General features: G+C 41.1%; 2 protein-coding genes across 3 annotated transcripts; both read left to right on the forward strand.

The window, feature by feature from the left end:
• The first annotated feature begins 315 nt into the window (after positions 1-315).
• On the forward strand, positions 316-39,044 carry CD19 (CD19 molecule). 2 transcript variants are annotated; one of them, XM_087947559.1, is made up of 17 exons: positions 316-549; positions 1,318-1,566; positions 2,567-2,695; positions 3,711-4,007; positions 5,412-5,501; positions 7,999-8,047; positions 9,061-9,134; positions 12,288-12,398; positions 15,124-15,171; positions 16,698-16,757; positions 28,471-28,533; positions 28,636-28,710; positions 31,482-31,550; positions 32,491-32,559; positions 34,339-34,428; positions 36,411-36,491; positions 37,393-39,044. In XM_087947559.1, exons 1-17 carry the CDS (start codon positions 447-449, stop codon positions 37,473-37,475), a joined length of 1,740 nt encoding a protein of 579 aa, XP_087803685.1. In that variant the 5' UTR covers positions 316-446; the 3' UTR covers positions 37,476-39,044. The 2 variants fall into 2 exon arrangements, with proteins under 2 accessions (XP_087803685.1, XP_087803686.1); XM_087947560.1 differs by lacking the exon at positions 28,636-28,710.
• A 9,685-nt stretch (positions 39,045-48,729) lies between these two features.
• On the forward strand, positions 48,730-59,674 carry LOC148129330 (CD276 antigen homolog). Its single transcript, XM_087947563.1, has 6 exons — positions 48,730-48,781; positions 51,674-52,006; positions 56,666-56,965; positions 58,549-58,833; positions 58,923-59,012; positions 59,535-59,674. The coding sequence occupies exons 1-6, from the start codon at positions 48,730-48,732 to the stop codon at positions 59,567-59,569; spliced, it is 1,095 nt and encodes a 364-aa protein (XP_087803689.1). The 3' UTR covers positions 59,570-59,674.
• The last annotated feature ends 964 nt before the right edge of the window (positions 59,675-60,638 follow it).

Consider the following 60,638-nt stretch of genomic DNA (forward strand, 5'->3'; position numbering starts at 1 on the left):
ACTTTAATAAAGATTTCTGTTTCATTTTGACCTCTCTCTGCCAGCTGAAGCTGCAATGCCCCAATTTTCTCAGGGTTTATTTAAAGATCAATGTTTCACCCAAGGAGAAAAAAAACCAAAAGAAGAAATGTACAGACCTGGGAACTCAGACCCATATTTCCTAAAGAGACCACCATGGCTTGTTTGAATATAGAAAAGATGTAAAATACAGAACTAAACTTTGCATAGACATTAGACACTAAAGTTTACACTCTCAATTACCATGCACTTGCTGGAATTATTTCTCTGCTTTTTCTCTTCTCCCTTGGGGCAACCATTCAGCTCTCAGGGGAGTTTAATGAAGAATTCATGCTTCAGAGCAGTCTCTTTTGCTAAAATTATTGCTGGTGTGACGCTTCTTTAGGTTTGTTTGAGCCTCGCTTGCTTTAGCTAGTAGGAAGGAGGTAATGGCACCGGTTCTATGCTACTTGCTTCTCCTATGGCTCTCCTGCCACTGGACAGCAACCACTGAAACAACCAAGGAAACTCTGCAGGTGATCCAAGTCACAGGTGGGTCTTGTAGATGGTTGAAAATTGGAAGTTTAGTTGATAACTGATTTCAGATTAACAGGCAGGTATATTTTGGGAAAGTCAACAGTGTCGAAGTAAAACTTTAGAGAAACAATGTGTGTCCTTTTCCCATCATGGGCAATTCCAGACCAAATATCTGAGGTTTGCAAATAGCAAGCTTGAGATAAAAAAAGCTGGGTTTTTTTGCATTTCTTATCATCCCCATATCTTTTTTCTTGTTGTATTTTAGGTTGTAGATCTGGTTGTTGTTTTTTAGTGCAGTATATAGACAATATTCAGCAAGTATTATTTTAGCCTTTTTCAGAAAAAAATGACATCTGAAATTCACTTTTGGAAACCATCAGGTTATTATTAAACTTAGGGATAAAAAACAACCCAGAATCAGTTTAGATATTGTTTATTAATTTTTAAAAGCTATGCAAATTTGTCATTTGATTCTTATTCTAACTTACTGGGTTAATTTAATCTGTTTTAAGAATTTGCTTTTTAAAAATGTGGTTATATTTTAAATAGTTTTAGAGCTGCATTCTTTTTGAGACGCTTAACTGAAAAATTTCCTTTTTAAATTGGTATTAGCAATTAGAAATTCTTTAAGGGTTATTAATTATTTGCTTCATTTTGAAAGTATCATTGTTTTTATTTGACTTGTTGAGTACTTCCATGTGATGAAGAAGTAAACACTAATCAGAAAAAAATAATTGCTCCTAGAAAGAAAGGAAGTCTTAATAACTATATCTCACGTTCCAGAATCCCAGCAAGTTTCTTTGTCCTGCGGTCTGGATCATTCTCTGACTTCAGGTGACTTAGATCTGATCTGGCTTGGTCCAAAAAGGAATGAATTGCTGTATGTAAATATGGGGTACCACCATCCAGAGACAAGACTTAATGCTATGTGGGGCTTGTCGATCTACCAAATTGTTGTGCAAAATACCACTTGGTTTACATGTAATTGGAATGGACTGTCAGGAAACCGCCACATGCTTCCAAACAGAACCAGTAAGTGTTGTAATAATGAAAAGTTGTTAGAGAATTGACTGTTCTCCCTAGCTCCCCTCCATCCCTCACTTTGAACTTCCATCATCCCTAACCACATTGACCCTGCTGGCTGGAGGATGGTTAGAATTATAGTCTAAATCTGTCAAGACCCTGTTTGGGAAGTCTGCTCAAAATGTTATGTATTGTTGATGATGCATCAATCCAGGATGAAAAGAATCTAGGTAGGACAATGTAGCAGGTAACAGTATTGCCTTCAAATTAGCCATGGGTGTCCAGAAAATATGGCAGATATCCTACCCCAGAAGAAACAAGAGAAAGAAGACCCAACATGATATGATAGTTACATTGATTGACTAGGACCAAGGAGACCAGCTTAAAGTCTTCCCTCAGCCAAATAATCTAGCTAAGCTGTCTTGGGGCCTAATTAGTCTATCTTCCTACCCAATTCAGCCCTGTATCCCAGAGTTGATTTTAATGGGGAAAACTTGAATATCTGTACGGCATCTCCAAGAAGAATGTTATATTTAACAATAAACAAATGGAAGAAGAACAGCTGTGATAATTGCTTAGATGGTATCATTGTTATGGCCAACACCATGCACAAATTAAGAATATACCCAATAATACTTTGCCTTTTGGTCTGCAAGGCCGAAATAAACTATTTTAATCATGGATGATTATAGGATAAGGTGACCATGACAGTCTAACATATGCATAGGGGATCACTTAAGGAAACACAATTAGAGGGATAAAAGAGAAAGAAGTGAGGCTGGGGGAAAAGGTAATTTTCTGGGCTGAAAAAAAAGTGAACCAAGTAAATAATAACAGCAACATCTGCCCATCCCAGATCTTTTTGAAAGATTCGATAGATGGATAAAAATGCCAAATCCAATCTTAACATCTAGCTAATTGTATGATGAAACACAATAATAATTCATTAAATTTATATGCCACCCATCTCCAATGACTCTGGGCTGGTTTACCAAACTTATTTTTTTAGGTGGAGATGATTCTGACAACATCCAAGAGAAAATGGAAGCATATGAGAAAGAAGGCTATCCTGGTGGAAATTTTCCAGATGAAAACAGCTCTTTCCCTTATATCAGCCACAAGGAACCAGAACAATACCGTGAGTTGATTAGAGTTGCTTCTTCATTATTGCCTAGCTATTTTCAAGGGAACAGCCAGATGAAATCTTCAGGAATTCCAAGGTGGAGTGATGGTGGTGATTCTCTGTGGATTCCTTCTCTGCAAGGATTCCAAGGTCACCAGTCTTTTCACTCCTTCCCTTCATTCTAGCATGAGATTCCATCAGAGAGATTCCATCACACTTAAGGCCAAATCAGAGCTACCTTCCATTTTTCATTGGGAAAGGGATGGGTAACCTTTCTATTACCACATGGACAAGGCAATGACTAAAATGAATAGGGAAGAAGTATAAATTTTTATGGGGTTGAAAAGAATGTGAGTAAGGAGGTTTTATATGAATCTTTGGTAGGATGTAGGTTGTAATCCTTCCATCTAGGTGATGGTTGCTTTTTTTTTTTCCAACCAATATCCTTTAGTTGTGTTGGGTTATAGTTTCCATTATCTGTAACATAAATTAATAGGAATTGTATACAAGCACATGAATAGAAGTTTAGAAGTTGGAAGATAATTCCTTTAATTATTAAAGAGTGTTCAGTAATGGACAGGAATTGAATAGCAAATAGCATCTGTTAGTGGAATTGGTACTATTTAAGAGGAGAAATACACTATCATAGCTCAGATTGCAAACATCTGTATAATTAAATTCAGTACATGGCGATAATTTTCAGCATTTTTTTTCCAGCCTGTATTGTGATCCCCAATTTTGTAGCCAAAATAAAATATTCCTAAAGTTGGAAAGTCTGTCTGTAACATGAAGATGACATGGGACATATAAAACTATCACGGAATGAACCTTACAAATATTTTAATTTTGTTTTTTTTAAATTGAAAATTAAAGCTTCTTTAAAGCAGAATCATTAGTCTTTAAATTTCTAAGCTATCTGAAGTGTAGCCAAAATGCAGCTAGAATTTAAAGCATCTTCAAGTTTCATATGTGGAATTAATGTAAAATTGTGCTTCAGTTCAACTAGTTATTACTAACTTTTCTTCCGTAGAACACCAGGAAAAACTGCCTCATTCAGCAATGGATCCCAAATATTTTTCTTGTGATGCGCCAGTGCATAGAAATTGGACAGAGGGGACACTGCTCTGGATTCAGCATGATTCACCAGATCAAAATATAGTTCTGATTAATATGACAATACGGCGTTCCGTTCACTACTCACTGGATATGAATGCTAATCTTGTTTCTTTGATCCTTCCAAGAGTAACTCTGGAAGATGCTGGGAACTATTCCTGCCAGTGGAAAAATCAGACTTGCTATTTTCAACTAGAGGTGATAGCAAAGACAGGTGCGGCTCTAAGTAAACTGGTGGGAAGGGAAAGCTGTTTGTAAATAAGTTAGTATGAACTTAAAAATGCCATCAGGTTTATAAAATCCAAAGCTATTATTTCTGGTATTTTTTAAAAGAAAATCACATTGTTTTTGAAAAACTCATAAACCAATAATTTCTAGAGATTATAAACTAGATCTGTGTTTCTCAATCTTTTTTTTTTTTAACCTGTGGCCCTCTTCCAGCCTTGTTTTTCTCCTGTGGTACTAACACTCATCTTCTCACCCTTGTCCCATTACTGGATACAAACACAGGACAGTAACTGGTGTGTTTTCTGGCATCGATAAGACAGTATGTGTAATATAATATGCTTTATATTTTTGTGGCTGCTCAGCAGATGTTGTGAATCCCAGTTACATATTTTTCACTACTGGCCCTCTTGAAATATTCTAAGGTCCTCAGGGGGCCATATGTTCCAGATGGGACATCAACTCTACAGGAAGGGTAATATTACTTTTATTGAGAATCTTGCAAGTCTCGTTTTATTTCTCCCACCCCCCTGATTGTTATACTCAAGTGAATTAGGAAGGTATCTGCCTGAGCAGCTTCCAAATGTTATTTCATTTTGGACTTTAAAAATGCTTCAACCTTTTTGCCTAGGAAGCAATTCCTGCAAATTTTTGTCAACGGCCTTTTCCTTACATCATGAACCAGTGTTTCTCAACCTGGGAATTCTGGGAATTGAAGTCCATAAACCTTAAAGTTGTCAAGATTGAGATACACTGCTATATACCATAATCTAATCACATTTTCCGAATTAATACCATATATACATTTGTTGCCTTATCAGGCAAACAGGCAACAAGCTTTGAATGACACTGTAGCTGGAACCTGTGCTTGTATTTTTCATTAGCATCTAACATTTCATCAGGTGCTGAACGAGTGATAACAGCCTTTAAGCCTAATATCCAGCTCTGAAGATAGGAAACTTTGTTTTAAAAATTAAAAATTAAAATGCTCAGTGCCTAATATTTATTTATACTGTGCAGGTGTAAAATGAAAACATGCTAAGAATTTTGATGGGCAACAGATTCAACCAGTATTGGGTATTTTTAAAAACACTGCTACATTTAATACAAGTGCTTATTAAAAGCTAGAAATGGCATAGCAGGCACTGTCTTAGAAAACACACCTTCTTTTCTTATTTCAAACAGAGGGGATATGAACTGATTTATCGTCACACATATATATTCATATTTATTTGTTGCAGCTATTATTTAATTATTGCTAGTATTATTGATTTATTTACTGTGCATTATATATTGAAGAAAACCTGCTTTTTGCTTTAGAAATATCTTTGAATTGAACTTTAATAAAGCCTAATCACATCTTTTTCTTCCTTCTCCTCCATCCCAATGAAAGTTGTTTTGCATTGGATGATTTGGTCTGTAGCAATGGGATATATGGCTGTATGCCTTGGCTCTGTTTTTTGCTTTCTAAAGCTCCGGCAAGGTATGTATCTTTATAATCAGAATGAGAGACATGTATGGTTAAATATTTCCGGTAATTTATGCTGCTGTCTCTGATAAGTTAAATGTAAAGACTAACACAAGTAGACAGTTGAGCCCAGAATTTCTGTTGCTGAGACATTTGTTTAAGTGAGTTTTGCCCCATTTTATGACTTTTCTTGCCACAGTTGTTAAGTGAATCAATGCAGTTGTTAAATTAGTAACACGGTTGTTAAGTGAATCTGGCTTCCTCATTGACTATGCTTATCAGAAGGTCACAAAATGGGATCACATGACCCCAGGAGGTTGCAACCGTCATAAGTATGAGTCAGTTGCCAACGTCTGAATTTTGATCATGTGAGTATGGGGATGCTGCAATGGTAAATGTGGAAAATAGTCATAAGTTACTTTGTTTCAGGGATGTTGTAACTTCAAACGCTCATTAAATGAACTGTTGTAAATAGAGGACTACCTGTAGATTAAAGCTAATCCTTTCAGTACAAATATTTCTTGCCATTTGGTTATAGGTAGTCCTTGATTTACGACCACAACTGGGACCAGAGTTTTCATTTTTAAGCAAAGCAGTTGTTAAGTCAATCCCAATTTTACAGACTTTTTTGCCACTATGTTAAGTGAATCACAATGCCATTAAGCAAATTCGGCTTACCCCATTGAATGTGCTTGTCAAAAGCTAGCTGGGATGGCTGCAACTGGGATCATCAGTTGGGATCATCACGATGACCCCATGATCTCACTGCAATCAATGCAAATGTATGCTAGCTACCAAGTGCCTGAATTTTGATCACATGACCTTGGGACACTGCAATTGTCATAAGTGCAACAACAGGTCATAAGTCATTTTTTTCAGTGTCATTGTAACTTTAGTTGCTGAATGAATGGTTGTAAATCAAGGATTACCTGTATTACTTTTAAAGCTTACATGGCTTGAGATAATCCTCTATAGGTTCCTCCTTTGTTGAGATTATTTGAGCCTTTGCAATGTTTGACAGAAACCTAGGTTGACTCTTCTCCATAGTCCCTTTCATTATTTTGGAATGACTCTCTGGAAAACTGAGGACCCCAATAGGCTTCTTGGCTGTTGATTTTGTTTTAAATGTTTTAATATTCTGATCTCTAGTTTTGATGTTTTATTGCAACTTCTGGGAGCCCTCAATAAATGGTGATATTTTAGGCTTAATAAAATAAATGAAAGAATAAAATAAATGAAGGAATAATGTCATATTAATTTTATAGTTAAATATGAAGTCTGTGGATTCCTTTATTTATGATAACCATCCCATCCCATCTTAGAGCCAATTTGGTCTAGGGGTTAAACCACAAGTCCAGAAATAGGAAGACTGGTCTTAGACATGAGACCCTAAGATTTTGGGCCAATCACTTTCAGTCCAACCCATCTCACAAAATTGTTGTTTTGGGGAAAACAGGATGAAGGAATATTAAATCTTCACTCACTTTTTATTAAGAGCACACACACTTTTTTTGTCTGTGTTCTTATTGTTCTTCCCACAAATGAACTGACCCCTCCCAATTTATTATTTATCGGCCAAGAAATATTGATGGTTTCTTTTGAGTGGATTTATAGTTATTCCTTAAAAGTTGCAGGATGTTCAGTAAGAATATCAAGTAGCAAAGGAGCTCTCCTGAACCACCTGAAATAATCCAATCTACATTGTTCATCTATTTTTTTAGTAGTGCAAATTATAGACATAGTGGGAGAGGTAGGATTTATAGGTACATATGTGTGTGTGTGCATATATTAGTGTTTGAGAAAGGTAATTAATGAAGAACAAATAGATGAAGAGGTAGTTTTAATCTATTTTTGACTCTTTCCCTGAATGTTGTATGTAGCCGTCCAATTTATTTTTCCTGGGATATGAAACCTTCAGATATTTTTTTCCCCTTTGACACACTAGTGCATTGTTTTTCAAACTCAGCAACTTTAAGATGTAGCTGATTGGGGAATTCTGTAGTTGAAGTCCACATATCTTATGATTGGTGAGGTTGAGAAACACCAAACTAATGTGTCAAAATTGCTACAGTGAAGAAAACCCTTTATAGGTAGTCCTCAATGTACAACCACAATTGAGATCAAATTTTCTGTTGTTAAGTGAGACATGTGTTAAGTGAGTTTTGCCCCATGGTATTTCTTGCCACAGTTGTTAAGCGAATCATTGCCATTGTTAAGTTAGTCACATAGTTGTTAAGTGAAACTGGCTTCCCCATTGACTTTTCTTGTTAGAAAGCCACAAAAGAGGATCACATGACCTTGCGATACAGCAAACGACATAAATATGAATCAGTTGTCAAGATCTGAACTTTGATCATGTGACCATGGGGATGCTGCAATGGTCATAAGTGTGAAAAATGGCCATGTCACTTTTTTCATTGCCATTGTAACTTTGACTAATGACTAAATGAACTGTTGAAAGTTGAGGACTACCTGTGTTTGAAATGTTCTCTGTCAACCTTTCTTGTTTCAGTCAACCGAGCTCGCAGACAACAGAAAAAGTTGATGAGTCATAACAGGAGGCAAGTACTCAGGATGTAACAGAGTGCCAAAAAATAGTGGGAATTGTGTACCAAATTTGGAGGACTATGTATAAGAGAAGATTGTGGACTCTACAAGATAGGCCTGGCAAAAGGGTAACAGGAGAGACTAGTCAAGAAAAATGAAGGAATGGCTTTGTATTAACTTTAGAGGTAAAGAGTGAGCATCTGGTGGTTAAATTCCAGATGTTTTATATACTTGAAATCCTAAGGCATAAGTGCTTAAGCTGTACAGTATCTGGTTCCTGAAAATTTGGCATGCAAAAATAAAAATAAAAAATCAAAAGTGTTAGTAGATTAAAATTTTTAGCCTGGCAGAAGAAGGAAATTATTAAATACATGCCCAGATATGCTGTCTCAGTTAAATTAAATTAAGACCCTCAATTTAAATTACATTAAATTCAGTCCTTGGCATGTTCATCCCTTCTTTTTTGGAATGTCATGCTTTTAGCATGGTACTCAAGGTCAAGTCTGATCCTCAACCCAGAATAAGATATGGATCTCTGCCCCAGATGAGTCTTCCCCATATCTGGTGGCCTCCAATTTTCTGAAGGAACAGTTGCCAGAAATAGTTCTTCTTTGATAACATGTCCAGCCCATTTACAAAAATTAGTCAATAACTATTGATGGAGATTCCTTAATTTTATAAATTCCATTGATATAGGAAGATAATTTTAGATTCTGAATTAAATGGCTTTATGAGCCTGGGGAGACATTTCTAGGTTGATATTATGTGTTTCTCAACTCCATGCTGCATACGGGGTCCCAATAAGGACCCCAGGTATTTTCTCTGATCTTCTCCCCTAATGGCCCAAGTGATAATAGATATTGTGTTCTAGTGGACTATTTTAAGCTTATGAGTGATAACCACAATTGTCCTCCCAAAAAAGCTCTGTTGAGCATCTGATGTCCTTCACATTTGTGCCCTGACAAAGCAACTTGTGTTCAATTCAGATCTTGATGCCATTCATATTTTATGTGTCTCTCATTTCCAGAAGATATTTTTATGCCAAACGAAACAAAAGATCTATCTCCAATAGGATTATGGTATCTGCAGGAAATGATGATGGTGAGTTAACTAGGACCTTTCTCCATTCATAAAAGTCTTCCTTATGATTATGCTAATGTGAATTTTTCCACTATTTAAACTGGCAAAAAGTACGCTAATGAAAGCTGCTTTAGGAATGCAGCAAAACACTGGTGTTGTCTTTACAGATTTAATGCAGGAAAAATTAACGAAAGTAATTGGCAGATCTTCTGGCTCCAACCAAGAATGATTTACAATAAGAAAATCATCTCCCTAACATGGACTTGGATTGGAGTTGAAAAGAAGGGAAGTTTTGACATATAGCAAAATGTGCTCTGGTTTCACACAACTGTGTTGTGTGATATATAAAATCCTTTGGGACATTAATTTAGCTTTATTCTGAATTAGTGTTGTAAAATGATTAAAGTCCTAGAGACTAAAACACGTGAAGAAAGGTTGCAAGATTGGGTTTGGCTAGTCTAGAGTAAAGAAGGAGACATAATATTCCAGTATTTGAGAGGCTGCCACAAAGAAGAAGGTTCAACTAACTTATTTTTCCAAAGCACCAGAAGACAAGACAAGAAACAATAGATGGAAGCTAATCAAGAAGAGAAGCAACCTCGAACTAAGGAGAAACTTCCTAATAGTGAGGACAATTAACCAGTGGAACCATTTGCCATTAGAAGTTATAGGTGCTTCATCACTGGAGATTTTTTTAAAGAAAAGGCTGGACAGCCACCTAGAATGGTATAGGATCTCCTGCTTGAGCGATTAGAAGACCTCCAAGCCCCCTTCCAGCTCTATTCTGATTGATTGATTGATTGATTGATCAAAGTTTCTCTATTCTGGAACAGTGCTAAACTCATAAGAAACTTGAAACACTCAATTATGGGGAAAGTTGCAAGCTGAAGTGGGAAAGAGCTTTCTATTGCACCAAACAATGGCCCTCTTAAACATGCCAGCTCTATTTATCCATGACAAAAATGACATATTGTGAAGGAAAACTCTTTGGCTACCAACAACGGTAGGTTCAGAAGGAAATAGTATTGGATGGAACAGAATGAAATGCGAAATTCCCTCTCCCGTCATCTTTGTATTCCTGTGTGTGTGTTTGCACACATGTGCATGTGCGCACACAAGCTATATTTCCACATATTGTAGTAGTTTTCTTGATGCCAGATTAAAAATTTGAAACTGAGGCAATTTTGCAATCAAGCTACCCAGGCCTTTGCTGTTGAAGCTGGGGGTAGTCTTACTGCAGACTCCTCCTGACTGTATAGCTGCTTTGACTGCTTTATTTTCCATGAAAGGAAAGCAAGGAGAAATAGCTTTATAGTAGGCCTTCTGTGGCAGAAAATGAGTCCCGGGGCCTGGGAGAATTGTTCTGTTTCCCTTAGTTCCCCTATTACCTAATCCCCTGAAGCAATCACTTCATACAGTCAGAGAACTGACAGCAGACACATGTGGGTTTTCAGCTGCCAAGTACTGGCCCAAAGTAGGTTCCCCCCACTTTGCCTCTTTCCTCCCTCTTTGCTTCATGCACAAACAGAACCCCTGTTCCTCCTGCTGAGTTAGAATAGGGCAGGGGTGGGATTCAAATTTTTTAACAACCAGTTCTGTGGGCGTGGCTTGGGTGGTGGGCGTGGCTTGGTGGTCATGTGACTGGGTGGACATGCCTTGGTGGTCATGTTATTGGCTGGGTGTGGCCAACTCAATATCACTCACATCGAGGCACGCATCTCCTCCCCTAGCCTCTTCATGCTGCAACAGTCGTAAGTGTGAAAAATAGTCATAAATCACTTTTTTCGGTGCCATTGTAACTTTGAATGGTCACTCCACACAAGCAAAGTACCAGCAAAGGAGGGAAAAAAAACTCCAGAGATATTCCTGAGACAGGAAGTCTAGTCCAGCCAAGAATGTAATAAGGGTTAACGGAGAGGCAGTTTTTGTAAGCAACACCAAAATGTTTCCTTCCTGCCTTCCTTACAGGATTAGGCCAGTAATTTCTTCTTAACAACCGGTTCTCCAAACTGCTTAGAATGTTAACAACCGGAATAGGTGTGAACTGGTAGAATCCCACCCCTGAAATAGGGACTGGAAGTGTAGAACAGAACACAACAGAACAGAATACTTTGTTTGGCCAAGTGTGGAATTTGTCTCCAGTACAAAAGCTCTCAATAAATATGCAAAGTAATTGAATAACAGCAGCAGCAGCAGCAGCAACAACAACAGTTGTCGATAAGAAAGAGAAAAAACTCTGGATAGTGGATGTGGCAGTGCCTGGAGACAGCAGAATAGAAGAGGAAGAACTGGAGAAGATCACGAAATACAAAGACCTGCAAATTGAAATAGAATGACTATGGCAAAGGGAAGCAAGGGTAGTACCAATAGTACCCACCTTAGGTGCAGTCCCAAAACAACTGGAGCACCACCATAGCTATTGACAAATTTGCCATCAGTCAATTGCAGAAGGTAGCTTTACTTGGAACAGCTTCCATCCTGCAATGGTATCTGTAACACCATCAAGCATCCAGATTTGCCTATTCCAGGTCCTTCGTAAGGATTTGATAGGTAGACAAAAGTGCCAAGTCCAGTCTGAATATCTGGCTGGCTGACTGATGATCAATAATAATAACAATAATACAGCATTTGATTGCTGCTGGGTTTGAAAGCACCCTGCATCAACAGCTACATCATGAATAAGGCAGCCTTGCAGCAGGAGCATTTATTCTTCTGGAGGCAAGCTGTCCCACTGATTAATTGTTCTGACTCTCGGGAAATTTCTCCTTAGTTCTAGGTTGTATCTTTCTTTAATGATCTTCTACTCATTACTTCTTGTCCTGTCCTGTCCTGTTGGAGGATAGGTTGCTACCCTCTTCTTTGTGAGGGTAATATAATAAGGGCAATGCCTATGTATAAGTTCTGGAACATTCTCTTGACAAAACCAGAACATTTTTCTCATGAGCAGAAGTTGTTTTCTATGAATATTTGGTCAGATTCTTGAAACTGCTGCAGTGGCAAGTGGGATTGATATAGTGTGAAGCAAGTGCCAGACTTGTAGCATCTTGAAAGATTACAAATTTCTTAATGGCAAAAGAAGGTACATTTTCAAATGCACCTTCTATCTTTATTTGGCTTTAAAGAATTCTCCTCTGGAAGAGATATTTTGATGCAATGTGCTTCTTGTCTCTTAAGTCATAGAGCAAGTTGATGCCTATGAAAACATGCCGCCAGATATGTGTGCACAACGTGGCCAAAGGTTACTGCAGAAAGGAAAAATCTTGCCTGATACCCTCAATTTGGAAGGTAGGTACATATAGGCAGAGCATAGAATTAGGTACTGTGTGTGAAATTTGTAACAGGGGAAGTGTGCCAATAATAAAAATGGTGTAAAGAGCAAAGACTGATTATGACTGGAGTAATGTTACAGTAATAGGAAATAATATTATACAATCAGATAAGGTACCATTATAAACATTGTGTTTTCTCTCCCCCTCTCTCTTTTTCTTTTTACGAACTTGTAAACCCTTGATTTGGGATGGGGTTGGGGCGACAGGGAAGAGCTGAGCATTTACTGGCCAGATGCCCTTCCTATCATCTATGTAGAGTTTGCAGTAGATATTTTCTCTTTGCACCCTGAGAGACATCACATTTTATCTACATCCTGTGAATTGCTTTTAAAGATCTGGCTTTGGGTAGCTAGTAGTTTAATTTTGGTTTAATTTCTGAGGGTGTGAAGCCAACGATACAAAGCACAGGATGGGAATCTCTAGCTGAAGAGTTCTGAAAAAGTAAACATTTTTCAGATATGAAGTTAACGCAGCCCAATCCCCAAAATAGTTTCATAACTCTTACTGCATGAACAAGGGCCTGCATGAACAAGACTGTAATTTATGGTGTTTAGACATCTTCTAAATGTTCCTAGGTATTTATTTATAACTTTTCCTGTTATTGTAAAGCAACATTAGTCACAGTCACCTGTGACTACTAAGGCTTCCTTAAATGAAGGCAGGATGCAAAAAAAAAAACACCCGAGCACAGGAAATGGGTAAAGCTGTTTGAAGAATGAACAAAAGAGGCCCCTCCACCTTTCAGCGTGGGGCACCATTTTGTGGATCCTTCTCCTCTTCTTTCTCCTTCTCCATCTCCATCTCCTTCTCTTCTTCCAGATTCTGCAACTTCACAAGGTTAAAACCCTCTTATAATTACTAGCAGCTATTGTAAGTATGGTAGTAGCACAGAATATCTTCATGCCTTGTGCCACCAGTAGTGTTAATAGCATGCTTTGTGCAACAAACTGATTCAGCTATGCACCTTTTTTGACATAAGCAACACAGATGAAGGTAGAGGAAGTAAATAACTTTAACTCTTCCTCTTTTTGCATGATTAGACAAAGTTATTTCACTATGAATGATCTACAACATCTTCTGTTCACGCACTCATAGAAAAGGGTTCGTTGAAATGAAAGCACATTTAACAAAGTAAACTTTTCTTACTTTACTTCAAAGTGGTATAAACCAAGAAGCAAAAAAAAAAAAAAAAACCCAGGTAAAATCAGATATGATCACATGATGGCTTGCTTAACAATTGCACACTTAACAATGAACTTTCCAGTCCCTATTGTGGTCAAAAATCAAGGACTACCTATAGTATCATGCAGTCTCTTTTTAATGTAGGAGGCCAGTGCCTTAAAAAGAGCATTCTCAATCTTAGCAATCATAATGCACTATGTTATTTAATTAATCAATTAGTGTGACTACTTCCCATGAACAGAACCAAATACCATCATAAATACACAAATAATAAAAAGTATTTGTGACTGACAAATGTTCCAGACTGTTATGAATCAATAAAGTAACTAATATAAAATGCAAAGTAGGTTTTGAAGGCCTGCACATCTGATTGGTCCTCAAACAACGAACGAGGATTGGTCAGGATGAGGCCACTTATTATTGGTTATTATTTGAACTTATCGCAAAGACTATTGGTTAATAGGGCAGCAGCCAACCCTATAAAAGGGTTACTGCTGCCCATAGAGTTTGCTCTGTTCTATTCTATTACTGTTATTATTAAAGAGTTGAAGTCACTGGTCAGATGTCTGGTCTCCTTATTCGCCAAACTTAACACAGACAACACTCCCACTTGTGGCTTTGCTCCTTGCTATGTACAAGCCTCATGGGTGTTCCCTTGCAAGTTGCTTGAGAATATCCAGTTGCTTGACACTTGAAGTCTGAGAAGCCATGCCTTATGTCAATCAATCAGAATATAGCTGGAAGGGACCTTGGAGGTCTTCTAGTCCAGCCCCCTGCTCAAGCAAGAGATCCTATATCATTTCAGACAAGTAGCTGTCCAGTCTCTTTTTAAAAACCGCTAGCGATGAAGTACCCACAACTTGTTCTTACTGTCAGGAAGTTTCTCCTTAATTCCAGGTTGCCTAATTGCTGCACAAAGCATGCTATTAACACTACTGGTGGCACAAGGCATGAAGATATTCTATGCTACTGCCACACTTGCTAAGGCTGTTAATGATTATAAGAGGGTTCTTTCCTTGATTAGTTTCCATCCATTGTTTTTTGTCCTGCCCTCTGGTGCTTTGGAAAATAAGTTGACTTCCTCCTCTTTGTGACAGCCCCTCAAATTCTGGAATACTGCTGTCATGTCCCCTCTAGTTTTTCTTTCTCTAGACTAGCCAAATTCAAATCCTGCAACCGTTCTTCATACATTTTGGTCTCCAGGTTTTCAATCAATCTATTTGTTCTTTGCACTTTTCCCAAAGTTTCAACATTTTTTTTTGTAATGTGGTGATGAAAACTGGGTGCAGTATTCCAGGTGTGTGTCGAGCCCAAAATTGACATTTGTGTATAAGCCTCCTTCTCCCAGTGTGACCTTACTAAGTCTTTATAAATGATACTAATGGTGATTTTGATTATCTGATGTCAATCAGATAATTTTCTGATCATTTTCTGATCTCAATCGAAAAAGGCTAGTCTAAGAATTGCACATAACCGTTTCTCCCTTTTCTTTCCATCAGATGAAGAAGTATATGAATGCCCTGATAGTGAAACTGAGCTGAAATCAGGTAGTTAAAATGGGTCAAGTGGGGGGTGGGGAGGAAATGATAGCACAAGAGTTAGCTCTCAAGCCATAGATATAGGGTGATCACCAAATGTACCACACTTGACTGAGAGCTTAATCTCTTAACTGAAAAAAATTAACCTCTTGAGATATATAGGATTGGATGTGGGGTGGGTTATAGGTAAAACCAGAAAACAAAGGAAACCACACCTCTTTACCAAGCTTTAAAGTGGGCAAGTGGTAGCATCATAGTAGAATGTGGAAGAGGAAAATAATAGTGAAAGTGAGAAAAAAGTGGGTGGGGCAGCCACTTCTGGGTCGCTGTTGTGTGACTCAAGGACAAATTGCTCAATTTTGCTGCCTTTACAAAGTCTGCACAGTGCTGTGGAATTTCCAAAACTGCAGAAAGCTTCTGCAACACTTGAGGACTGCATTAAGGCAGCAAAATGGAACCCTCTGCTCCATGGCTGCCATCTTGTCCCACTGCCCCAACATGAAGTCTGGGAATTGTCAAAAGGTAAATGTGGGATAGGTATAGGCCGGAGGTGGTATTCAGCAGGTTCTGACCAGTTCTGGAGAACTGGTAGCGGAAATTTTGAGTAGTTTGAAGAACCGGCAAATACTACCCCTGACTGGAGATTTTACAGTATCCTTCCCCTGCCACACCCACCAAGCCATGCCCACAGAACCAGTAGTAAAAAAATTTGAATCCCAGTAGTAAAAAAATTTGAATGGTATAGATATATGGGGAGGAAGCCAAGGACTGCAGGGTCCAGGCAGGACAGGATGAGGAAAATCTTAGCTAAATCTGGCCCTAGGTTCTGCCTCGGTTTATCTTCCCAATAAGCAACCAAGTCGGAAGATCATTTAAAAACAGTTTATTAGGGTACCCTGATAAAGTGGGATCTCTCTATGAAAAAGGAGAACCTGGAGACCCACTTTACATTCCTTTTTATTGTTAACACAACAAAGAAAATGAAAGGAAAGTTGGTTGGACAGGATAAGAGTAATCCCTCCTTGCACAGTTAATCAATTATAAAGCTTGTTTGAAGTTATATAACCAATCCTAGTTGACACTAAGAAACATTTAATTATCAGGAGATAGTCTCCAAATATCCTTCAGTATATTATCTTTTCAATTTAGGAATGTTAAAAACTTACAACCATAGGATAAAAGTTTTCCTACATTCCAGTCTGTCATGAGCCTAAACATCATTTTAAAACAGAAAATACGTCAAATTAAAATACAAAGCATCTATGTTACTTAAAGTTACAAAATCCATGATATGTGCCCCTCAAAATGTATGTCATGTGCCCCTCAGGAGACAGGCAGCATAATGTTGCAGCATCCCTGTGGTCAATCATAAGGGCAAATGACCACAGGCTGGTGCAGTGGCCATAACTTTGAAATGGGATCATAATGTAGTTTGGGTGGTGGTGGTTTGTCCTCAGTTCCAACTGCCGGTAGGTGACCTGTCATATCGCAAGGACTACTTGTAACCTTTTTAATCTTGTTTGGTTTTGCTTCAGATGATGAAAACTATGAAAATACTCAAGAAGAAGTGAAACCAGGAGATGTAGCTCTGAATGGTAAACCAATTTCTCTTACAAGTTTTGCTTTCTTTAAGTAAGTTTGCATCAGATTGCTTCATTGATTTCCTACATTTTGTGAAGGAAACTGATGAACTTCTCAGGGCAAGTGCAGAAAAGTTTTGAAGAAGTCAAGACACTGGCCATGACCGTGGGGTGCAGATGTCCTGCTTGGTTTGCTTGACCATCTTGTACAGATGCCACCTGAACCTTCATTCTTCAGCAGCTCTTTGAATGAGTAATGTTACCTGGGGAGTAGCAGAACCCTATTGGATTTGTGGGCAGAGACCTATAATTTTTAAAGGTAGATGAAAAACAAATACTGAAGGAGAATGTTAAACATTCACTTGTGTGTGCGTGAGAGGGGGGATTCTGAATTTTGTACAGGTAGCCCTCAATGTACAATCACTTGTTTAGTGATCACTCAAGGTTGCAATGGCACTGAAAAAGTGACTTACAACTTTGACATCCCCACAGTCATACAATCAAAATTTGGGCGCTTGGCAACCAGCATGTATTTATGATGGTTGCAGTGATTCTACATCATGTGATCACCATTTGTGACCATCTCAATTGGCTTATGACAAGCAAAATCAATGGTGGGAAGACAGAATTTGCTCAACAATCACATGGTTCACTTAATAACTGCAGTGATTCACTTAACAATTGGGGCCAAAAGTGTAAAATTATATACAATCTGTTGTTCCCAGTTCGGGTCTGAGCCTGATTGTTCTGTATTCTGTACAGTGGTAGATTTGTTTTCTGTACAGATGCAGATAGATAAACTCCACAAAACATCCATAACAAAGCTGGTTCATCAGGTATCCTCATAACTCACATTGTGACAAAGTTCTTCTTTAATGAACAATCCTTTGCATATCTGTCTTGTAGGTAAAAAGATGATTATCTGCTATCCTTTTTCTTTCATCTCGTAGCGGTAGATATAGAACAGTTACCACGAGTCTGTGAGTTCAGCCAAGAGAGGAAACCTCCCCCCACCCCTCGAGGCTCAATTTAGTGACCAATCAGGATTACAGATGTGGTCACGTGATATGGACTACATTTCCCAGGATACCTTAACTACATTTACCATGATGCATTCCCTTAAGGGGACAGCTCACAATTGCTACCTAACTATCCAATTCCCATACACTGGCTGGACAGCACACTCCCCGCCTGGAATTGTAAATTCCACTGTTAAAAGAAGAGGGGAAAAAAACTATAAACTAAGATAAGCAGTAGACAGTAATGCTAACTGAATAGCAGATAACTATATAACTAAGATAAACAGTTAGCTATGTAACTAAGAAAAACAGTAAACAGTAAAAAAAACAGTAAATAAAGCATCAAACAAAGCAAAGCATGCAAAGCTTGAGGTTCAATCTTCAAGTTCAGCCTCTTGGTGCAAGTCTGCTGGTCACCTCTGGTGGCCTTTTAGGGTTTACAGGTACTCTTGGTGGCAATGGTGAAAGTCTGGTGATTGCTTGCGGCTGTTTAGGGTGTCCTAGCGAAAGTGTACTGATCACCGGTGGCCTTTTAGTCTGGAACGGCATTCTTGTTTTCAATGGCGCTAAAGGGCATTGGAAGGCTGTTGGAATGGATGGTGCTAAGGCATTTGCCTGGGTTGGGGCCTGCATCCGATTGACGCTGACAATTTCTGAGATTCCCCAACCCAGGTCTGTCTTGAAGGCAAAGGGTGAGTATCTTGGGCCTCTGACTATTTTAGTTTGTGCTAAGGTGTCAGGAACATCTAATCCCAGCAAGAGCAAAATCTTGGCTTCAGGATCAAGGGCGGGAAACAGATGAACCATATGCTTCAGGTGAGGTATGCTGCTAGCTACCTCTGGTGTTGCAATGTGGCTGCGGTCATCTGGTATCCCGTTCCATTCCAGCACGGGCAGAGGTAGAAACTGGGAACTTCCATCTAATGACTCTATACAGAATCCAGTAGCTTCTCTCCCCAACCGTGCGTCTTGGTGTGGTGCACATCGATATCATGAAGTGCACTTCTTCCTTTTGAACATCAAAGAGGTTGAAGAATTTGGACTTGGCTAGTGAGCAATCACTCTGAGGGTCCAGTATTACATACATCTTCACTGCTTCTTCTGGGCGTCTATCTGGGTAGACTTTGGCTAAGCAGATCTGACGACAAGTGCAAGGGGCTGGTGTGCCATTGCACACCGCTGTGCAATTGACACTCACCACTGACTCTGGGTGTGCTTCTGCAGCACATTGAGGCTCCTTGTTCAAAGGAGGGCTACAAGATGTCTGCATTGGTGGATCAGTGTCTGGATGAAGCGCAGTCGGGTGCTGGTCACTATTGCATAAGTCACATTGCACCTTAGCTGTGCAATATTTGGACGGGTGTTTGGATTCGCAACACTTGTAGCTGTATTGGTACTCCCTTAGCAACTCTTTTCATTGGGTCAGTGATTTCACTGCAAACCCAGTGCAATTGTTCAGCGAGTGATGAGTGTGGTGCATAGGACAAAACTGTTTTCTCTTTGGAGTAGGAGATCTAAGTTGGGTTGGATGGGATGAGTTAGCTGAGGAGTGTACCTCTGTCTTATGGACAGCCATGAAGGGTCTTTCCCTTGCAGAGTGCATAGGGCCTGTGGACAATATATGGTTGCTGTTGTATCATTTTTCATTAGGAGGGCTAACAGCTCTGAGTGCTCAGGCCTCGGAGGAGTTGCACACTATTGCCTGGTGGGCCACAAATTTTTTGAGAATAGTAAAGGATATAAAGTTGTGGCAACCCTTGGCCATGAAGGTGTCGGACATCTGGAGCCACTGTTCAATTAGCACCTGCGGGAGTTTTCGAACGAACTTGTTTTGCATGTCGTCTTGGTCAAGATAAGCGAGTCCCGGTAACTTGGGATCCCGTTGTGCCACTTTCAGTTGTATGAGTTATATTAGAGAGTTCTGTGATCAGGTGAGGCTAGCCAATAGGAGTTTTAGGAAATCTGTGGAGGCTATCCAGGAGTGTTACTTGTACATCTGAGGCAGCGCTGTACAGATTGTTGAGTTTTTGCCATCACAACTGTAGGGCAGCGTCTGGGTTGTTTAAGTGGGAGGCATAAAGTGCCTTTATATCTCTGGCAGACTGCAGCCCTAGCTACGTCATGTATAAGTACTTCATTGGATTTCAGGCGTGCAGTCTGAATGGAGTGCAGGAAAACTTTCTTCCATAGGAGATATTCACCACCTGGCTCATCAGAGAAGTTGTATACAACGTTAGTGGCCAAATCTAGCTTTCCTGTGCTTACTGCCAACTTTCTCCAGTAGTCTGCATCATCTGTAGAGTTGGGTTGAGGCATTGACATAGAGGGGTCTTCCCTTGGATTCTCGTAGGGTAGGTTCAAGTTGTATGTCAATGATGGATTGTAGCCTTTCTCCCAGTGCTTACGGAGGATGTCATTCTGCCATTCCAGAGGCGATGGTGGAGCTTCATGCTGCTGTGTAGGCTGGCAACAGTTATCTTGGTGTGCCTGTGAGCTTGGGTAGTGTGGAGATTGTGGCTGGAATGGTACTGCCTGTGGATTGAGTGTGGCAGGTGTCATCGGTTGCATGTCTACTTGTTGAGGAGTCGTCGTGATCACTGTTGGGCTAATTTGCTCACCTGGCAGGCCATGAGACATTGGAGTAGGGTTGCTGGTTCTGGGAAGAGAATCTCGGACCTTAGTATGTACAACATCAGTTGGGGAAGGTTTGCTGTTGGTGGGAAGTGAATCTTGTACTTTAGGTCGTACGTCAGTTGCGTAACTGACATGTAGAGTCTGTGGTTGAGATTCATCCCAGTGCTTCCCCGGTTGTGGGAGACTGCTAGGCAACTGAGGCAGTTCCATCTGCTCATTTTGTAGTGGGTGCTGCTCATCCACGTAGGCTTTGACCCGTGTATCTGGGCTCTCTTCTCCCAACTCTTCGAGGTTGAATTGGAAGGAGGTGTCGTCGGCCATCTTCCGCCATGCTGCGGCTGTGCCGTCTTTGTTGTGGCATCTCTTTGCCGTTTGGCTAACTCCAATTGGGCCTGAACTTTGGCCAATTCTGCCTGCTGGTAGGCCTGGGCTTTGGCCATTTCTGCTTGTTGTTCGGCCTGGGCCTTGGCCATTTCTGCTTGTTGAGCTGCTACTGCCGCCTTCTGCTGTGCTGCCTCCTCTGTGGTGCATAGCTCTACGTCTGCTACTGCAGCTTCTACTTCAGCTTCTGCAGCCCATTCGGCGTAACTTGCTGCTTTGGAGACCTTAGATGCGCTGCTACGACGGGAGGATGCTCTGGAAGGATGGTGAGAGCCGGCAGCAGAGAATTGGCGTGTGGCACTGGAACCTGCTTGCGATATAGCCAGTTTGGGATGGAGGGAGGAGGGTTTCTTAGAGTGGTAGGAAGAAGACACATGTGACCGAGGAGCTATGTCAGATGTGGCCTGCTCCCTTGATGCTACTTCCTGCCGAAGCACGTTGTGGAGCACTGCCTGGAGGGCTGTCTTGCTTTCCTCGACACAGTCTTCACATTCCTTGTGAAACTCCTCGAAGCGTTGGACATGTTGTAGGAGTTTGGGGTCACCCAGTCTTGACTGGATGGACTTGAGGTTGTCTTCGCTGCATCTCCACCGTGCGAGAAGAGCATCTAGATCAATTAGCAATGTGTGGAGTTTCTCGGGGGGCAGCTTGTGTTTTGGGGCATCACAGATCTTCTCAAGCTCCACCCAGGAGTCTGTGTATATTGCTTCTCCCAATCGTTCCTCAAGTGTTCTTCCCTGGATTTTGTAAGCTTCTTACTCTTTCTGAGGTCGTAGGCTTTCAGAGGTATCTCCGCTTCCATAGAGATTTGGACATCTGAAACTAGGTTTTGGGAACCAGGCTGCATGTTCACATCAAGGGTGGGTGGAGGGTTCGAGTCCTCTGGTACTTCAGGGACATCGATCATGGCTGAAGCAGTTGCCATGTTTCAAATTGGTAAAAAGTGACTTTTGGAAAATTTAGTGATTTTCCATGTAATTCCCTTTTTTTGTAGGGTGCGCTGAAAGCAGGTAGCAGAAAGTAGAATTGCTGCTGGATTTAATACTTCAGCACGTAGGTGGCGTTGCAGAGTCTGGGCGATGCTAGCACAGCACACAGTATAGCAGTTTCTAGGGTGCAATGTGTACTTGCTATACAAGGGGGAACTAGAGGTTGCATAGCAAAGTCTGAGACTTTGAGGGCTAAACGCAGAAATATGCGTAGCGAAGTCTGAAGACTTGGAAGCTAAATGCAAAAATATGCCTGTTAGTGTCGCTTGCTCCACAAGGTGGCAGTAGAGGTTGCGTAGCGAAGTCAGAAGACTGGATGGCTAAACGCAGAAATATGCATGGAAGACGCTGTTGCTATGCCCATGTTAGGTTGCAGTTAATCCTGGAACCTTGAATTAAATTGATAAATTGTCCACAATAATTGCAAAAAGGAATTATCATTGGATAAACACTCTGGTCAAATTTGAGAAACTGTGTAAAAAAAAAAATCAAACTCTGGGAAATTTCTCCTTGAACCCCAGATGTAGCTGTGGGCTGCTTTGCTTAGGTCTGTTAGGTTGCAGTTAATCTTGGAACATTTGAATTAAATTGATTAAATTGTCCACAATAATTACAAAAAGGGATTATCATTGCAAGCACGTATTGGTAAACTCTGGGAAATTTCTTCCTGACCATGAGATGGTGCTGTGGGATGGTTTGCTTGAGTCTATAGGGGGGGTGAACTCCAGAGGAATTTATTTATTTATTTTATTTATTTATTTGATTTGTCAATTGTTTACAAGATAATAAGTACAAGTGTATACATAGTTGTGAATATATGAAATGGGTACATATAAGAAAAATAAAAGAATAAGAGAAACAATAGGACAGGGACGGTAGGCACGTTGGTGCGCTTATGCACGCCCCTACAGACCTCTTAGGAAAGGGGGTGAGGTCAATAGTAGACAGTCTAAGGTTAAAGTTTTTGGGGTTTGGGAAGAGACTACAGAGTCGGGTAGAAATTCCAGACATTGACCACTCTATTGCTGAAGTCGTATTTCCTGCAATCAAGTTTGGTGCGGTTTACTTTGAGTTTGTATCTGTTGTGTGCTCTTGTGTTGTTATGGTTAAAGCTGAAGTATTCATTGACAGGTAGGACATTGCAATGTATGATTTTATATACCATGCTTAGGTCGGACCGAAGACGGCGTAATTCGAGGTTTTCTAGTTTTAGAATTTCGAGTCTGGTGGCGAAGGTATTCTATAACGGGTAGAAGAGTGGAGAACTCTTCTTGTGAAATACTTCTGGACTTTCTCAATTGTGTTAATATCACATACGTGATAAGGATTCCAGACTGATGAACTGTATTCGAGTATTGGTCTAGCAAATGTTTTGTATGCTCTGGTTAGTAGTGAGATATTACCAGAGAAAAAGCAACGTAGGATTAGGTTAACAACTCTTAATGCCTTTTTGGCTATGTAGTTGCAGTGAGCTCTAGCACTTAGATCATTAGAGGTGAGTATTCCCAGGTCCTTTACAGAGCTTGGGTCATCAACTTATGTTTCCTTGCTGGAAGAAAAACCAATCAATCGAATACAACACTCCAACGGTTTGCTTGCAGTGTTATATGTATTTTTTTAATTGTTTAATAAAGATAGGGGAACATGAAGAAATTTTAAGGTTTTGAGCAGAAAGAGAAATTGTTCCTTTTAAAAACGTTGCTAGGATTAGCCTTCTTTGCTTTGAAGATGGCCTGTCAGTAATGAATTATGACCCCCAATAAAACGGCCAGAGTAGTTGTAAAAATAGCTGGAGAGGCTTCTCTTATTGCCTCTGAGCTGGAAAAATGCAAAGACTTTAAGTTGAAATGAGCAGGGCAAAGTTAGTTTTCCTTTCTAGAAATGCCAGCAAGATTTCTGAAACTTTCTCATTGCATTTGGAAAGGGTTTGTAATTGGATGAATACAGGGATGGATGAGATATACTTGGCCCCTCCCTTTCTTTTACAAATTGGTTCTTTCTGAGTTAGGAGTTGTAATTTGAGACACAGCACTTCTTTCGCCCCTTCCTGGCTTGATACGAAGACAAAGGAATCCTGCATCAGTAAAGGAATAGGAAAAAAAAGGATCGAAGGAGGCAAATTTGATTGCTTTTGAAAGCCAAAGCGTAGGATATTTGAAAAGTCTCTTGCGTAAAAGGGGAAGGGGGGTATTCTTGCCCCTCCCTACAATTAAAACTGAGGCACAAAGCTTAGCATTCCACATTCTCTCCTGGCTTCAACATTGCTTTGCTTTATCACAAATCCAAATTAACTGTCTTTATACTGATGGGCTTCAGGACTTCAAATAACCATATTTTTATTATTCTGTATCCTGTACAGATGCAGATATATTAACTCCATAAAACATCCATAACAAAGTACTTTTATTGGTTCATCAGGTATCCTCATAACTCACATTTGTGACAAAGTTCTTCTTTAATGACAAATCCTTTGCATATCTGTCTTGTAGGTAAAAAGATTGTTATCTGCTATCCTTTTTCTCTCATCTCGTAGCGGTAGAAATAGAACAGTTACCACGAGTCCGTGAGTTCAGCCAAGAGAGGAAACCTCCCCCAACCCCTTGAGGCTCAATTTAGTGACCAATCAGGATTACAGATGTGGTCACATGATATGGACTACATTTCCCAGGATACCTTAACTACATTTACCATGATGCATTCCCTTAAGGGGACAGCTCACAATTGCTACCTAACTATCCAATTCCCATACACTGGCTGGACAGCACACTCCCCGCCTGGAATTATAAATTCCACTGTTAAAAGAAGAGGAAAAAAAAAAATAAACTAAGATAAGCAGTAGACAGTAATGCTAACTGAATAGCAGATAACTATATAACTAAGATAAACAGTTAGCTATGTAACTAAGAAAAACAGTAAACAGTAAAAAAAACAGTAAATAAAGCATTAAACAAAGCAAAGCATGCAAAGCTTGAGGTTCAATCTTCAAGTTCAACCTCTTGGTGCCAGTCTGCTGGTCACCTCTGGTGGCCTTTTAGGGTTTACAGGTACTCTTGGTGGCAATGGTGAAAGTCTGGTGGTCGCTTGCGGCCGTTTAGGGTGTCCTAGCGAAAGTGTACTGATCACCGGTGGCCTTTTAGTCTGGAACGGCATTCTTGTTTTCAATGGCGCTAAAGGGCATTGGAAGGCTGTTGGAATGGATGGTGCTAAGGCATTTGCCTGGGTTGGGGCCTGCATCCGATCGACACTGACAATTCCTGAGATTCCCCAACCCAGGTCTGTCTTGAAGGCAAAGAGTGAGTATCTCGGGCCTCTGACTACTTCAGTTTGCGCTAAGGCATCAGGGACATCGAATCCCAGCAAGACCAAAATATTGGCTTCAGGATCAAGGGCGGGAAACAGATGAGCCATATGCTTCAGGTGAGGTATGCTGCTAGCTACCTCTGGTGTTGCAATGCGGCTGCAGTCATCTGGTATCCCGTTCCATTCCAGCATGGGCGGCAGTAGAAACTGGGAACTTCCATCTAATGACTCTATACAGAGTCCAGTAGCTTCTCTCCCCAACCGTGCGTCTTGGTGTGGTGCACATCGATATCATGAAGTGCACTTCTTCCTTTTGAACATCAAAGAGGTCGAAGAATTTGGACTTGGCTAGTGAGCAATCACTCTGAGGGTCCAGTATTACATACATCTTCACTGCTTCTTCTGGGCATCTATCTGGGTAGACTTTGGCTAAGCAGATCTGATGACATGCGCAAGGGGCTGGTGTGCCACTGCACACCACTGTGCAATTGACACTCACCACTGTGCTTCTGCAGCACATTGAGGCTCCTTGTTCAAAGGAGGGCTACGAGATGTCTGCATAGGTAGATCTGTCTGGATGAAGCGCAGTCGGGTGCTGGTCACTATTGCATAAGTCGCATTGCACCTTGGCTGTGCAGTACTTGGACAGGTGTTTGGATTCACAACACTTGTAGCTGTATTGGTACTCCCTTAGCAACTCTTTTCATTGGGTCAGTGATTTCGCTGCAAACCCAGTGCAGTTGTTCAGTGAGTGATTGTTGTTCAGTACAGATGCAGATAGATTAACTCCATAAAACATCCATAACAAAGTACTTTTATTGGTTCATCAGGTATCCTCATAACTCACATTTGTGACAAAGTTCTTCTTTAATGACAAATCCTTTGCATATCTGTCTTGTAGGTAAAAAGATGCTTATCTGCTATCCTTTTTCTCTCATCTCGTAGCGGTAGATATAGAACAGTTACCACGAGTCTGTGAGTTCAGCCAAGAGAGGAAACCTCCCCCAACCCCTCGAGGCTCAATTTAGTGACCAACCAGGATTACAGATGTGGTTGCGTGATATGGACTACATTTCCCAGGATACCTTAACTACATTTACCATGATGCATTCCCTTAAGGGGACAGCTCACAATTGCTACCTAACTATCCAATTCCCATACACTGGCTGGACAGCACACTGATGCCAAGTCCATTGAAGAACACCAGACATGAGGTGCAGGTTTTGCTTCCTTTTATTGAAATGCTTGCACAAAAGGTGTCCCTGCCAGCAAAATTCCAGAACAAAGGATTAAGAAAGCTTTATACAATTTCACTAAAGCAGAAGGCGAGATATATTTAAACAAATAATCTAATAAATGTTTTAGTAGTGGTCTAACAATTGTCTTATTGGCCTGTAGCTGTCCCTATTCCTAAGTCTTGGCTGATGAATGCTGCAGGAGTCATCTAATACACATTGTATTTGCTCCAGGCCATCCCTATTTCATATTTTCTAGCAGAACTATGCAAGATGTCTAACTCTTTTTATCAGCTTTCTAAGCACCCCGAATTGTTACCACTGTGAATGAGCATTCTTTGTTCATGCCAGACTCCAAATTACAGGCTTCCTGTCTCCTTTCAAGTGATGCCGTAACCTTGCTTTGATTTAGAGGACAGCCCATCATTCCACTTAACATCCATCTTGGTTATCAACCAAAATTCTGGCCCCAATTATAGTCATGTCAAGGATACCTGTATACCAAACTCTCTCAGATGTTTATCTACAACACAAAATCATTGAAAATCACAGGCCAGTTATTCAATGATAGGTACAGGCGGAGACAAAATTCATAATACCAGTTTTTTAATCTCTAACTCCTTCTATATGCCTTCAGCACATTTATCTGAAAGTCTAAACAGAACAAGCCAGATAGTGGAGTAAGGAGGCTACCCTGTACTTGAAACAATGCTGAGATAAAGGAATGGATTAAAGTCCACAGATTGGAAAGCCCTGACCTGGAAAAATGGATTAATAATAGAGGTCAATTAGTGGGCACTGGAAGTGGGTGAACTAATAGGAGGCAAACTGAAACCCCACCAAAAATTGAGAGCATGTACTAAGAAAAGGCTGCATTTTAGGAGATGAATGAAGATGCCATATTTAAACTTTTCAAAGGATGCTCAGGAAAAGGAAGAGGGCATATCCGCATCTACCAATTCATCTGACATTATGGGTAGTCCTTGACTTACAACCACAATTGAGCCCAAAATTTCTGTTGCAAAGCAAGACATTTGTTAAGTGAATTTTGCTCCATTTTATGACCTTTCTTTCCACAATAATTAAATGAATCACTACAGTTAAGTTAGTATCAAAGGTGTTAAGTGAATATGACTTTCCCATTGACTTTGCTTATCAGAAACTGAAGATCTATACTCTGAACTGTCTATTCTGAACTGAACAAATGACCAACCAACATCTTAAGAAATCCACTTGCACTCATCCAAACTTAGATACATATGCATGCCTTATGTCCAGATCTTGCAGTCTCTACTATTGGCACTTCTAGTTGAGTCTACCCCGTGCATGGTAACGTCCAGATCTCCTGACCAACGCACAGAATTCCTAAAATGGACCATGCGTACAGTAGATCACTGAACAAATCAACCTAGAGTTCTCACTTGAACAAATATCTAAACTCACATTAGGCACAAAAAGCAAAGATCTAGCTTTCTAAAGAAGTATAACGCTAGGAAAAGTGGAAGGAAAGAGATGAGGATTAACATCAACATGGAAGATATGAAATAATAGATTGGAGACAGATTTGTCCTAGAGAAAATCTATCTATGTGGTCAATAAGATTTGACACCAACTTGATGGCATATAATAATCAAACAATTTTAGAGATAACATTTTACAATTGTTCTTTGCTACTGAGTTTCCAGTACCATCCACCTATCTTTGAATATGAGAAAAGCACCAGGATGAAATTTTCTTTTCTTATCAACCCTATCCTGTCAAATCACTGAGAGAGTAATTGGCTTGATTCCCCTCCAAAGAAATAGGTAACAAAATCTAATAGAACTTACATGCCTTGAGACTACTTTTAGTGTTGGAACAAGGAGAGGGGGAATAATATTTTAACATCAGTCAACTAAAGATGCCTTATGCATGACTCATTCATGGACTGTGCATAAGATGAAGACCTCATCACAAAGACACAACAGAAAATACATGTTGCCAGAGCAAGTTTGTGCCTTAGTGAGGTCCTTCAAACCATTGTTTCAAGAGTGGTCCACAGCTTGTCAAGATCTCAGAAAGATCTTCTTCCCCAGATATGTTTCACATACAGTATGCAAAGCATGTGGATTAGCAATGACAACCATCCTTTACTTCCTCTTTTTTAATGACAGATGTTCTTCTATCATAGATGTGCTCATTTACGAAAATAACAAGGACAAGGTGAAGTTTGATCTTTACAACGGGAACTCAGGTATTGAAAAGTATATGGGGGTCTTGATAAAATGAGGAAGGCAGGTGTCATGATAAGATACAGCTAGTATATTCTTAATTATTGCTTTCTTATGTCCCATAGCTGACTCATGGTACTCCAACAAAACCGAGCAGGTCCTTGAAAATGTGACCCAAGACCAAGACCCCATTGCTGAAGGTAGTATCTGGATTTGATATGGAAGTTAAAAGGAAAAGCATAATGCTAATATAGATCAGGGTTTCTAGAACTTGTCAATTTTAAGATGTGGAGAATTTGATCCCCCAAATTCTCAAATCAGCATGCTAACTGGGAAATTCTGGGAGTTGAAATCCATAAATCTTAATGTTGCCAAAGTTGAGAAATACTAATATAAAGGAAAGCCAACTGGGTTTTGAAACTAGTGTTCTTCATATATTGAAATGTATCTTTGCACATATCCAGGTATTTTAGCTAGAGGTAATATGAAGTGTACTGTACTGCAACCCCATGTTAGTTAGGAACAGCTAGAAGTAAATCTAAATTGGGTTTTATTTATGAAAAGGCAACTAGACTAATTTTTTGAGTAAAAAGAAGACACACAATCTTTCTATTCTCCCACCACCACCATCCTGTCAGAGCTTATCATTCTCCCTCCCACCAACTCAATTGTCAATAACTGTCTTTCCCTCTCCTACATCATCCAATGCAACTGATGAAGCTTACAGGATAGGAAGTGAAACATCTTCTTTTTCTCAAAAATAATCAACCCAGTTGCCTTTTCAAAAATAAAAACCACTTTTGATAAAATTATGACCTGGATGACTGAGAATCTTCACAGACAGTTAGAAGTACAGTACTCTATTCCAAGTAGACATTGTCATATTGTGGATATATTCCCCCCCCCCCGCCCCGGTCTAACATGCTTAATCTTGTTCTTTATTATAATCCAGATTATTTTTAAACAAAAGTAGTTTAAACAAAGATGTCTGTAGAATTTTGAAATTAACAAATGTATCAACTGTATTGATTTTCAAATTTGTAAAGATACTTTAGCACTAGTTCTCCTGGTTGCAAAACCTTGTGCCAAGGACCCCCAGTCTTCATATCACATCATTGTGGCAACTGCAGATTTTGAAGCATCCCATTACTACAGGTGAAACTCAAAAAATTAGAATATCGTGCAAAAGTTCATTTATTTCAGTAATGCAACTTAAAAGGTGAACCTAATATATGAGATAGACTCCTTACATGCAAAGCAAGATAGTTCAAGCCGTGATGTGTCATTGTTGAGATGATTATGGCTTACAGCTCATGAAAACCCCAAATCCACAATCTCAGAAAATTAGAATATTGTGAAAAGGTTCAATATTCTAGGCTCAAAGTGTCCCACTCTAATCAGCTAATTAAGCCATAACACCTGCAAAGGGTTCCTGAGCCTTTAAATAGTCTCTCAGTCTGGTTCAGTATGAATCACAATCATGGGAAAGACCGCTGACCTGACAGTTGTGCAGAAACCCATCATTGACATCCTCCATAAGGAGGGAAAGCCTCAAAAGGTAATTGCAAAAGAAGTTGGATGTTCCCAAAGTGCTGTATCAAAGCACATTAATAGAAAGTTATGTGGAAGGGAAAAGTGTGGAAGAAAAAGGTGCACAAGCAGCAGGGATGACCGCAGCCTGGAGAGGATTGTCAAGAAAAGGCCATTCAAAAGTGTTGGGGACTTTCACAAGGAATGGACTGAGGCTGGAGTCAGTGCATCAAGAGCCACCACACCAGACAGATCCTGGACATGGGCTTCAAATGTCGTATTCTTCTTGTCAAGCTGCTCCTGAACAACAAACAACGTCAGAAGCGTCTTACCTGGGTTACAGAAAAACAAAACTAGTCTGTTGCTCAGTGGTCCAAAGTCCTCTTTTCTGATGAGAGCAAACTTTTGCATCTCATTTGGAAACCAAGGACCCAGAGTCTGGAGGAAGAATGGAGAGGCACACACTGCAAGATGCTTGAAGTCCAGTGTGATATTTCCACAGTCTGTGTTGATTTGGGGAGCCATGTCATCTGCTGGTGTTGGTCCACTGTGCTTCATTAAGTCCAGGGTCAACGCAGCCGTCTACCAGGAGATTTTGGAGCACTTCATGCTTCCTTCCAGAGACGAGCTTTATGGGGATGCTGACTTCATTTTCCAGCAGGACTTGGCACCTGCCCACACTGCCCAAAGCACTAAAACCTGGTTCAATGACTGTGGGATTACTGTGCTTGATTGGCCAGCAAACTCACCTGACCTGAACCCCATAGAAAATCTATGGGGCATTGCCAAGAGAAAGATGAGAGACATGAGACCGAACAATGCAGAAGAGCTGAAGGCCACTATTGAAGCATCCTGGTCTTCCATAACACCTCAGTAGTGTCACAGGCTGGTAGCTTCCATGCCACGCCGCATTGAGGCAGTAATTGCTGCAAAAGGGGCCCAAACCAAGTACTGAGTACATATGCATACTTATACTTTTCAGAGGTCCAATATTGCTCTATGTACAATCCTTGTTTAATTGACTGCATATAATATTCTAATTTTCCGAGATTGTGGATTTGGGGTTTTCATGAGCTGTAAGCCATAATCATCACAATTATGACAAATCACAGCTTGAACTATCTTGCTTTGCATGTAATGAGTCTATCTCATATATTAGTTTCACCTTTTAAGTTGCATTACTGAAATAAATGAACTTTTGCACGATATTCTAATTTTTCAAGTTTCACGTGTACAGGAACATTGCTTTCCTTCCTTTTCCTTCTTAATGTTTTAGTTATTTATTAAATTTATATGCCGCTCCTCTCATTATCAAGTGACCTTCTATGTCTTATGAGAACTTTCAGGGTATTTCCCATAACAACAATTGACTCCGTAAGATACTGACAAAGTTATTGAATCATGGAGTTGCTGGTGATAATCTACTGTATTTATTTAACAGACAATGAAAACTATATAAATTTGGAAGAAGAGTGTCCTATGAACTCTGGTACAGCACGACTCATAGCAGGTATGAAATAGAGACTAAAAAAAACCCCAACCAAATCCAGAATGTGTTATCTCCAATCTTTCTTCATCAACAAAAGCCAACTTATTTCTAGAAGGCATATTTATTATTACTATTACAGATAGTCTTCAAGTTACAACCACAATGGGACCAAAATTTCCACTGCTAAGTGAGGCACTTGCTAAATGAGTCACACCCAATTGATGATCTTTTCTGCAGGTAAGCAAATTGCTGCAGTGGATAGGATAGGTAAGGATAGGATAGGATGTGGTAGGGTAAGGTAGAAGGATAGAATAGAATAGAATAGAATAGAATAGAATAGAATAGAATAGAATAGATCCCCATTTGCAACATTCTGACAAGCAAAGTCAACGGGGAAGCCAGATTCATTTAACAACTGAGGCAAGAAAGGTAATAAAATGGGGCAAAATTCACTTAACAAATGTCTCACTTAACAACAGAAATTTTGGGCTCAATTGTGGTGGTAAGTCTAGGGCTACCTTTATTTTATATCTTATTTATTTAAGGAAATTCCATCAAATCAGTGCAGTTGGAAGTTGAGATTTGTTAGAGTGGTAAAACAAGATAGAGGTCTGATATATATAATTGGTAAGCTGAAATCACCACATCACAGTGATTCCAAATGGGGTTTTATCAATATTAAATACACAAAGTATAATGATTAGAAACTGGCTGCTACTTAGAGATGATACAATTAAGTCTTGTGTAAGAGGCAGTCTATTTATGCTAGTTCTGGAGAACACAACTAGTTAAGTTGCATTGTTTTTATATAGTACCTCGTTTGTGGAAATCTTGGATGCTTTGGGCTGCTCAGTATAAAGATTACTAGACAGGAAATCTCTGCTTTTAAGAATTTATATTATATTACTGTAAATGCTGTATAAAATGCCATTTAGCTATTGGTATCCATCTCTGCTTCCAGGTTTACGCTTCCAGCTGGCTCTGGACATCCATAAGGACAGGCAGGACGGAGACAGCGAACCTTCTACAGGTAAGTAAAACCACGAAATATTCAAACTTCTCCTGGGTCTCTGCTCCTACCTACCAGATTGATGTATAGCATTACCATCTTTTTATTTTTAAAACTTCCTTCCTGCATATGTAATTTGAAATGCATGAAAAATACATTTGCATTTTGAAAGCCTCTATGGAAAGGAAACTGAGCATAATGTATTTTGTATGCATCATCTGAAGCCCTCTAATCTTGCCCTATTCCTACTATGGATTACCCATACAGGTAGTCCTCAACTTAAGACCACAATAGGGATGAAGAAATTTCTTGAATGAGTGTTAAGTGAGGCATCATGTGACCGCATCCGATTTTAGTCTTTTTTGCCACAGTCATTAAGTGAGACACCACGTGACTATGACTTACAACCTTCTCTGCCAGCTTTCCCATTGGCTTTGCTTGTTGGAAGCCAGTTGAAAAGATGGTCATATGCTGCAATAGTTGTAAGTGTGAGGACTGGTAATAACTTTTTTCAGCATCATCATAACTTTTGACAGTTGCTAAACAAATGGCCATAAGTAAAAAATTACCTATCATTTCTTAATGCTGACATGAATTCCCTACACCTCCCATGTTTTGAAGCTTTGCATCCATCCTGCATCTATCCAAGACTGTTTTAATCCCTTGGAGCAGATATTCTACACAGGTAGTCCACGATTTACAACAGTTCATTTAGTCACAGTTCAAATTTACATTGAAAAAGTCATTGAAAAAGTGGCTTATGATCGTTTTTCATACTATGCAGCACCCCCACGGCCATGTGATCAAAATTCAGATGCTTGGCAACTGACTCATATTTATGACGTTTGCAACGTCCCAGGGTTATGTGATCACCTTTGCAACCTTTCTGACAAGCGAAGTCAATGGGGAAATCCGATTCGCTTAACAACCATGTTACTAACTAAACAACCGCAGTGATTCACATAACAACTATGGCAAGAAAGGTTGTAAAATGGAGCAAAACTCATTTAACAAATGTCTCACTTCGCAAAAGAAATTTGGGGCTCAATTGTGGTCATAAGTTGAGGACTACCTGTACTCTGATTTATTTTAATGTCGTTCTATTGCCAGTTCCAATTGGCTACAACAGCTGGCATGGTCATTCCCCTCCAAGAGCTAATTACTGCCCTTTACAACAATCCTTGGGCTGCTTGGCAACAATGGGCTGCTTGGCAATTATGAGCTGCTTGGCAACTATATTCTCAGGATGGAAAACAAACAGATTAGGTTGTCATGCAGAATTGTGGATAACCTCAATAAATTTATTTGTTCTATCTATAGGTGATAACAATGCAATAGCACTAATTACAATAAACCGAATCACAATAAAATAAAATAGAATAATTAAAAAGTGTTAGATACAAAGAACTCAAAATGAGATTTATTTAGGACAGATTTATTACTTTACAAAATTCTTTTTGAGATTAAATGACAGCAGAGCAACAGTAGCAAGCTGAATGCTAAGAGTTAGAAACATTTTGAAAGAATATAATTGAACTATTCAAGGTCTGAACCCTTGAATTGATCTACTGTCAATCATTTGGCCCTAATCCCAATACAAATGGGGCACTGGGGAAACATAGTAAACGATGTCCTCCATTGGACCAAGGGACGGATAAGATGTTCAACAGGATGCTTGCAAAACCTCCCTTCAAGATACAGTGGAAGGCGTGGCTGAAGGGTGATAGTATTTACCAGACAAATAGTATCAGGAGTAATTAACATAGCCCTATTTTGAGAAGTCCCTGCTTTGTTCATCAGGGTCTCAGTCCTATGAAGAGATGAATGGATCCTTATGCCCCACTGCTAGCAAGCTGTTTTACCTGCATACCAACACAAGCAATGAAGAGGGTGAGTATCAAAACTCCTGGATTCTCTAGGAAGGATGTTGGTTGCAGGAACTTAGAAGAAGAAACTTCAAGGACTACTTTCACAGAATCTGAGAATGGATTGCTAACAAACAAGGTTGTCCACTTTGTGATAATGGTTAAGGCATTAGACTAGGATTTGGGAAACTGAGGTTCAAGTTGGTCATCAGCCATGAAAGGTTACTAGATGACTTTAAGCCAATCATTCATTCTCAACCCAAGGTGGTATTTAGCAGGTTCTGACCAGTTCTGGAGAACCGGTAGTGGAAATTTTGAGTAATTCAGAGAACTGGCATATATCACCTTTGATTGCCCCTGTCCCCATCTATTCTCTGCCTCTCAAGTCCCAGCTAATCGGCTGAATCTTCTTTGGTTGCCCTGCATAGGAGAACAGAGCTGGAAAGTAGGTTAGTGGGGTGGGGAGGGAATGGGATTTTATAGTATCCTTCCCCTGCCACACCTTCCAAGCCGTCCCCACCAAGCCATGCCCACAGAACCGGTAGTAAAAAAAATTCAATCCCACCACTGTCTCAATCCAATCTATCTCACAAAGTTGTTTTTTTGGGGGGGTGGGGGAGGGAAGTGCTGCGCATAGCATCTTAAACCCTTGAATAAGAGGCAAGATTTTAAAAACCCAATAAGCAAAATAGTTATTTTTCATATTCAAATAATTTAAAGCTACTTCCAGTAGATGCTGGAACCAAACTCAGGAAGTATTCTTCTGCAGTTTAAGGACAAGCAACAGAAAGGGAGGGATGTTTTCCAAAGCCATAGTATTGCAATGAATTACAATGGGTGACTTTTTTCTTAAGAGGGGCTCTTTTGCATTTAAAATTATGTGGCAGATGGAGGAAAACTTTCTCTTTTGGCAAATGCAATCAAATCAACAGCTGCTGAAATGTGCCTTGAGGTTTTATTGATCTACAAACATAGAATATTTTATCTGAAGCAGAGAAAACATTTGCATGCAAACAAGCACATTTGTCAAACTAATTACCGTATGTCATCTTCCTGGTTTCCTTATTTAGGAATAATAGCTGATTTAGGGGGGAAAACCCCAATCTTGTCCTTGACCAAACATACTTATTTTTAACTTGCTTCTTTCCATAGGAACTTGACCAAGACTAAAAGTATGGAACAAAGAGACTTGTTTCTAATTTCTATATAGTCTGTGCTTGTTATATCTGATTCTCTTTTCTCTGGCAGAACTTTTCTTTGTGTATGTTTCACAATAGTTTCTTGCCTACATCTAGTCCTTGATTTACAACCACAATTGAATCCAAAATTTCTATGGCTAAGCAAGCAAGACAGTTGCTGAATAAATTTTGCCCCATTTTACGAACTTCCTTGCCACAGTTGTTAAGTGAAACATTGCTGTTGTTAAGTTAGTAACATGGTTATTAAGTGAATCTGGCTTCCCCATTGACTCTGTTTGTCAGAAGATCACAAAAGATAACCCCATAACCCCAGGACATTGTATAAATGTCCATCATAAATACATGCTAGTTGCCAAGCATCCAAATTTTGATTACACAACTAGGGGATGCTGCCATGGTTATATGTGTGAAAAACAGTCATAACATACTTTTTTTCAGTGGAGTTATAACTTCAAATGGTCACTAAACAAATGTAAGTTGATCTTCACAGCATGACTGACTTCCTGTCTGTTCTCCACAGTTGCCTCTTCCTATAGCAGCGCGTCACTAAAAGAGGCCAAGTATTGGGACAACATTTTCACATCAAAATGGGTCAAGAACCAAATTCAATGAATTTTAAAGCAGCCAAGTACCAAGATACCACTGTACTTGGAGCGGCCAGTACAGTATTAAAGACAGGACGGGGTGGGGGGGGGGAGGCTAACTCTGAACCACTTGGATATCTCCAACTCTCCCCAGTTCCAGAAATCTTATTGTCATAAACTGCAATTGGAAATTCAATTAATCTATAACAAGTTTCTCACTGCAGATGCCGACTCTTATGAAAATATGGAAAGCCCCACGAGCCTCAACTCACGGAGAGATGGCATCTTGGATCCACATGGAGAAGGCAAGTTGAAAGAAGTTGTGGAGCTGGAAATGTTTCCATAGGAATGCTGCTTATTCAAACTTGTTTTTGTAGTTCCAGAGTTAGAAATTTATCTTTTGCCAGGGAAATAAATCATGTGGGTCTGGGTTGGTTCTTTTTTTTTTTTTGCTAGTGTTGGAAGAAATATCCATCTGGGCTCAGTTCCAAGGGGGAAGAAAGACACTGGAAACATGGAGGCTGATTGGAAAGATGGTTTAATGGAGCAGAACCATTAAGCACATGGTGTTGATGCAGCTGAACACAGGGAATGGAGAGAGAGGGTTATTTATACCGTCTCTTGGGCTTTGAACTTGAGCTTCCTGTTCCTGTGGCAAGGGCATGTATTCTATTGATTGCAGTCAGACTCCCATGTGGAATCATGTTTGTCTGAATCGAGTTTGGTTGAAGTTTGCTGGGGGATGTAATGAAGGGGCTTGGTTGTGCCATGTGGTGAGCTCTGATGATAGATAATCCTATTATGTCCTGGAGAGTAATGTCTTAATCCCATCACACTGGAGCTGGGGTCTTTCGTTTTGTAGATAGGCTGGCCCAGTCCTCAATGGCCACCACATATGTGCTGGGGGCAGGGAGCTTCAGGGAGCTAAGTTTCTGTCTCCCTTAAGATTTCTATTTCTCTTTAGGGGAAATATTCTGCTTTTTAAAATATTTCCTAAAATATTTCATTGGTCTAGGAGAGGGATGGGCGCTAACTTTCTACACTAGTTAAAGAAAGCATCCGGTTTAATGAATTCAGTGTTCTATATTACGTTTAAATTGCTGCAGATCCCATAGCATGCAAGAAACGTTGCTCCTACAGGATCTATGTCATGGGTTTGTGTTTCTTTCCCCAGCATGATCTACCCAGTCTTCATTTCTTCCACAGGTTCTTCCTCTGGCTCCAGATGGCCACACATCTCTGTTCCTTTTGGAGGTGATCTCAGAGGTGGATTGCTATGCTCAGACTAGTATTGCCACAGCATGAGAACAAGCTGGGAGCAATTCCTTTCTTCTCTGAATTAAAGATATTTCTACCCAGAATTCTATTCTGTTGTTCCAAGAGATGAGGAATGTTGACTGTGTTAGACGTCAGTTCTTTTACAAGAGAAGAAAACTCTGGTAGATTAGACTTATGTCTGATGTCTAGCAGTTAGAGCAGTGAAGAATGACAGAAGGATTTTTGAAGGAGGTATGGGTAGAAACGTTCATTTTTCAATTGCTCAGAGACTCTAAAAATGTTTATTTTGTTTCACAATTACTTCCAAACTTGGACATTATAAAAAGCAGTTTATGGGTCTGATGAATCAAAAATTGGCAGATGGATAATATTACTCAGAGAATAAGCTCTGGAACAAGGAACTCTCTTGCTGATTTATTAATTCTTATGATAAGTAAGAAAACACCCCTTCTTCATTTAAGACTGTGTTGACTGGTGTGTATGACAATCACAAAAAGACTGTTCATTTTCAGACACTGAAACAGCATTTCAAGCAAAAAGCATAAGATTATAAATGCTCTTTCAACAAAAGATTCAGTACATACTTTGCTAAATAATTGTTTTAACTGGAAAACATATTCAATGGAGGTGATGTGCCTATCCTTGCAAAGATCAGAATTGTGCAAACCTCTGGTTATTATAGGAAAGCAAAAGTTGGGACTTTAAAAAAAAGCAGGCCAGGAAGAGGAGTGATGCTTTTGGGACGCTTGTGTTGAAGGAGCCTCCTGAAAATACTGTGGCTAGCCAGGAAAACAAACAAATAGGTCATTGAACAAATCAATCCAGAAGTCCTACTTAACTCACAAATGACCAGACTCAAATTATCCTACTTTGGACAACTATGTGAAGATCTGACTCTCTTGAAGAAGGCTGTAATGTTGGGGAAGGTGGAAAGAAACAGAAGAGGATGACCAGGAGCAAGGTGGATGGACTGGAAGTAATGATGGGATCATCAGTGGAAGACTGAAGGACTGGATTAGTGACAGATCTTCATATAGAAAATCTATCTATGCGGGTTCTAAGTGGAACCAACTTGATGGCACATAATCAAATCAATTTTTAAAGGGCAAAATCTGTCAGGGATTTTGGTGAAGGGTATAAGAAGCTACGGTCATTAGACATGCATATGTCAAGAAAAACAAGAACGAAGGAGGGGAAGAACATGTTACGTCCAGTAGGAATTTTTTTCTTTTATTAATAGATGTGTTCCTGCATATCTGTCAAAAAAAGACACATTAGGCTAGTTGAGACATCTATTCAGCCGTAATTTAATGAAGATCTACAACAATAATAATGCTAAGCTCCAAATGATATCTAGGTTCATACGTTATGTTATAATATATCAACATCAAACATATTCCATTATAGCTTAGTACAGTGTAAAGCCCATGATTTATTTATCTCCTGGCTATATAAAAAGGACCTCATTGCACTGTTAACAAACTGGGGAAACTTGTCCCAGTGTATTATTTTTCTTATTTTTCTTATTGTCATCTGTTTTATCAGGTCCTATATCCCATAAAATAAAGTATTCTGTATTAGATTGTCTTCTGCTTCTCATCACCTTGTGATCTCAACAACCTCGCTTTTAATTTAGGTCAGGTAATTGTAATCTTATGCAGAAATGAAGACATTTTTTTTGAAAACATTCCAACAGCTGGTGCCGGTGCTACATAAAGGTAGTCCTCAACTTACAACAATTTGTTTAGGGACCAAAGTTACAGTAGCACTAAAAAAAATGATTTACAACATTTTTTTTGCATTTATTACCATTGTAGCATCCCTATGGATATGTAGAGAAAATTTGGACACTCTGCAATTGGCATGTATTTATTTACAATTGCAGTGCCCGGAGATCATATATGATTACCTTTTTAAAAAACAAACAAACAAATTTTATTCAGTTTTTCACATAAAAACAAAAATCTGTTTTTAGTAGACAACATATTTCCGGGTCATCACCTTTACATACAAATATGACAGCAATTATACGTTCATATATGCGTACTTAATTCTATTATTACTTTTTCCAATCCAAATTTTCAGTAAGGAGAGAAACAAACACATTAATTCTAGCCTCTTTCATTAATCTCAATCGAAACATCTTTTTGTTTCATTTCAATTATTTCAAATATAATCCTTTAATATTTATTTTAAAAATAAAGATAAACAATATGTGTTTGCCTAATAATAATAATAATGATGATGATGATAATAATAAAAAAGGTTACCAATGTCTCCCCTTGCTTTTAATAGTCTATATTAACTTATTAATTTAGTTGGTTCTTTGGTCTGTCATATTCCCTTTCCATTACACATTCTTTTTATAAATTCTAGATTAATACAAATTTTAACACTAAAGAAAAAAAACAAGTATAGGTTTCCCCCTTTTACTGCTTTGAGTGTGACACCTCAATGGTTAAAATATACCTTTATTCCCTCATCTTGATTCCCAATAAGCCATTATTTTTAAGAAGTTACAATAATAATCATTACATCTTTTCATTTGGATTCCGCAGCATATTTCCCCCCCTTAATTTTTTAATAAGAGTTATCAGTATCTATATTACCCTATTTTCTAAATATTTTTAATTGCAGAAATATTCTTATTACCCCTTGTCACCCTACAGAATCCCCTTTTTAATTCATTAACCATTATCTCTGAAAAAACAATTTCTTTTCAACATTTTACTATTTCTGTATTTCTTTATTTCATGCACCTGTTTCTTACTGCTTCTCCTCCCCCTCTTTTCCCCATATCTTTTCTCATTCCAATTTATATCCCTCTCTTTCTTAATATCTTCCTTTCCCCTTTTCTGCTGGGTCTTTCTGTCTTTCCCGACTTCACAGGTGTTCCCCCTTTTGATTGCCTTCTTAAATCCCAACTTTTTAACTTTCCTTCTTTCCCCACTTCTTTGTAGTGTTCTTTGTGTTAATTGTCTATTTAAGATGTCTTCTCCTTGAGTCGACTCCTCCTCCTCTGAAGTTCTTTCTTCTTGTTCTTCAATCGCCATTTCCATTTTTTTATAACACAGAACAAAGTGATTCGCCTCTTTCCTGTAGTAATTCTCTCATATTTTTAAGTTCCATTTTTAATTCCCGAAGAGATATCATCATTACACACTCTTGTATTTTATGATCGTTAAAGTCCACACACACACACAAAAAAACACTTTTACTTTCCTTCTTTCTTCTTTCAATTTTCTAAAGTTCTCAATTATTCCAGCCCAGGGTCTATACCAAAAACATCAATCAATCCCACAGTCAGTCTTTCCTTGCTTTTTTCTTTATTCTGGTTCTGCTTTCACTTTCTAAGATTCTTACTTTGTTTCAATATTTCTTTAATGTTATATCCACACAAGTTTATTCAGAAACAGGATGCTTTCCCTTTTGTTTGAGCTCAAGTTGTTGTCAAAAGGTGGCACTGTCCATTATACAAAGTCACCTTTTCCCCCAATTTTTTTTCAATATTCCAGCACAGTCCAGTCTCCAATTTGTAAACTTTATTATTATTATTTTTTGACAATCTTAAGTCCAGCTTTATTTTATGCCTGTTTATTGCCAAAATATTTTAGTCCAATTTAGTTAAATCTTTAGTTCCTGCTTCTTCCTTTCCCAGTTTAAAGCCCCGCTTAGCTGTCAAAAATATTTTCTTATTTTTTTTTCCCTGTCCCTTTGTAATTTCGCCGCTCACTTTTATTTTCTTAAAAATTCCATATTACCTTAATCCCGGGGTACTTTTGTTTCGTTGTATCACCCAATTGTCCCGGTTCAGATGTTATCCACCTCTTTCTTCCCTCCTGCACAAATCTTAATCCAGCTGAGTCCTCCTCTTTGGGGTGGCCATTTTAAACCACCGCTGCAGTCGTCTTTGTGGGGGGGAGACCAAGCCCAGGAGGGGAGATGCGGCTCCCCTCAACTTGGCTTGCGGCTTCCCCTTACTCCACCGCCCCTCCAAGACAGCTTCAGCCCCTAATCGTAATGATTGGGGCTCTCCAACGAAAGAGCTCGGACCATAGCCACAGAGAGTCGCGATCTATGGTCTGTCAGTGAGGAGGCTCCGCCTTCGGCTCCATATATGATTACCTTTTGTGACCCTCTAACAATTAAAGTCAGTGGAGAAGGCAAATCCTCTTAACAACCATAGTGATTTACTTAACTATGGTAGCAAGAAAAGTTGTAAAATGGGGCAAAATTCACTTAACAGCTGTCTTGCTTAGCAACAGAAATGTTTGGCTGAATTGTGGTCATCAGTAAAGAACTACCTGTAACTGTTCCTAGTCTTATACCAGGGGTGGGCAAACTACGGCCCGCGGGACACATCCGGCCCGTTGGTCATTTTAATACGGCCCGCCTCTGAAAAAAAAATATTCCCCTCTGAAAAAAAAAATTGGGGCTGGCCAAAAAGAGACCCGCAGCCAAAAATTGCACATACAACACGGAGCTGGGCAGCCGCTTCCCTGGTAGCGGGGCCAAGGCCACCGCCGGGCGCCCACTGCTTTCCCTCGCCAGGGCTGGGCGGTGGCGTGTTGCCCTGCGCCGCGTGGCCCCCGCCTGGCAGCATGCTTCTCAGCTGGTCTCTCCTCCTCGCCATACAGAACAAACAGGCAGAGAAGGAGGAGACCAGCCGGCTGGTGGGAAGCTTTCTGCGCCGAAAGAGGCAGCTACTAATCTCTGGCTTTGCTCCGCTTCTCCAATGGTCCGGCACCACCCTGTTCTTCTTGTGCTGCGAAAGAGGCGGCTAATGATCTCCGGCTCCGCTCTGCTTCTCCAACATCCGGCGCCACCCTGTTCTGTGTCAGGCCCAGCAAGTCCGAGCAGCCGGCGCACAGAACAGGGCAGCGGCGGATGTTGGAGAAGCAGAGTGGAGCCGGAGATCATTAGCCGCCTCTTTCGCAGCACAAAAGCCTCCCCAACTGACCAGGTGCTCTCCTCCTTCTCTGCCTCCTTCTCTGCCTCTCCCCTCTTGCTCCTCACAGTTGCCCTGAGCTGGTGCGGTTCTTTACTTGGGCAGCCAGACGCCCGCAGCAGCGCCCGCAGCAGCAACAGGCAGTTCTGCCCGGGCTCTGCTCAGGTGTCCGGCTGGGGCTGTCAGGAGTTGCTACCGCCAGCGCAGCTCCGCGCGGCTCCAGTCCCGCGTTGCCTTGGGAAGGGAAAGGCAAAACCAGGAGCCGCTGAGCCTGAACCTCCGGTGCCGCTGCTGCCATTGCAAAGCACCGCCGCAGCTCTTCCTTTTTGCCTTTCCCTTCCCGAGGCAACGTGGGACTGGAGCCGCGTGGAGCCGTGCCGGCAGTAGCAACTCCTGACTCAGGGGCCTCCGAGGGGAGGGAAGGAGAAGAAGAAGGGGGAAGGGGGGCGATTCCCAAAAATCTTGTGCTGACCCGGCCTGTCTGTCAAATTTTAAAAGTGAATGCGGCCCCCCGAGCCAAAAAGTTTGCCCACCCCTGTCTTATACAATTGAAATTAAGTGGAAAGAACAGTGATTCTACTAGATGAGGGAAATACTGCTGCACACTGACACATTGTCTGCCTTTCCCCTACCTGATGCCATGTACAGTTGATGTATTTGGGATTTATAGTCCTGATACAACTCAAAATACATTATCAAAATGCAGTACAGGTTGTCCTTGACATACATCTGCCCTTGGAAATAGGATTTCTGTTGCTAAGCAATACAATTCTTAAGCGTGTCAAGCATGATTTTAATGACCTTTTTGCCATGGTTCTTGAATGAGTCACTAAATTATTAAGCGAAGCCCATACTGAGTTTGCTTGTCAGAAGCCAGCTGGGGAAATCGTAAATAGCAATCACATGACCCTGAGACAACCATAGTACATACATGTCTTTTGCCAAGTGCCCAAATTTTGATCACATGTTGCTGGAGATGCTGCAGTGATCATAAATGCAAAAATCAGTCACATGCCCCTTTTTCAGTGCCACTGTAATTTTGAACAGTCTCTAAACGAATGGCTGCAAGCCACTGAGCAGTATGCACACTGTACAGCAGGGGTCACCAACCTTTTGGATCTCAGGGACCACTAAACTCATACTTTTAAATCCCGAGAACCACTAATATGACTTTTTTTAAAAGCTAATATATTTAATATAATTTTTTATGTTAAATATAAATTATATATATATATATATACACACACACACATACATATACATACATACATATATGTATGGTATTCGGCTCTGTTTGGGTATTTTCCCACGTCATTATAGTTGTGCTTTTAAAGTTGTAGCGACGTTTCGGCAGAATCTCATCTGCCATCATCAGGCTTCTGTATTGTGTTCATCTGTGAGTCAGGCTTTCACAGCCGTTTCTGTTTTAAATTTGGGGCTAGCCTACTGCTGTGTTAGAATGGTTTTTTTTCTTCATCCTGATTGGTTGGGAGTCTTGGTCTGTGTTATTGGTCTTGGAGTTTGCTGCAGCAGTAGCGCCCTGAGTTGCCTTAGCATGCTCGGTTAGTTAAGAATCGCGCTACCCAGAGAAGGAAGTGGTGCTGAAGGAGGAGGAGGCAGTAGTGGAGAAGCAAGCAACTCAGGGCGCTACCGCTGTGGCAGCTTTGCCTGCGTTTCCAAGCTTTGATGTTGGGAGAGGCAGCAAGGGCTGGAAAAGGAGAGACCTGTGCATGGCTCTGGCTCCCTTTTCTTTTCTGCCTGCACGTGGGCGGGGGGGGGGGAGGAAAGAGAGAGAGCCGGGAGCAATTCAAAGCTAGAGAACTAATGGGGAAGAGCTGACAGCGGGCACTGGGGGAGGGGACTGCTGTTGCTGCCGCCGCCAGATGTAGGAGCTGGTTGGTGCGTGCTTCTCAGGGGCCTGACTTCAGGGTCCATCGGAGAGCCAGGAGGCGCAAGAACTGCGTGGCCCAGATTAATTGCTTTTGGGGGCCATTTCTTTTGCAGCCCACCAAAATATTTCCACATCCCACCAGTGGGCCATGGCTGCTGCTGTACAGTATGATGTTTCTATAAAGCCTGGATTTTGCTCAAACTTCAATCTTATCAGAATAAACTTTGGGAAATAAGACAAGACTCAAAAAAGTAATTTAAAAATGTGATAGTGGTCTCATTTTAGTTTTCATGTCATGAAATCTTGGATTTCATGCCATCTAAGATGTTTCACCAATCTTTCCAGGTTGGCGGCCCGGCACAAGGGGCTGGGGGGGAAAAGAGGGGATAATTTTGTCTGAAGGGCAGTGCATGCATGTGTGCGCGCACAAAGCTTCATTTGTGTGAATGGCAGCACACACACCTGCCACTTGTGCAAGTGTGGCTGTGAGTGCTGGTGCTCGCCACCCATACAAATGGGGCTGTGCGCATTCACACTGGCCTAACACATGGCCCAGTTGCAAATAGGCCACGGCCCGGTAGCCCACAGGTTGGGGACCCCTGATCCAAGTTGCAAAGTACATTACAACCTCTGAAACAATAAGACCCCCATGGAGAAATTTAATTTAACTCTGATTGCAGGAAAATACAGAAGGCCAGAAAACTGCAAATAGAAAAGGAAGTCCTGAGAACAAAAAATTGGCAAATAACTTAGAAAGGAACATGGAGGAGAGCCAGTGGGAAATATTGTGACTGTGCTGCAGAAAACTTTCAGAGGCAGAACTGCAGAAAGTTAGATTGTAAATTACAGAAGGAAACAGGAGAGCGGATATCACAAGAAAAGCTATCATGTGTTTGAAGATAAGCCCAGTGAAGAACATGTGTAAAAAGACTGGGGAAAAAGCACTTCTTTTCATCTTCTCTATATTATAACACATTTACACAATGATTCTTTAAAAGATCTGTATGTCATTCAGATAGTCTATTCAACAATTATATCTCATCCTATTTTTAACTAGGGGGCTGGTTTTTTCCCCCTTATTTGAATAAAGATAAAAGCACACACATACCCATGCATACACACACACTCATTCTTGTAAATAAATCTGCACTTATTTGGTTGATGAATAAAATAAAGTGAATTGATTGCACTTGAATCAGCAATGAATTAGCAATTAAAATTTGCAGTGACATTGGTGTGGTGGCTAATGCAGTTCAACAGCATTTAGTTATAAACATGCCCTAGTTGAAATTACCCAAAAGAGTAGAACGAAAGATCTAATTAACAAGATGATTCTGGAAAACTGCAGGAGAAGGAAAACCAACCTGAATGTAGCATGCATTGATTACAAGAAGGCATTTGATTCCCTACCACATGATTGGACAATAGAAATAACAGGGGGCCAGTAGAAACATCAGAAGCTTTGTGCAAAGATCTATGGCACTGTTACGAACTAAGCAAACGCACGAGTTTAAAATCCTAATAGTTTTACTTCCACAGCAGGCTCATAATCCTGCACTTCTCATTGGCCCGCAGTTAGCAGATCGTGATTGGTCGTTTCCGACTAGTCTGATTGGCTGATAGCGGGTCGCCGCTGATTGGACATTTCCAGCGCGGCAAACTTAAATCATTGGACACTGTGACAGCAGCCAGCTCTATAAAAGGAGCTGCTGCTGCCCTAGTGAGTTGTTCTTTTTCTGAAGTCACTAATAAAGAGTTGAGTCACTATCCGATGCCTCGTCTCCGTTCTTTGCGCCCACTCCTCCAGATCTAACAGGCGCAATGGAAAATGATCAATGATGATGGATTGGGAAAGGTTACTATCAAAAGAGGAATCTTCCAAGGAACCTCACTAACACCACGACTCTTTATCATTGCACTGATTCCTCTGTTGACAATAGTGAATAAATTAGGGCATGGCTATCAAACATCAAAAACACCTGCTAAATTATCCCACCTCAACTTACAACCATTCAATTAGTGATCTTTCAAAGTTACAGTGACACTGAAAAAAGTGACTTACGATTGGTCCTTGCACTTAGAACCAACAAAGCATCGCCATAGTGAAATGTTCAATATTTGAGAATTTAGCAACCAGCATATATTTACAACAGTTGCAACATCCTGGGGTCTTTGGATCACTCCTTGCAACCTTCCAAACCAGCTTCCAGGAAGCAAAGTCTATGAGAGAAGCTGAGTCACTTAATGACTATTGTTAGGGATAACATTGTTTACCTAACTTAGTTTGGGTAAAATAATATATAAACTATGTTAGTGAGTTTAAGTGTATATATCACTTTAAACTGTAAACCAAGTTTTTGGGTGCGGTTGTAAAATCACCATAAGAGGGAGCAAGAGAGCTCACTGTTTGCCGGCTTTTACTGGAATGCTGACAATGAAGGATTGATGGTGATAAACTGCGTGTTTGCTGAGAAGAAGAAAGGAGGTTTGATTTTCTTCATATCTCTGACTGCAAAAGAGATATATCACTGGACTGATTGATTGTAAGTTTAATGAACTCTTTTTCAACACTGGACTTTGCAAACTGAATAACCCCCGGACTGACTGAACTTAGTATATGACATATGGACTATTTGACTATGCTATAACTCTTGCTGGAATAAAAACTATTTAACTTGCACAGTGTATCTGTCTTACTGAGTGTAAGCTACTACAACGTTTTGTCTCACATATCTGCCTGCCTGCTAGACTGCCGTTGCACGTTCTGCTAGGGTGTATATCCCTAACAACTATGTTATCCACTTAACAACTGCAGTGATTTGCTTAACAACCGTGATGAAAAAGGTCATAAATTGGGCAGGGCTCACTTAATACCTGCCTCTTTTTAACAACAGAAATTCTGGTCCTAATTTTGCCTTTAGGTTGGAAACTATTTATCATGGGCTGTAGGGAAAAACACTATTTGAGATAGAATTGTTGCTCAACACAGTCAAGTATTAGTACCTGTGAAGTAAAGCCTTAGTAAGGCCAAACTTGGAATGCTGCATCCAGTTTTGGTCACCACATTATAAAAAAAGATGTTGAGACTTTGGAAAAAGTGCAAAGAAGAGCAACTAAGTCCTAGAGACCAAACCATATGAAGAATGGTTGCGGGATTTGGATTTGGCTAGTCTACAGAAAATCAGGACTAAGGGGCACTTAATAGCAGTATTCCAGAATTTGAGAGGTTGCCTCAAAGAGGGGGTCAATTTATTTTCTAAAGCATCAGAGGGCAAGACAAGAAACAATGGATGGAAACTAATCAAGGAGAGTAGCAACCTGGAATTAAGGAGACACTTCCTAACTGAGAATCCACTTGTTGGAAGAAAAAATCTGGTCCAGTTTCAAGCTGGGAGAAAGATACTGAAAATAGAATGGAGGTAGGCTGCATTTTGGAAAGGAGGACTCTGTTTATTTAATAGCCAGAAACCTCAGTGACAGCAGCATGTTTCTGGGGTGGCTGACAAAATGGAGTTGAGATAGGTGGACTTTTATACGTTCTTTGGGGCTTTGTGTTTGAGATGCCTGTTCTTTGTGAAATGTACTTTGACTTCTGCTTGAGTGTGTCCTTTTAGTATTCTAATTATTGTTACCTGACTCCCATTTTGGCTGGGATTTCATGCCTTGTCTTTGGAGCGGGTGGAGAACGTAGATTTTAGGACTCTTTGTTTTTCCACTTTTCATCCCATCAACTCCAGCTTTCTGTGGGAGTTGCGGCCAAAGGCATTTTGTCTATGAATAGGGTGGCCTGGTTTTCTTGCTAGGTGTAAAATAGAAGGCTTCTGCTTGAAGCTGTTTTCTTATAGCAGGAAGACGGGCTGCTTTCAGCCTTTAAGAACATGTTTTTCCCATTCTACTTTAGGGGAAATATAATATTGTGTCTTTTAATATTCCCCAAAATATTTCATTCTTTAGTGGGTCTGAACACCTGGCTGACTGTGTAACAAATCATAGTAAGCTTTGTTGTTACTTTCTCTTGGAAATTCTTGAATGCACAGTCATGGCCAAATGGAACTGAATAAATTCTCATGAACATTCTCATGAACATAGACCAATGCCACCTTAGTAACAATTGCATAGTAACACAACGGTCAGGCTCAAAAGATTGAACAGGGTTCTCTCCAGACTGTAAACTTAAACACTATCCATTCCCAATTTATCTTTATTTAGCGTTTTTTAAAATAGCTTCTTCCCCCTCTCACCCCTTTCCGAGAGATAACTATCATTTATGCCTGAAATTTATTTCCAGCTGTTGTGTGCGGGATTTTTTTCCCCCTTGGTTAATCAAATAAATGTTTCTTTCGGTAACCTGGAAAAAAACAAAGGACTAAGCTTGGGTAGATTCCAATCCCCGAGGAAAGAGAAATTTTAACATTGGCTTTAAAAGATGCTCTCCTTTGGATACTTCGCCTGCCTGTTGCTGTATCTGCCGTTTACACGTGAGTAACCAGAAAACCGAAGAACGCAACCAATAGCAGCGCGAGAGGCGTGGTGAAAAGCTGTGGATGGTGCCCAGTATTTTAACTTTTATTTATTTATTTATTTGATTTGTCAGTTGCTTACAAGATAATAGGTATAAGGATAAACATAGTTATTAATACAAGAAATGAGTACATATAAGAAAAATAAACGAAACAATAGGACAGGGATGGTAGGCACTTTGGTGCGCTTATGCACGCCCCCTATTTAACAAAACTTAACAACATCAGCTTCTCATGGGAAGATCTCTTCCACGGTGGGGAACTATGGCCCTTTATGACTTGTCTTCAACTGCCAGAATTCCTGAGCCAGTTCAAGAATTCTGGGAGTTGAAGTCCACAAACCATAAAGGGGCTGTTGTTCCCCACCTCTCTGATCTCTTCAGATGTGTTGATCTCAGTCAGTCAGTCAGTCAAATATTTATTATAGCCAAAAATCAATATATGAGTTGATCTCAACTGAAAAGATCTCTAGTCCCAAGTAAAATAGGCAATCTTGAACTTACCTACAGTGTTTCTCCAACAATACGGCCTCCACCAATAGGAAGCCCCAGCATGATTTATTGGCATAAAATCAAATTAAGCCCCTCCCCCCAAATTAAGGCCCATATTAAACATGCGAAATGGGGGGGGATGGCGAGGGGCGACTTGCCGTTTGGAAGTACTTTGTTGCATGCCCAGATATGGTGCTGCCTGCGTTGGTGGAGCACTTCATATCGGAGACCTTCCGCCACCGTTAATTTCCCTTCTCCCTTGCTGCCGTGGCGTTACAGCAACGCCCGCGGCGTTTAGGCGCAGCCACGTGCAGCCAGTCAGGGCTCCTCCCTGCAACCGGAGCCCTGAGGAGACACTCAGCTTCAGGCGCTCCTGTGGCCGCCTTCCCTTGCCTTCGATGGTAAAGTGAATTATTTTAAAAACCTCCGCTCATCCTATCAGGGCCGTGCGAGCTGAGCAGAGCCGGGAAAGCAAGCCGGGGTGTTTCCTGGTTCTGCCCAGCCCGTACGGCTCTGCCGCGGCCCTGGCGGGATGAGCGGAGGTTTTAAAATAATTCACTTTACCTTCTAAGGCAAGCAAGGGAAGGCGGCTCACAGAGCGCCTAAGCTCAAGATACCAACAACAAAAGGCAAATCCTCAAGGTGGGCTGGAGGGAGGTGGCTCACGTGCCCCCGGGCTGCTTCAATGCAAGGTCCTGACTTGCAGCATCCTGCCGTTGCCGCCGCGTCCTCCCTCTCCGACTGCAAAACTCGTGTGCTTCGCCAACGCTCCGAGCGAGGCGAGCTCTTTCATACATAGAGAGAGAGGGAAAGACGCCGGCGTGCTCCGAGAGGCTGGCTCTTTTCTCTAGCCGAGGCTGACAGGAAGTGCCTCCAGGGCAGTGGCAGGCAAGCCGCGGGTGTTTCCTGGTTCTCCCCAGCGCGCGGCTCTGCCACGGCCCTGGCGGGATGAGCGGAGGGCCCGGCGGGAGGCACCGTTGCCTTGGTGACATTTCGGTGCCTCCGCCGCCTCCTCGCCCATCGCAGGTGGCGGTGGCGGCGGCAAGCGGCGGCGCTTCGCTGAGGAAAAAGAAGACAGCGCAGCCACCTTGCTTGCTTTCCCACCTGCCCGCCCCAGATGGCCTCAGGAGCGGCGGCAGTGGCAGCAGGCGCGCACACTCCTGCCGGCGAAGGGAGGAGAGGCGAGGAAAGAGAAGGGAGTGCGGCAGCAGCGGCTGTCACAGTATCGTCTCATAGCGGGGCAAGGCTGGCAAGCTGAGGTGGCCGCACCAGAGAGCGTCACTGCCGACCCCTTTTCTCTAGCCGATTCTGACTGAATCTCTATCCCGCTCCTTTATCCTCACGACGGGTCGGCAGTGACGCTCTCTGGTGCGGCCACCTCAGCTTGCCAGCCTTGTCACCAAGGCAATGAGTGCCTCCCCGCCGGGCCTCCGCTCATCCCACCAGGGCCGTGGCAGAGCCGCGCGCGCTGGGGAGAACCAGGAAACACCTGCGGCTTGCCTGCCACGGCCCTGGAGGCACTTCCTGTCAGCCTCGGCTAGAAAGAGCCAGCCTCTCGGAGCACGCCGGCGTCTTTCCCTCTCTCTCTATGTATGAAAGAGCTCGCCTCGCTCGGAGCGTTGGCTGGCACACGAGTTTTGCAGTCGGAGAGGAGGACGCGGCGGCAACGGCAGGATGCTGCAAGTCAGGACCTTGCATTGAAGCAGCCCGGGGGCACGTAGCCACCTCCCTCCAGCCCACCTTGAGGATTTGCCTTTTGTTGTTGGTATGCTTGGCTTCAGGCGCTCCTGTAGCCGCCTTCCCTTTGCCTTAGAAGGTAAAGTGAATTATTTTAAAACCTCCGCTCATCCCGCCAGGCCGGGCAGAGCCGTACGGGCTGGGCAGAACCAGGAAACACCCCGGCTTGCTTTCCCGGCTCTGCTCAGCTCGCACGGCCCTGATAGGATGAGCGGAGGTTTTTAAAATAATTCACTTTACCATCGAAGGCAAGGAAAAGCGCCACAGGAGCACCTGGCAAGTGTCTCCTCAGGGCTCCGGTTGTGGGAGGAGCCCTGACTGGCTGCACGTGGCTGCGCCAAACACAGCGGCGTTGCTGTAAGCTACGGCAGCAAGGGAGAAGGGAAATTAACGGTGGCGGAAGGTCTCCCGAACATCCAAGCTGTCGCCGCCCGCCCACCCGAGGATGCAAGGGGGGGGGGAAATTAAGTAACCCCCGAAAAGACATCCTAGCCGTTTTTTCGGGGGTCAAAAAAAAATAAGGCCCGGCCTTATTATGTGAGAAACACGGTAGGTACCAAGGTACATAATGTCTTACTTTGATTTTCAAACAGCAATTCTTCCTGTTGCCTTTCTCTTGCAGAGGCAGCTTTGACCGTCACAGTCCCCGAAGGCCCAGTCCAAGCCAAACCGGGTTCTGATGTCCTGCTGCCTTGTTACTTTGAGGACTCTTCTGGTCACATAGATCCCAAACGCCTGGCTGTGATATGGAGTGTGGGTACAAGAGATATTGCTAAGTATGAAGATAAGTTAGAAATCTTTCACCCGGGGGCAAAGATGTCTTCTGAAGGACTGCTGCGGGGAAACGCCAGCATCTTGCTTCCAAATGTTCAGGATGCAGATGGCACCACTTATACTTGCTTTGTTATCCACAGCCCTGACAGTGAAAAGAAGTTAATAGAGTTGAGAGTGGAAGGTAAGGGAAACCAAGGGAAACAGAATGAGGGTCAAATGATAACCTTATTTAAAGGGCGAAGGCAACACAGGTTAAAAACCTTGATCTGGAACAAACCTGAGCATTTTATGGCCTGCAGGGCACATCCTGATGGGAGGCAATGCATTGGCAGTAGGGGGTAGGGATGGCATGGGGTAAAGGAGGCAGGGTGTTGTGGCCTGTCAGCCACTGGCCCCTCCAGCAGCCAAATCAGAGGAGGAAAAGAGGGCACGGGCTTCAGGAGCAGCATCAGGGCAACCTGGGAGGTACCAAGAGGAAGACGGAATAGAGCTGGGAGAAAGAGAGAGAGAGGGAGGGAGGGAGGGGGAGAGAGAGAGGGAGGGAGGGGGAGGGAGCAAAGCCTGGGCCACCCATCAGCCTTCAGATGGAGAGTCAACAGCCCCCAGGTCTGAAGATGGTTGATGAAGAAGAGGAGGGACAGCTGGGTCTAGTGCCTGATGTGTGGCTGCACAGAAGGTAGAGAAGAGGAGAGCAGTGGAAAGCGTGGGCCAATCCTGGGGAAGAAAGAGCCACCGCTGCTAGCGAGGCCCCACCCTAGCTCTGAGGACAAAAGGCAGCGGGTGGAGATAAATAGGTGTGGCAGACAACTATTCATCTTCTAGCTGGAGGGACTTGTAAGCCTACGACATAAACTTTTTGCCAGGGCTTCTGGCATTCCTAATAAAGGAATCTTTTGAGTTCATGTCAGAGGGTTTGTCGTGTTTAGGGAGCTGGGTCATAACACAGGGGTTGGGAGGGCAGAGGGTAGCTCTGGCAGCCTTCCACAACAGTCCTTGGCTCCTTGGGAAAATTAATTGCCTACTCCTGATCAGGCCACAGTTTTAAAAGTGTTTTGGGGGGAATTAGGGGTCACTGACTATTAATGATGCTAAAACATACTTATTCGGTAATATCTACATCACCTGTGGTGTTTTTTGTTTTTTTCCTGGAAAACATTTTCAATTACAGGTTGACTTCAACCTATGACCACATTGTCACTAAAAAAAAGTGGCTGTTGTGAGTTGCAACTTTTACAACTTTTTTTGCTGCAGTCATTAAGCAAATAACTGGGGTTGTTAAGTGAAACACATTACTGTTAAGCGACTCTGGCTTCCATTGACTTTGCTTGTCAGAAGCTGGCTATAGAAATGGTAACCTTGTGGCCCTGGACACTGCAAAAGTCATAAATACATGGCAATTGCCAGGCACCAGAACTTTGATCACCTGACTGAACACTTCGGCATTAGTGAAGTGCAAGGACTGGTTGCAAGTATGTTTTTCAGTGCCAATATAACTTTGAACAGTCACTAAATGGATTCTTGTAACTTGAGGGCTACATGCACTTCTCGTTTTACCAGGGTGATGCAATCCACCTCCAGGTTACAGACACAGTCACAGGGATGGTGGGTGGATCAGAAGTAGCGTTTCATGATCTCCTCATGGACCTGTTAGCAGGAGATATCTCCTGATAAGACACATAGGGCAGTAGATCTGGCAGAAGCAGGAGGACTTTCACTTCAGTTGTTAACAAGCTGGAACTTGTGAGGTTCGCAAGTGGGAGAAGGGATTGCCTGAACAGGGAGGAATATCCTGCTTCAGCCAACAGCCCCTTTGCTACCTATCAGCATACCACACATGTCATCGGTTTGTCAAAGGGTGGGAACCAATAGGAACAAAACCAGATACATGCACACACCCAACAAAGAAATAGAGTGCTGTTTATTGCTAGACAACTTGAGTACACAATGTATTTACAAGAATTCTAGTAAATACGTATATGTGTGTACCGTGTTTCCCTGAAAATAAGGCCGTCTTATATATTTTTTGCCACAAAAAAAGGCACCAGGTCTTATTTTCAGGGAATGTCATCCACTGACTAACCTCACTTGCGTGCATCCAGCCCCCAGCCTCCTTTTTTGCTGTCAGAGGCCTTCAGGAACTTCTTCTTCTGCGGCTGGCAAGGCTTTCCTGAAGGCCTCTGCAGCCAATAACAGAGTTCTGGATCGATCTGGAACATTCTTATCAGCTACAGAGGCCTTCAGGAAAGCCTTGCCAGCCTTGCCGGCTGCAGGAGAAATGGGACATCAAGGCAGGTGTCAGGGTGTGCAAGGCCTGGCTACAACTGTCCAAAGGTAAGTAGTAGGGCACCTCCACCCTACCCTAGCTTAATTTTTACCCATCCACTCTGGAGTGGGTGGGATCTTAATTAGGGCTTATTTTGGGGATAGGGCTTATATTGGGTGCACGTGTAAAAATCAAGCTAGGACTTACTTTCAGGGTAGGTTGTATTTTCAGGAAAAGAGGGTATGTATCTATACATATCCACACTGTTACCTAATGTATATGTAAATATATACACTATCAAAATCTAACTATGAAATATGCTAACAGAATTTAAATGAGTTTTTCTTTTTTTACTTTATGGCACAAGACACTTGGCTGCTACAGTTTTCATCTTCCCACTCTTATTTATTTTTAATATGCTTTAACTTTTCTCGCTTTTGCCCAGTTACTGTACCTGGTAGTCATTGACTTATGACCACAATTGAGCCTAAGATTTCTGTGGTTAAATGAGAAATTTGTTGACTGAATTCTGCCCCATTTTACGACATTTTGACATATTTGTTAACCGCAGTTTTTAAATTAGTAACATAGTTGTTAAGCGAATCTGGCTTCTCCATTGACTTTGCTTGTCAGGAGGTTGCAAAAGGTGATCCCATGACCCTGAGACACTGCAACTGTCATAAATATGAACCAATTCTCAAGCATCCGAATGTAAATCACGTAATGATGCGGATGCTGCAACGGTAATCAGTGTGAAAACTACGGCACAATCACTTTTTTCAGTGCCACTGTAACTTCAAACAGTCACTAAACGAACTGTTGTAAGTTGAGGGCTTCTTCAGTGGTGGTATTCAGCAGGTTCTGACCAGTTCTGGAGAACCGGTAGCAGAAATTTTGAGTAGTTCGGAGAACCGTAAATACCACCTCTGACTGGAGATTTTACAGTATACTTCCCCTGCCACGCCCACCAAACTACGCCCCCAGAACCGGTAGTAAAAAAAATTGAATCCTACCACTGGACTACTTGTACCAGTATTTACACCTGAACCACTTGGAATTTGTTCTACCTATAGTCCCGGGCTACATTTTCCTTCGCACTGCCACTTTTTACAGATCCTTGTCTTTCTTCTCCTGCCTTGGGCTTCTTTCTGGTCTTTCTCTCTCTTCCTGATCTAGCTGTGAGGCCTCTGGCTTTCTGTTTTCTCATTCACTTCTTCTGCTGCTCTACTTCACATTGTCCCTTTTTGCTCCAGCATATCTCCTGCCACACCTAGATGACTCCATCCTTTCTTTCTCTTTCTCCCTCTCTCTCATCTTTATTTATTTCTCTTCCTTTCTCTCTCGCGCTCTCTCTCTCTTTCTTTCAAAAATCTATGTGCTAGGAAAGAAGTGCTTGCAGGCAATTCTTTGGATTGTAATGTTTTTTCCCCTCTTTTCTGTATGATATAGCCTACCTGCCTTTGCTATATACAGTACTTAACTGTAAGACCGCCAAACAAGGCAGAAATGACCTTGACAATTGCACATAACATTTTCTTGTTTCAGAGCGGCTCATTTTTCCAGAGTGGGGATAGTGTGACTGATGGGATAGTGTGACTGATTGTGAAAATCACAATCTGAATCGGTGCTCTCAGCAATCCTGAACTTTCAGAAATGACTTAGAGAGAGAAGGTAGCAGTTATAAAGTAATAAACAAAAAGGAAGGAAGAGAATGTTTAGTTGTTCTAGCCCACTTTTCTTTTTGTAAGGCATGCCCTCTGACCTCAATTCCTACGAGAATATAAATAAAACAAGGATATATATACATAATTAGAGTGAATATGTAAATAAAACAAGGCCCTGTCATATCTACCTATGCTATCTGTACCATCTGAAATTGGCAGCAGATTTTGCTCTCTGGGAATTAGCCATTATTTGAGCTGGACTGTTGGCTATTGGAGAGATTATGATCAGTAGTGTCTTTTTTTCTTTGAATTTCTTTGAATTTCTTCCCTAGAAATGTTTGCTAGCTTGGTTTGCCCATCAGAATTACTTGTCAGCCAAAATCCTTCATGTTGTCAGACTGTGTTCTTTGACTTTACTACACGGTTTCTTATATGCTAATTTCTCACAATTTTTATAGTACATATTCTGTACATATGAATGCATTTTTTAAATTTGTGACTGTGTGTTTCAGTAAATTCATAAGGAACAGAACTGGATGCAACCTCTGCCTGGTACTGAGTTAAATGCATTTTCTACAAATAGAATACTTTGTTACAGTGTTTATGTGCAGTTGTTTATTGACCCAGAGTAAGGAAATTGAGAAGGACAGGTGCAGACGTTTAGACATTCTTTTCATCAGTGCCACCTCCTTTGCAACATTATTTGTAGGAAACGAACAATCTTTGTATTCTGGTTTTTGGAGTTTTCCCATTCCCTCTGTGTCTTCCAGACGCTGACTTGCACTTTTCCAAACAGTACTGAATAGCAGTAGGTAGATGGGGGATCAGGGCTGTTGGCCTTCAGAGCTGATGAATGGAGTTAATTGGGTTGCTAGATAGTAAAAATATTTTCTTTTGTCCTCTCTGTTCCCAGCTGCCCCACTTGTTAAACTTGGCTCCACAACAGTGCAGTTGACCAAGCCAAGCACGGTTGCATGTATAGCAACAGATTTCTATCCTGGCAATATATCCATGACGTGGTTCCGAAATGATAGGATTGTGCAAGGCCCCGAATGGCCTCCTGCTCAGCCCAGCACTGGCCAATTGTTCAGAGCAGAAAGCCTCTTGAAGCTCACACCAGAATTTTCGGATGCCAACGCCAACTACTCTTGCCAAATCCATCACCAAGCACGCGAAGGGCCAGAGGTACTAAAATTCCAGCTTCACTTGCAAGGTGAGTATAGCCTTTTGCTCAGAAAGCAAGGGACCCAGGCAGTTATAGACCCTTATCTTACAAACCTAGGTTATCGTGACATCTTAAAGTCGGAACCAAACGAACCACACTATTGTGTAGCATGAACCAGCCACTAGTTTATCTTCTTAAAAGGTTCAGAGCTAGCTTTACATTCAACTTGGAGACGTTTTTACCTTATGGGTAATATCACTCTTTCAACTGATCTGTATTTAGTGGAAGATGAGAAGCTCTTGGGGACTTGTATATTTTCTCATACTAAGATGAAAGATACCACATGGTGTTTTTTATATGATCACCCAGAAGGATATGCACAACTTGGATATCTGCTGAAGCGGCAAAAAAAGATTAAAGTACTAAATTGTGTCCGCTGTAAAATCAGAACATGGCACATACCATTTTGGCAACATTGCAACTTTCAGACACTGTGGTGCACAATCTAAGGTCCCAGTGCTACCTATAGCTCCCTAAACATTGGATTGTGGACCCCAGAGATGTTTTTATGGGTCAGGGGAAGAGAGAAATAAAAACACAAGAGTACTGCAGTAACTTTATATATCTGTAACAATGATTGTTCAAACTGCACGTGATAAAAGCTACAGTGGATATACTGTCTTGATAGATTGGTTCTTTGAGACTGTAAATACATGGCTCTTATGCGCTGTAACCTCTCCCTCTGCTAGCACAACTCAAATGTCAGTCTAGGAGATCGTAGGGCTTAGGGGGGGCTGCCTGGTTTTTTGCTGGTGACCATCCCTACCTCTTGGCTTTACCTCTAGGATCCAGGAATACTGTGTTTGTTTCAGATCAGTGTTTCTCAAACGCGATAATTGTGACATACAAGTCTCCTAAAGTTGCCAAGTTTAAGAAACACTGTTTTAGATGGAAGAGGGGGATAATCAGTAGCTGGAAACTGATTTTGGTGTGTCCTGATTGATCAACTGAAACAAGCCAGTGTCCACTGACCCAAGTTCACAAAGCAGTTGTGCCAACAATACAGGTAGTCTTTGATTTCTGACCCAATTGAGCCTAAAATTTCCATTACTATGCAAGACAGTTGATAAGTGAATTTTGCTGATAAGTTTTATAACTTTGTTTGCCACCGTTGTTAAGTGAATCACTACAGTTGTTAACCTAGTAACATGGTTCTTAAGTGGATTCAGCTTCCCCATTAACTTTGCTTGTCAGAGGGCTGCAAAAGATGATCACATAACCCGAAGATACTTCAGCCATCATAAATTTGAACCAGTGGGCAAGTGTCGAAATTTTGATCATGTGACTGATGTTGTAATGGTTGTAAGTGTGAAAAACAGTCATATCTCACTTTTTTCACTGCCACTGTAACTTCAAACGGTCACTAAATAAAGGGTTGTATCTGTAATCCCAAGTGGGTCCAAGACTGGCTTCAAGGAGTTGGGAATTGTCTATTGTAGTGTTTCTCAACCTTGGCATCTGGCTGGCTGAGGAATTCTGGGAATTGAAGCCCACCCATCTTTAAGTTGTCAAGGTTGGGAAACACTGGCCTATTGGATGCAGGACTTCAAATTTCCTTCCTCTCTTTGCAGCTCGGCCTATCCTTCAGCTCATCACAAGGCCACAGGGGGAGAAATTTGTTGTAGCCGTGTGCAACCTGAGCAAATTTTATCCCTCTCAAATCAACGTTCAGTGGTTGCAAAACGGAGTGCCACAAGAGCAAGTAAAGTCGAAGGTCCACCGCATGCACAACGGAATGTTTTCCATCAACAGTGTCTTCTTACCACAGAAGAATAACGCTAAAGTCACTTATGTTTGTCGAGTAGAACATGAAGGTTTTGAGATCCCATTGGAACAGTCTGTCCCTTGGCGGCCAGGTGAGGGAAATGCGATTATTCATCCCAATCTCCCAGTTACCCAAAATACTAGGAATACATTTTTTCTCTCTCACCTTCTCGGCCCACAGGCCCAAGTGCAGTGGTTCCTTGGCTGTTGGGATTCATTATTGGATTCGGGTTTGGATTGGCACTAGCAGCTGCAATAGTGTACTACAAAGGTAACCTTTCACATCTAAAAAAATGAAGGATTTAATGGCAGTGATGAAGTGCAGGGACAAAGCAAAGCCAGTGAAAAAGCTAGGATAGAAGGGGAGGGGGCACCGTACAGCTAGTCCTTGACTTATGACTATAATTGAGCTTGGAGTTATGGTCATAGGTTGTTGTGGTCCTAAGTTAAAACAACACATGACCAGACCCAATTTTTTTGGCAATTTTTGTGGCAGTTGTTAATCGAACACAGTGGTTGTTAAGAAAATCCATTTCCCCAATGGCCTTTTTGTGCCAGAAACTGGAAGTAAATACTGGAAACTGTTAAATAAGTTGCAAATTATGGTCAACTGGGACGCTACAAACAGCAGGAAAGGTGAGCCAGTTGCCAAGTGCCCAAATTTGATCACATCACCATGCCAAAGATATGGCTGTCTTAACTGAAAACAAGTTGTAAATAGCTCTGCAGAGGTCTGTAGTAACTTTTTAAGGTCATTTTAATTACACTTTTAAAAAATTCTCTCTATTTACAGCCAAGAATAACTCAGTCACAGAAACATCCATTTAGAAAAAGCCTCTTCAAAAAATAGATGAAGAGAAGGTACTTGACATCTCAAACTCAAGACAGGAGAGGCCAGGAGTGGATTAATACCTACAGAAGAGTTGGAGGACATGCAGGAACAGTGACTTTGACTGGATGATTACTGTACATATTCCACTGAAAATTGTGATCTATGTAAAGCAAGCTACAGATTTCTCTTCGGTGATCTGTACAGGCCATGGCTTAATGAAACCACAAATGTGTGAAGGGAGGCATCTGTAAAAGACAAGAAGTGGAAATTGCTCTTTGGAAAAAGCCATTTGTCCCAGATTTTTACTTTCTTTTTCTTTTAAATCAACTGTTTTACAAATTATGCTGTGAAGCAAAACATTAACTCTCTCTTTTAGTTAGTTATTAGAAAAGAGGGGGTGGGAAACTTCCTGTTTTCTTTTAACTTTCTAGCTAGATGTATGCAAAAGATTTAGAAATGGAAAAACTTCAAATTTGAACTACCTTATTTCAAATATGAAACAATTATTTCAAGTGGGAAAAGACTTTTTATTTTATTTTATTTTATTTTATTTTAAATATTTTATCCAGTTTATCCAAAATTTTATTTATGTATTAATACTATAAGATACAGAAATACAAAAGAAAATAGTAGGAAAGATAGGGGAAGGAAAAGGGAAGGAAAAATGTGGGGAAAAGGACAAAAGAAAAATAAGGCATTAACCTCTAACTTCCTTTGGTGCAATAGAATAAAATAATATCTAACCTCAATTTTTTATTTTAGATAATAGTATAAACTAGCCATTTCTATAATAACAAACCTATATAATCAGTAAACCCTATTGGAAACAATGTCCATCTCGGTTCAGTTCCACATGGGAAAAAAGACACTGGAAACATGGAGATTGCTTGGAAAGATGGTTTAATGGTGGACAGGACCACAATGAGATTCTCCACAAAAAAAGAGCACATGGATGAGAGAGGTAGAGAGATTTATATTCTCTGTTGGGCTTTGAACTTGCTTCCTGTTTCTGTGGCAAGAAATGTATTCTGGTTGGTTGTCAGATTCCCATGGGGCCATGCAGGG

This window comes from Notechis scutatus, chromosome Z, assembly GCF_049901735.1.
Source record: "Notechis scutatus isolate UNSWTSFEM ecotype Mainland chromosome Z, rNotScu1.2, whole genome shotgun sequence".
Taxonomy (NCBI): Eukaryota; Metazoa; Chordata; class Lepidosauria; order Squamata; family Elapidae; genus Notechis; species Notechis scutatus.

Bases quoted from the DNA above. Each gene is read 5' to 3' on its own strand.
- CD19 (XM_087947559.1), top strand. From the start codon at position 447: ATGGCACCGGTTCTATGCTACTTGCTTCTCCTATGGCTCTCCTGCCAC. The intron at 4,008-5,411 runs GTGCGGCTCTAA...TCCCAATGAAAG, and splicing joins AGAGGTGATAGCAAAGACAG to TTGTTTTGCATTGGATGATT. The intron at 28,534-28,635 runs GTATTGAAAAGT...TATGTCCCATAG, and splicing joins TCTTTACAACGGGAACTCAG to CTGACTCATGGTACTCCAAC.
- LOC148129330 (XM_087947563.1), top strand. From the start codon at position 48,730: ATGCTCTCCTTTGGATACTTCGCCTGCCTGTTGCTGTATCTGCCGTTT. The intron at 48,782-51,673 runs GTGAGTAACCAG...TTTCTCTTGCAG, and splicing joins GCTGTATCTGCCGTTTACAC to AGGCAGCTTTGACCGTCACA. The intron at 58,834-58,922 runs GTGAGGGAAATG...CTCGGCCCACAG, and splicing joins GTCTGTCCCTTGGCGGCCAG to GCCCAAGTGCAGTGGTTCCT.